Consider the following 72,089-nt stretch of genomic DNA (forward strand, 5'->3'; position numbering starts at 1 on the left):
TTCGGAATCCGGGCACGTGGGCCTGAGGGTGAATTTTAGGAATCTTGCATTTAGAGTTGAGAAATTACTTAAATAGTAGGGATATGAACTTTTAAGCCTCTATTGATTAGTTTCTACACTATTTGGATAGATTTGGATTGTTCGGCACCAAATTAAGGGTTTGGGCATAAGCTTGGACCGGAAAATAGGCCTTAAAGCGAGGTAAGTCTCTTTTCTAAACTTGTAAGAGGGAAATTTTTCCATAGGTGAACTTAATTAATATATGATTATTTGTGGGGGCTACGTACGTACGAAGTGACGAGAGTTCGTACGTAGCTACTATTCTTGTTATGTCCGGGTAGTTCTAGACTTACACCATGCTTTGGTGGGTACCATTATCTGAACATAATTATTTATTTGCATTGAATGGAACTAAGTTGAGGATTTTAGGATTTCAAAGGTTTTAAGTAAATTAATATTTTGAAAAGAATTGAGAAATATTACGTTATATTTATATTTAACCGCGTCGCAAGTATATTCCATGAGCGGGATGACTATTTCCACTACTCTCATGGGAGCGGGCCATTCGCCTCAGCAGGTTAATAGATGAATCTATGGTTCCCGCCATTCGACCCTCGGCAATGCACAGTATATATTTTTATGTTGGATCGGGCCGAACGTCCTCGGTGGAATTTGTGTGTGATAATAGAAGTGGAAGCCCTTTTTTTATAATTGGTATAAATTTACTGTTTTAGAGATCGTTTGTTTAAAATAAAGGAAGTATTTTGGTTTCTTAGATATGATGGAAGAACTGTATAGTTATTTCTTGTTCTGAGTTTATTGTTAGTTCTGTGTATCATGCTTATTTAGAATCACATATTATTATATTATTGGCCCTAGTGAGTGTCGAAGTCGACCCCTCGTCACTACTTCTTCGAGGTTAGACTAGATACTAACTGGGTACATATTTTTATGTACTCACGCTACACTTCTGTACTTGATTGTACAACATTTGAGGCAGATGCATCTAGCCACCAGTCCGGTGCATAGACTGATTTCCCAGCTCGAGACTTCCCGGTGAGTTGTCCTTTCGAGTCGTTCTGCAGTAGTTGGAGTCTCTATTATATTCTTTTATTTTATGTCTATTTCCTTTCAGACAGAGGCTAGCATTGTTTTGTATATTCTACTAGATTGCCCACATACTTGTGACACCGGGTCTTGGCACACACACTAGTCGACTTATGATTTTTGTTTGCTCATATGATTATGATTAGTACTAATTGCTTCCATTTATTTATGTTAAAATTGCAAAATCCTAAATCATTTTTTTAAATAAGGAAAAAGCTATCGTTTACAAATTTATCTAAGCGAGAAATCACTAGTTGATCAGTGTTGGATTGCCTAATAACGGTGTTGGGCGCCATCACGGCCTATAATGGAATTGGGTCGTGATAGATACATTTAATTATGATACAATTAATTTTTAGGTATTGATGTATCGGATACAATTCTGATACAATTGTGATATAATTATTATACAATTAACATACAATTCCTATAACTTCTTCTTCTTCTTCGAGTTTCACTCAGAAATTTCACTTGAAACCACCTCTATACTTAACCAATCTCCCTCTGTCACGACCCAAATCTCACATGGCGTGATGGCGCCTATCACACTACTTGGCAAGCCGACAATCACAATAAATCATGCATCTTTAAATTTGAAAATATAATAAAACAAGCTTAAGAGTAAAATCTCATAAATAACTGATAAAAACATACCGCGACTCAATGCAATATCCCCCAAAATCTGAGTGTCACTGAGTACATGAGCATCTAACTGACAACATAGTATGCTTGATAAACACTATCTACAAAGATAGAACATTACAAATAACTAAAAAGAAGGAGAATAAAGGTCTGTGGACGCCAAGGCAACAACCTCAAAAGTCTCCGATAGATAAAGCTCAAAAGCTAGCAATCGCCGTGTAGTATAAGTATAACCGACCCAATATACTTAATAAGTAACAAGACTAACTTTGGGCTGAAAGCGGTGACGAGCTCAACTGATATAGTCCAATTACAGATTTTTAAACAGTGCAGATATGACAGAAAATATGACAATAATATCTCAGAGAACCTCATAATCTAGTGGTACACAGTACAAGAATGTGCACATGCTTTCAAGTTTAACAGTTAAACTCAACACATATAAAATATGCCAAGTATGACTGATATGAGGAATATCACATCTATATATCTACATGTCAATGTGCATATCATATGTGATGCAACACAATGAAAGCCTCACGTACTCACACTCTCAGAGTACTCAATCTGACTGTTTCAATTCTCGCTCATCACACTTAATCACTCAGCACTCTACCGTACCTACGCTCACTGCTGGTATGTCAGACTCCGGAGGGGAGGATCCTTCCCAAGCGCTAATATAAAGCCAATCTGGCCTGCTACGACATGCATCCCAATCCCATAATAATAAAGCCTAAAGGCATGTTGTGGCATACAACCTGATCCATATAATAATAATGTATATAAATCCATAAGGAATATTGCGGTGTGCAGCCCGATCCACAAATCTCACTCACAACACGGCTCTTATGCCAAAACTCAGTCATAAATCTCTCCAATCTCTCGGGCTTACAAATCTCATGCCAATCATCCCAAACAATGATATACGATACAATAATAAATAGTAACAGAGACTGAGATATGATATGCAAATGATGGATGTGACTGAATACAAAATTGTCATCTAAGCAAATAATTCAACAACATAAATGACCCTAGTGGGTCTCAACCGGATAAGCATAAAGCCTAACATGATTTCTAACGTGGATTGCAGCTCAATTACTCTAACATATAGGGATCACATGAATAGAAACAAGGTTTGATGACTACACAGTACCACATAATCGACCGGGTCACAATTACCACGGTGCGCGCCCGCACCTAGAATGTGTGTCACCTCAACACCAACCACATAACAAGAAATTCAGGGATTCATACCCTCAGAACCAAGTTTAGAAGTGTTACTTACCTCAAACCGTGCAATCTCTAATCCAATAAGCCATTGCCTCGCGAATCGGCCTCTGAACGCCTTAAATCTAGCCACAAATAACTTGATACAATCAACACAAGCTATAGGAATCAATTCCATATGATAAATCTAAGTTCTTAAGCAAAAGTCAAAAAGTCAACTCAAAACGTCAACCCTGGGCCCATGTCTCGGAATCGAACAAAGGTTACAAAATCCGACCACCCATTCAACCACGAGTCCAACCATATAAAATTTATCAAATTCCGACACCAAATCGTCACTCAAAATCCCCAAATTTTACTCTCCAATCCCTAGTCCAAAATCCCAAAATTCCACCTTAAAAACACATAAAATAGGTGGGAAATTCAATGAGTATTCAATATTAATGAATAAAAATGATCAAAGATGACTTACCTCTTGAAATCTAGTGAAATACCCTTCAAAAATAGCCTTAATCCAAGCTTCAAAAGTCCAACAATGAATAAAATCGCGAAACCCTTCGAATATATACACTGCCAGGTATTTCGTACCTGCGACGCCACTTAACCGCATCTGCGGTCCCGCAGGAGCGACCGTTCTTCCATTTCTGCGGTACCCTGAAGACTTCCTGCCCCCGCTTCTGCGGACAAGATGCGGAGCCGCACCAGCCACATCCGATACGCTTCTAGAGAGACTATGCGGATCGGCACCACTGACATCCTATACGCTTATGCAGAGACTGCTGCCACACGCCTTCATCGCACTTGTGCCTCTCTTTCGCATCTGCGGTCTTGCAGGTGCGGCCAAAAACCTTGCACCTGCGCATTCTCTAAGCCTAACTAAAATATGCTTATATGATGCCCTTTACGCTTATGTGGTCTCGCACCTACGACCAAATCCTTCGCAGGTGCGATGGCACCAGACCAGAACTCACCAGCAACTTCCTAAGCCCAAATTCCAATTCGTTAACCATGCGAAATCCACCCGAGGCCCCCGGGACTTCAACCAAACATACCAACAAGTCCTAAAACATGATACGAACTAAGTCGAGGCCTCAAATTACATCAACAACATCAAAAACACGAATCACACCCGAATTCAAGTCTAATAAAAACAAATGAATTCCAACTTCTACATTCGATGCCGAAACCTACCAAATCAACTCCGATTGATCTCAAAATTTGCACACAAGTCATAAATGACACAACAGACCTATTTCAACTTCCAGAACTAAAATCTGAGTTCGGTAAGCACAAAGTCAACTCTCGATCAAACTTCTCAACTCTCCAAACCTCTATTTTTTTAACTTTCGCCAATTCAAGACAAAATCATTTACGGACCTCCAAATCAATATCCGGACACACTCCTAAATCCAAAATCACCATACAGGGCTATCAGAACCATCAAAATACCATTTCAACTTAGGATAGTCAACATCCGGTTAACCTTTTTAACTTAGGATTCCAACCTTGGGACTAAGTGTCCCAACTCATTCCAAAACATCCCTGGAACCAAACTAACTACCCTGACAAGTCAGATAATAACAAAAGAGCATGGAATAAGCAATAAATAGGGGAACGAGGCTGTAATACTCAAAACGACTAGCCGGGTCATTACATCCTCCCCCTCTTAAACAAACGTTCATCATCGAACGGGTCTAGAATCATACCTGGAGTCTTAAATAGGTGTGGATATCTGCTCTGAATCTCCCGCTCGATCTCCCAAATAGCCTCGTCGACTGGCTGACCTCTCTACTGCACCATCAATGAAGTTATGTTCTTTGACTTCAACTTTTGAACATTCCAATCCAAAATAGCCAACGGCTGCACATCATAAGTCAAATCACCATCCAACTGAACTGTGTTGAAGTCCAAAACATGAGACGAATCATTGAAATACTCCTGGAGCATGGAAACATGAAACACTAGATGAACACTCGACATACTAGGCAGCAATGTGAGCTTGTAAGCCACCTCTCCAATCCTCTCAAGCACCTCAAAAGGCCCAATATACCGAGGGCTCAGCTTGCCCTTCTTTTCGAACCACATAACACCCTTCATGGGTGAAACTCTGAGTAATACCTTCTCTCTCACCATGTAAGCAACATCACGAACCTTCTGATCAGCGTAGCTCTTCTATCTAGACTGCGCAGTGCGAAGCCGATCCTGAATCAACTTAAACTTTTCCAAAGCATCCTGAACCAAGTCAGTACCCAATAGCCTAGCCTCACTGGCCTCAAACCCATCCACAGCAGACCGACATCGTCTACCATACAAAGCCTCATACAGAGCCATATGAATGCTCGATTGGTAGTTGTTGTTGTAGGCAAACTCTACAAGCGGAAGAAACTGATCCCAAGAACCCCCAAAATCCATGACACAAGTGCAAAACATATCCTCTAATACCTGAATAGTGCGCTCGGACTGTCCGTCCGTCTATGGGTGGAATTTTGTACTCAACTCAACCCGAGTGCCTAACTCTCACTGCACTGCTCTCCAAAATTGCGACGTGAATTGCGTATGTAGTCCCAACAAGAATAAAATATGAGAACTTGGTCAACCGAGCCACAATCACCCAAATAGCATCAAAATTCCTCTAAGTCTGCGGGAGCCCAACTACAAAGTTCATGGTGATACACTCCAGTTTCACACTGGAATCTCAAACCTCTAAAGCAATTCGCTTGGTATCTGATGCTCACACTTCACCTGTTGACAATTTAGGCACCGAGCTACAAACCCCACTATATCCTTTTTCATCTCCTCCAGTAATAGTGCTGCATTAAGTCCCGATACATCTTTGCGGCACCCAGATGAATGGAATACTGCAAACTGTGGGCCTCCTCAAGAATTAACTCACGTAGCCCATCCACATTGGGCACACAAATCCAACCATGCATCCACAACACCCCATCATCCCCAATAATAACCTCCTTGGCATCATCGTGTTGAACTGTGTCCTTAAGGACAAGCAAATGGGGTTCATCATACTGACCCTCTCTGATGCGATTATACAAGGAAGACTGAGAAACCACACAAGCTACCCGTCTGGGCTCCGAAACATCTAACCTCACAAACTTATTGGCCAAGGCTTGAACATCTGATGCAAGAGGTCTCTCACCAACATGAATAAATGCAAGACTACCCATACTCAGCGCCTTTCTACTCAAGGCATGGGCCACCATATTGTCCTTTCCAAGATGATACAAAATGGTAATATTATAGTCCTTTAGTAGCTCCAACCATCTCTGCTGCCTCAAATTTAGATCATTTTGCTTGAACAAGTGCTGGAGACTCTAATGATCCGTAAATACCTCACAAGACATACCGTGGAGATAATGCCTCCAAATCATGATCAGGGTAGTTCTTCTCATGAGGCTTCAACTGGCGTGAAGCATAAGCAATCACTCTACCCTTCTGCATCAAGACACACCCAATACCAAACCGAGAAACATCACAATACACTATATAAGAGCCTGACGCTGAAGGCAAAACTAGAACTGGAGTTGTGGTCAAGGAAGTCTTGAGCTTCTGAAAGCTCTCCTCACACTCATCCGACCACTTGACTGGAGCACCCTTCTGGGTCATCCTGGTCAAAGGTACTGCAATGGACGAAAAACCCTTCACGAAGCGACGATAATATCTAGCAAAGCCGAGAAAACTCTGAATCTCAGTAGCTGAAGATGGTCTAGGCCAACTCTGAACAACCTCTATCTTCTTTGGATCCACCTTAATCCCCTCACTGGACACCTCTTGCCCCAAGAACGCCACCGAGCTGAGCCAAAACTCACACTTGGAGAACTTGGCACAAATCTTCTCCTCCCTCAATCTCTGTAGTACAATCCTCAAATGATGGGCATGCTTCTCCTAGCTACGTGAGTACACAAAGATATCATCAATAAATATTATGATGAACGAATCAAGATATGTCCGGAATACACTGTTCATCAGATGCATGAATTTTGTTGGGGCGTTGGTCAGCATAAAAGACATCACAAGGAACTCATAGTGACCATAACGAGTCCTGAATGCCGTCTTTAGAATATCCGAGTCCCAAATCTTCAAATGGTGATACCTAGACCTCAAATCAATCTTAGATAACACTCTAGCTCCCTGAAGCTGGTCAAATAAATCATCAATGCACGGGAAGGATACTTGTTCTTAATTGTAACTTTGTTCAACTGCCTATAATCAATGCACATCCGCATAGTATCATCCTTCTTCTTCACAAATAGAACCAGTGCACCCCAAGGCGACACACTAGGCCTAATAAACCCCTTATCAAGAAGCTCCTAAAGTTGCTCATTCAATTTCTTCAACTCTGCTGGTGCTATATGATACAGAGGAATAGAAATGGGCTGAGTGTCCGACACCAAGTTAATACCAAAATCAATATCTCTGTCGGGTAGCATGCCCGACAGGTATGTAGGAAACACATTCGAAAAGTCTCGCACTACTGGAACAGAATGAATAGTAGGAGCATCAACACCAACATTCCCCACAAAGGCCAAATATGACAGAAACCCTTTCCCAACCATCCGTTGGGCCTTTAGATAAGAAATCACCCCTGCTGGGAATATATTCTAGAGAACCTCTCCGCTCGATCCTCGGCAATCCCGGTATTGCCAACGTCACGGTCTTAGCGTGATAATCCAGAATAGCATGATATGGGAACAACCAATACATACCCAAAATCACGTCGAAATCAACCATACTAAGCAATAAGAGATCAACTCTAGTCTCTAATCCCCCAATAGTCACCACACATGACCGATACACATGGTCAATAACAATAGTACCGTCCACCGGCATAGATATATGAACAAGTGAAACTAAGGACTCACGGGGAATATCCAAATAACGAGTAAAATATGATGATACATATGCATTAGTGGAACCAGAGTCAAATAACATAAAGCATCCCTATGGCATACTGAGACAATATTTGTGATCATTGTGTCTGAAGCAATAGCCTCTGGCCTGACAGGGATAACATAGAATCGAGCTTGACTACCACCTGACCGGCCTCCCCCTCTAGGGCCACCCCTAGCTGCCTGAGCCCCACCCCGAGCTGGCTGAGCGGGTAGTGAAGTAACTGGTGCAGAAGTCAAAGCCTGACCCCTCTACTGAACTGGACCTCCCAAGAGACGGGGACAATACCTCCTCAAATGTCCAAACTCCCCACACTCAAATCAACTCCGATCCATCAATGGTGATGGGGACTAAATCAGACCCCGAGAACCAGAATAACTAATAGAAGGACCTGGTATATATGAACCTTGAATTGATAGAGCATAAGATGAACTCTGAGCTGGGAGGGCACTAAGAGATGACTGACTCGGACAGGCACTATATGAACCATGGCTAGCCGATGCACCACGATGAACCGGGCGAGCCATATGAGTAGGCCTATAAGGACGACCCCTGTTGTGGTGGGACTGACTCCCAGAAGAAACACCGTTGAAACCACCCGAACCACGAGGCCTATTGGCCTTCCTCTCCTCATGCTCCTGACTACGGACCAGCTCTAGCCGCCTAGCAATATCAACAACCTCGTCGAACCTAGCACCTGATACATTCTCTCAAGTCATAAAAAACGCAGTCCATAGTTGAGGCCATCAATGAACCTCCTAATCCCCTCCCTCTCTGTGGGAACCAACCAGACCGCATGATGAGCCAACTCTGCAAATCTTATATCATACTGGGTCACAGACATACCCTCATAGCGTAGCTTCTCAAACTGCCTACGCAACTCCTCTCCGTGGGTCGGTGGCACAAACTTCTCCAAGAAGAGAACGGAGAACTCGTGCCATGAAAGTGGTGCATCATCGGCTGGCCTGCTCCACTCATAGGCCTCCCACCATCTAAAGGCTGCCCCCGACAGCTGAAAAGTGGTAAATGAGATCCCACTAGTCTCCAGAATACCCGCCGTACGAAGAATCTACTGGTACCTATCCAAGAAGTCATGAGCATCCTCCGACTCAGCCCCACTGAATGATGGAGGCTTGAGCCTCCCGAACCTCTCTAGTCTCTTCTGCTCCTCATCACTCATAACGGGACCCAACCTAGACCTGAGCAACTGCAACCAGCTGGGCTAGTAGTACCCCTGGTGTCTGAAGTACCTGCATCACCTACTCTGGAGTACGGGCAACGGGAGTCTGAGCACCTTCCCCAGCTTGAGAAATGGCTGGTGCACACGGGACTGAAACCGCCTGAGCCAGGCTAGTGTAAACAGTCAATATCTGGGCCAGATCCTCCTGAAGGCCTGGATTCACAATGGGCACAATTGGTTCCTGAGCTGGTTCTACCGGCTCAACCACATTTGGAATCTGCTTCTGAGTTGGAGAAACTAGTGCGTCTACATATGTTGCTCTAGCTGATGTACGAGCTGCACCTCGGCCTCTACCGTGACCCCGACCTCTCGTGGCCCTAGCTAGTGGTACTGGTGGCCGTCCGCCCGATCTGGTAGCACGCTTCCTTACCATCTATGAGAGAATAAAATAACAGAAGTTTAGTTTTCGGAATCAACAAATTCGCACGACAAGAATACAAGAAAGTGAAGTTTTCCTAATGGTTCGACAGCCTCTCAAAGATAAGTACATACATCTCCGTACTGATCCGCAAGACTCTACTAAACCTGCTCATAACTCGTGAGACCTATGTAACCTAGGCTCTGATACCAACTTGTCATGACTCAAATCTCACATGCGTGATGACGCCTATCACACTACTAGGCAAGCCGACAATCACAATAAACCACGTATCTTTAAATTTGAAAACATAATAAAATAAATCTCATGAATAACTGATAAGAAAATACCGCGACTCAATACAATAACCCCCAAAATTCGGGTGTCACTAAGTACATGAGCATCTAACTGATAACATAGTCTGCCTACTAAACATTGTCTAGAAAGATAGAATAGTACAAATAACTGAAAAGAAGGAGAACCAAGGTTTGTGGACGCCAAGGCAACTACCTCAAAAGTCTCCAATAAATAAAGCTCAAAAGCTAGAAATCGTCATGCTCAGAAGTACTAGGATCTGCACACGAAGTGAGTATGAGTACAACTGACCCAATGTACTCAATAAGTAATAAGACTAACCTTGGGCTGAAAGCAGTGACGAGATCAACCGATATAATCCAAGTACATATTTTTAAACAGTGCAGATATGACAGGAAATATGACAATAATATCTTAGAGAACCTCAAAATCTAGTGGTACACAGTACATGAATGTAGACATGCTTTCAAGTTTAACAATAAAGCTCAACACAAATAAAATATGCCAAGTATGGCTGATATGAGAAATATTATATCTCTATATCTACATGTCAATGTGCATATAATATGTGATGCAACACAATGAAAGCCTTACATACTCACACTCTCAAATTACTTAATCTGACTGTCTCAATTCTCGCTCATTACACTTAGTCACTCAGCACTGTACGGTACCTGCGCTCACTGTTGGTATGTCAGACTCCGGAGGGGCAGATCCTGCCCAAGCGCTAATATAAAGCCAATCTGGCCTGCTGCGGTGTGCAACCCGATCCCATAATAATAAAGCCTAAAAGGCCTGTTGCGGCGTGCAGTCCGATATATATATATATATATATATATATAAAGCCATAAGCATGCTACGGCGTGCATCCCAATCCACAAATCTCACTCACAACACGGCTCTTAGTCCCCAACTCAGTCAACAAACTCTCCAGTCTCTCGGGCTTACAAATCTCATGCCAATCAGCCCAAACAATGATATATGATACAACAATAAATAGTAACAGAGACTGAGATATGATATGCAAATGATGGATGTGACTGAGTACAAAATTGTCATCTAAGCAAATAATTCAACAACAGAAATGACCCCAGTGGGTCTCAACCAGATAAGCATAAAACCTAACATGATTTCTAACGTGGATTGCAGCTCAATTACTCTAACACATAGGGATCACATGAATATCAACAAGGTTTGATGACTACACAGTACCACAAAATCGATCGGGTCACAATTACCACGGTGCACGCCCACACGCCCGTCACCTAGCATGTGTGTCACCTCAACACCAATCACATAACAAGAAAGTCAGGGATTCATACCCTCAGAACCACGTTTAGAAGTGTTACTTACCTCAAATCATGCAATCTCTACTCCAATAAGCCCCTGCCTCGCGAATCGACCTACGAACACCTCGAATCTAGCAACAAACAACTCGATACAATCAACACAAGCTATAGGAATCAATTCCATATGATAAATCTAAGTTTTTAAGCAAAAGTCAAAAAGGCAACTAAAAAGGTCAACCCCGGGCCGACGTCTCGGAATCCAACAAAAGTTACAAAATCCGAGCACCCATTCAACCACGAGTCCAGCCATACAAAATTTACCAAATTCCGACACCAAACCGTGACACAAATTCCCAAATCTTACTCTCCAATCCTTAATCCAAAATTCCACCTTAAAACCATATAAACTAGGTGAGAAATTCAATGGGTATTCAATATTAATGAATAAAAATGATCAAAAGTGACTTACCTCTTGAATCTAGTAAATTACCTTTCAACAATCGCCTTAATCCGAGCTCCTAAAGTCCAAAAATGAATAAAATCTCGGAACCTTTCGAATATATACACTGCCCCAGGTATTTCGCACCTGTGACGCCACTTAACCGCACCTGCGGTCCCGCATGAGCAACCATTTTTACGATTTTGCGGTTCCCGTGAAGACCTCCTGCCCCCTCTTCTGTGGACATGCGGAGCCGCACCAGCGACATCCTATCCGCTTCTGCGGAGACTGCTGCCACACGCTTTCATCGCACCTGCGCCTCTCTTCCGCATCTGCGATCTCGCATGTGCAGATATATACCTCGCACCTGCGCATTCTCTCAGCCCAACCAAAATCCACTTCTGCGATGCCCTTTACGCTTCTGCGGTCTTGCACCTGCGACCAAATCCTTCACAAGTGCGATCGCACTAGACCAGAACTCATCTGCAACTTCCTAAGTCCAAATTCTAGTTCGTTAACCATCCGAAATCCACCAGAGGCCCCCAGGACCTCAAAGAAACATACCAACAAGTCCTAAAATACGATACGAACTTAGTCGAGGTCTCAAATCACATCAAACAACATCAGAAACACGAATCACACCCCAATTCAAGCCTAATGAAAACTAATAAATTTACAATCGATGCCGAAACCTATCAAATCAACTCCGATTGATCTCAAATTTTGGACACAAGTCATAAATGACACAACATACCTATTCCAACTTCCGGAACCAAAATCCGAGTCCGATAATCACAAAGTCAACTCTCGGTTAAACTTCTCAACTCTTCAAACCTCTATTTTTCCAACTTTTGCCAATCCAAGTAAAAATCATCTAGGGACCTCTAAATCAATATCCTGACACACTCCTAAGTCCAAAATCACATTACGGAGTTATCAGAACCATCAAAATTTTATTTCGGAGCCATTTACTCAATAGTCAACATTCGGTCAACTCTTTCAACTTAGGCTTCCAACCTTGGGACTAAGTATTCCAACTCATTTTGAAACATCCCCGGAACCAAACCAACTATCTCGGCAAGTCACATAACAACAAAAGAGCATGGAATAAGCAATAAATGAGGGAACGGGGCTATAATACTCAAAATGATCGGCCGTGTCGTTACACCCTCAAAATTGAGATAAACTCCAAAGGACATTCTTACTCACTTGCAAGAACATCCAATCCACACAAATCACAAAATCTTAAAACCCGAAATTGTATGTATATTGCTCGAGAATTATATGTATTTTTGGTCTTCGAATAGACCAATTTGTGGATGAGTGTGTTAGGCAAACAAATTGAAAATAATTAAGAAACGGGGAAAAAAAATGAGAGAGGAGAGGAAAAAAAAAGGAAAGGATTTAATTGAATCTCTTAATTGAAGGCCCTAATAATGAGGTGAGAGCCTTTTAAGGGGGAATATATACAATTTGTAAGAAAAATCTAGATATTTATTAAAAACTACAAAACCTAAAGAAAATAGGTAAATAAATTTTTATTATAATATAATATAAGAAAAACTCCCTTTCTTGTTGTGTACACTTGGGCTAGAGCAACCCAAGTACGTAACAAAGTCAACAATGTTAATTTTCCAAAATGGGCTATTCACTGAACTCCTGATCGTCAATCTAGGAGAAAGGACGTCTCCAAAGCCCACCTGCAAACTCATGATCCAACTGAGTCGGGCTGTATTGTGTTAAAGAAAAGCCCATTTACAAAAAAGACGTTGGCGGTCGCTATTTGGGAAGTAATTGCTTAGACTAGTAGTTCAATTTCTTTTTCCTTACTATAATGTTCCGTGCTTGAATAAGAAATTCAAAGACTCTCGTAAGCTCTGCAAAATGAACACCGAATCAGAGAAAGACCAATTCCTGAAGGAGTTTGGAAGTGATTATGGCTATCCGAATGCCCCCAAGAACATTGATGAAATTAGAGCTACCGAATTTAAGCGCTTAAACAGTAAGATTTCCCTTTTTCACCTTCCTTTGCGAATTTGGATAATAACAAGAAGATGATTATCATAATTATTTCGAATTTTAAAGTTTCCACTTTGTTCTATATATTGACGTTGACTATTTACATTCTTTTGTAGGTACGGTATACTTGGATCATGCTGGAGCCACTCTTTATTCTGAGTCTCAAATGGAAGCTATTTTTAAGGACCTCAACTATACTGTTTATGGAAATCCTCGTAAGCTTTTTTTCCAACTTTCTACTGGAGGTTCCCTAATATAGCGTTGGATTCCGCATTTATTTACTCCAATAAAAATTTGACCGTTTATTTAACTGTTCCTTTAATTCCTTAATTCTGTGAAAAACAATAGATAGCCAGAGCAGTTGCAGTTTGGCTAGCGAGGACATTGTTGCGAAAGCACGCCAACAGGTAAACAGCTTCTCTTGCACAATTTATTTTTGCTGATAAATCCTACTATCTCTGCTTCCAAAATCAGTCCACAATACTTTGCACATATGCCTTGATGTTTGCTATATAAGTAATTGATATGATCAGAATGTTAAGCAATCATATCATAAGCACCACAATGTTGTGGAGATGTGTTAATTCTTAAAAAAATCACATGTTTTTCAATGTCAAGTCAGTTTAACGAGAGCCACTAAATTCTTTTTTCCCATATGTTCTCTCATATTCAGTGTTTCACATGTGATACGTTGCTGTTGTTTTACTTTCTTTTACCATTGCATCACGGCTCTGCTCAGGTTCTTAATTTCTTCAATGCATCACCAAGAGAATATAGCTGTATATTCACTTCTGGGGCAACGTCTGCATTAAAGCTTGTTGGGGAGACCTTCCCCTGGAGCAGTCAAAGCAGTTTTATGTACTCAATGGAGAATCATAACAGCGTCCTGGGGATTAGGGAGTATCCTAAATGGAATAAACCTTTTCATCAAATTTTATCATGCAGAGTTCTGATGTATTAATTTTCTCAGAAAGCTTTCTTCTTTGGTTGTATATTCAGTTGCTTAATCTGCAGTACTCATTCCTTCTTCAAATGCTACTCTTTTTCACTGAACGTACTGATCCACTGTATCAAAGGCTCTTGAAGATTTCATAAAAATTCAGCATTTTCTAGTCCCACCTCTTGCTGCTGAAGTAAGGTGTAGAATTTATACTGTTCATCTAATGGATATTGTTATACATGTTTCTGGCTGTACTTCCAAGGAAAACTCTTATACTTGACCGATCCCATTTCTATCTAACCAGCCACAAAAATTCTAGGCTTGTTCTTAAAATAAGCCCAAAACTCAGAGGACCCAATTCATCTCTCTAATTTTATGTACTTTTATCTATGTGTTAATAATTCAGTTCATACAGATAACTTATTAAGCCAGAAAAATGAAAGGGAGAAAGGAGAAAGGTATTACACAGCGTGAAGAGTTGGCAGAAACAGTTGTGTTGTTGAAGATTTTTCATGACTTTTAATTTGGTTCATCTTACAGTTTGTGTTTCTCAAGTATCCTTTTCCTTAAGAGTTACTAGATATGCTCTCAGTAAAGGAGCTGCTGCTTTTGCAGTTGACATTGAAGAGAGCACACATCTTGGTGAATCAGAAAGCCCCAAGTCTAACTTAAAACTAACACTGCATCACGTTCAGAGAAGAAGTGAAGGTGGAGAACTGAAAGAAGGGATGACAGGTAGCTTCTTAATCCGAGATTCAGCCAACTTCCCTTGGAAACTAGGTTGTATGATAGTTGCATCAACTTCTACTTTCCAAGCCCCTCCATCCACCAAGTCTATAAAGGTAGTTAGCACCTTCAACTCAAATTTGATATAGTCAGAGTTCATGAGATCCCATCAATCAAGAGAGCCTATATGTCCTTATACCAGTTAGGTGGAGTATCTATTTCTTTTTGTGATATTTTATCAGATGCACTGGAAGTGAACTAGAAGATGCTTCAATATTGAGGCACATATTTCCAATGTCTTCATCAGTTTCGACTTGTTGTATTTGAAATTGTCTTCTTCTTGTTACAGGTAATGCATACAACTTGTTTGCATTCCCCTCAGAATGCAATTTTTCAGGTCGAAAATTCGACCCTTACCTGGTTAAGATTATCAAGGAAGAGTCTGAAAGAATCTTAGGAAGCTCCCAGTATGGCAGGTAAAAGTATTAAAAGCCTCGCTGCTAAAGTTCTTACATTTATCTTAATAGTATAAGATATTCTTTTTCCCCTCTGCTTGTAGGTTTTTACTTCCATATGAGGGTCAGGGATGTCTTTAGAAAATAGACCTTACTTCACTTTCAAGCGTGGTTGAGAATAGAATTTTTAATGCCTCAAACATTTACTAAAAACGATATCTATTTTTCATGTTGGTTCAAAACACTCTTCACTTCTTTATTGGCTTAACTATGGGTATTTCAAATGATGTTGATATGTTTGTCTTCCAAAAAGTTAAAACATGGGCCAGTAACTACTAACTAGTCTGTCATTCTTAGGTATAACTGGGCATTCAGTCAGGGCTTTGACTAGTTTGACTTAAATATCTAATCATCGACCTTCTGTCCACTGTATGTGCTATATTGTTCTCATTAGCTGACAAGCTTGTTCTTATGTCTTCAATAAGATTTTATTTCTCCATCATTGAGTTGGTTGTATACATATGCGCAGACGTTAATTCTCTTTTCTGAATACAGAGGTTGCTGGTTGGTTCTGATAGATGCTGCTAAAGGATGTGCTACCGATCCGCCAGATTTATCAAAGTTTAAAGCGGACTTTGTTGTCTTCTCGTTCTACAAGGTACTTATATTTGATACCTGCTGTTTAAAGATTACATGAACATACACAATATATCCCGGAGCTTGAAAAGATTTTTTATGTTTCTTGTTTAGTTATTCGGCTACCCGACTGGCCTTGGAGCACTCATTGTTCGAAATGGTAAGCAGCTAAATAAGAAGGCCAATATTTCTTGTGTGTTTCCTCACTTATTCTTGTTTACCAGTTTTCTTCTTCTTGTAATTTAGTTCTCTCTTGTCTCCCTCTCTGCCTCTATCCTTTTGCTTCTCTGTCTATGGAGAGAATCTTGGGTGGAAAGGATGGCAGAGATGCCTAGGTTTTCTTGTGGAAAATCTAAAATTTCCTTCTTTTTTTTAATTTATGAAACAAGATCTATCATATCCCCACCCCTAGTTCTCCCCCTCCCCCCCCACACCACCGTTTCTTCATTGTGAAAATTAGCAAAATTTCCTGATCTCCCTCTATTGATCAGATGCTGCTAAGCTGATGAAGAAGACCTACTTTAGTGGAGGTTTGTTCTTAGTGCCTTGTCTTATTATGATTATTATAGTTGATTCCTCCAGCACTTTTAAGTTAGCTTGGATTCTTGTAGGCACGGTGGCTGCAGCTATTGCTGACATTGACTTTGTCAAAAGAAGAGAAGGTGTAGAGGAATTTTTTGAGGATGGAACCATCTCGTTCTTGAGCATAGCAGCAATTCAACATGGCTTCAGAATAATGAATATGTTAACAACATCTTCAATTTCCCGGTAAGTGAGAGCTTACTTCTTTCTTTTCTCCGGATAAGGTGAGAGCTTACTTCTTTTGTGGTGAATAGATTCTGAAATTGAATAATGATCAGATTATATTGAGATTGGACATTTTTGCTGTCATTACGCCTGAACAGAGACACTATATTGTTGCGCACTCTTGACTAGATTTATTGCAAGCTTTCTTGTTTATAGTTGATCTTTCTATGATTCATCCTGGTGAGTGAATCCTGCTAATCTTATTTGATTAATCCTGTTCATCTACTTTTTGGATATTGTTAACCTTTTATATTTTGATTACATAGATATTGTTAAGCTTTATATCTAAGTGTTACTACAAATATTGAAACAAGTCAATTTTTGCTTTAGCTGTTAGGCTAATTAACTCTTGCGTGACTAAGAAAACTTTGTTAAATGCTTACTCAATTTGAGGACCTCAAATATCCAGTTTTTAGTTTGTCTCTGTTTGACTTGTCTGATAAGTTGTTCTTTGTTTAGAGGATATATAGGCACAGTTCTCAGTATTAGTTTCTGTTGGCAGAGAAACTAGTTGTTCCTTTCTGAATCATCTAATTCACTGCCAACAGAAAACTTACAAAGAATTTTACCAATATGCTGTTAGAAATAGTTCTGCTTAATTCTTGTAACTATCTCTTTCTCTATTATTTATGGAAACTGTTGCCTCATTTCTTTCTCTCTCCCTCTCTTTGAAGTTTGAGCAGAATGAAAATAAAAAAAGGTTCTGAAATGTGCTATTCTATCCTGCAAGGCATACAGCATCACTTGCAGCATATGTGAGGAATAAGCTTTTGGCGCTGAAGCATGAAAATGGAGAATTTGTTTGCACTCTTTATGGGGTAAATATATTGAGCATAGCATTCTCGTGACTAGGTTCATATGTTTTTATAATGTGGTTGGAATTTTGATCTCATTCTACTTATCAAGTGCAATATGTAATGATGTTTCAGAAAGTCCTCCTGAATTCACATGAAAATATTTCTTTGATCTGGTGTTTTTATGTCCTAGGCAAATTTGGTTGCTGCACAATGATGCAATAATTTTGCTTTTAGTACTAGAAATAGATAGAGAGAATGTTTAATGGCTCCTCATTAGAAATATGAACATGTGAATAGAAACTAATTAATGGCCTGCTAAATTTGAGGAAACTAGTTAAAAACTTGCTTGAGTTAACAAAGGGTCTGGCATTTTAAAGTGACCCAAGGAAAATCTTTAGCTTTGTTTAATCTTGGGGAACCTACTATAGATATAGTTTCAGGGCAACCATCAAATTAACATTTCTTGATTTTTAGTCCCCTTAAATGTGTTGGAACTATGCATTTGATATGCTATAACAAGATTAAATAGTTTAGAGGGCTTATAAAAGCTCGTTAGTTTTCTTCTAATCGACCATGCGGTTGAGCATATAAGCAAGTATTGCCACAATCATGTCTCTAATCTAGGGCTTTCTGGTTTTTGAAAATCTATAGTTGCCGAGATTGGATCTGAGTAAGTGCTTTTGCAATTAATTTTGGTTTAAAAGATTCCAAAAGGTTTGAAATTTGCAGCCAAACAGTGTCAAGAATAGGGTCACTTGAGTTCTGCACTATACTTTTTTTTTTTTTTTGATAAAGTAATAATTTTATTAATGAAGGAGAGAACCCCATATAGAAGTAAATAGTTTTTTATAACCGTTTTTGTGAGAAAGCACGGGGAAAAAAATATTATTGATGTGTTTAAATATAATACAAGGACCCCTATTTATAACAATACACAATACATACACTAATCCTATTCTATGTGGGACTATACTTATTTACAATTATATTAACTATGTTACACTCTCCCTCAAGCCGGTGCATATAGATCATATGTACCGAGTTTGTTACATATTTACTAATACGAGGACCAGTGAGGGACCTAGTAAAAATATCTGCATGCTGATCATTCGATTTCACAAACTTTGTAGCAATATCTCCTAAAGAGTATCTGTGACAGTCAATTTCAATGTGTTTAGTTCTCTCATGGAACATCGGATTTGATGCAATATGAAGGGCAACTTGATTATCACACAAGTTCCATCTGGCTGATTTCACCAAATTTCAACTCCTTGAGCAACTGTTTGATCCAATCTAGCTCACATGCTGTCATAGTCATTGCTCGATATTCTGCTTCTGCACTAAATCGAGCAACCACATTCTGTTTCTTACTCTTCCAAGACACCAAATTACCTCCTACTAAAACACAATATCCAGATGTAGAATATCTATTAGAAGGTAATCCTACTCCATCAACATCAGAGTATCCAACGATTTGCTCATGACCTCGATCCTCAAACAATAGCCCTTTGCCTGGAGCTGACTTTACATATCGAAGAATGCGGACAACTGCATCCCAATGACTATCACAGGGAAAATCCATAAACTGACTTACAACACTCACAAGAAAGGAAATGTCAAGTCTAGTCACTGTGAGGTTAATTTACCAACCAGCCGCCTATATCTTGCAGGATCGCTAAGCGGCTCCCCCTGTCCTGGCAGAAGATTAGAATTCGGATCCATCGGAGTGTCAACAGGTCTACAGCCTGTTAATTCCCGTCTGCTCAAGAATGTCTAAGGCGTACTTCCGTTGTGAGATCACAATGCCTGAGCTAGACTGAGCGACCTCAATACCCAAAAAATACTTTAATATGTCCAGATCCTTTGTCTGAGAATGCCGAAAGAGATGCTGCTTCAATTTAGTAATATCATCCTTATCACTGGCGGTAATAACAATATTGTCAACATAAACTACTAGATAAATACATATATTTGAAGCAGAATGCCGACAAAACACAAAGTGATGTCATGTTAAACTCCTGGATAACTGTGATCAGCTTCAGTAGATTGCATGATAGCTTCTTCTGCTATATTTTTCCTCGAGTACGTTTTCAAATCAAGCCTATCCAAACGCCCAATTTTCTCCTCTTGAATTCTTTCTCCAATTTAACTTTTCCCTATGACAATGTCATCAAGAGGTTCAGTAATGGAAATAGGTAGAATCACCTTTTCCTCCTTACTGCTCTCCCCCGAAGAGGTGATAAGGTAATACTGAAATAGGTTCAAATTCTCAAAAGGTAGTCATCAAGAGGTTCAGTAATGGAAATAGGTAGAATCACCTTTTCCTCCCTACTGCTCTCCCCCGAAGAGGTGATAAGGTAATACTGAAATAGGCTCAAATTCTCAAAAGGTAACATCCATGCTAACAAAAGATCTCTTAGAGGGAGGATGGTAACATTTGTAACATTTCTGTGTCGAAGAATACCAGGTGAAAACACACTTTATAACTCTAGGATCAAGTTTCCCAGGATTCCTAGTGTGGACAAAGCAAACACATCCAAACACCTTCGGAGGAACAATATATTCATTCTTACTCTTTAAAGCTTCCAGAGGACTTGAAAATTGAGGGTTTTAAGTGGCATTATATTGATAAGATAGGCAACTACTGGAATAGCATCGCCCTAGTAAGGTTTTGGTAGATCATGGTGAACATAAAAGATCTTGCTAGTTCTAACAAATGCCTATTTTTTCTTTCAGCGATTCCATTTTGTGCACTAGTGTAAGGACTACTAGTCTGATGGATTATCCCATTGGACTCCAAATAAGCACCATATCTTTTATCCATGTATTCGTTGCCATTGTCAGTTCTTAAGATTTTTATTTGGCATCAAATTGAGTATAAATCATCCTATGAAATGACTGAAAATAAGAGAAAACTTCACTTTTGCCTTTAACAAATATACCCAAGTCATCCTAGTGCAACAATCAATAAAAGTAATAAACCATCGGCTACCAGAAGAAAAAAAACAATCTGGGTAGGACCCCATACATCAGAATGAATAGTCATAAATGGAGTTGTGCTTCTATTATCACTCACAGGATAAGAATTTCTAGTATGCTTGGCATATTCATACGCATCACAGAACAAAGATTCAAATTGAGTCCTTGAAAACAAATCGGGATATAACTTCTTCAAAACAAAGAATGATGGGTGTCCTAACCGTCTATGCTGTTGTATTATTTCTTGGTTGACATCCTTACTTTTCCCAAAAAAGGCTTGACTAGAGTTTTAAATTCCATCTATAATATACAAGTCATCGCTCAATCTACCACTGCCAATCCTTTTCCCTGTTTGAAGATCCTGAAAAATATAATGATCGGGAAAGAACTCGATTTTATAGTTTAGAGTTTTGGTGATGGCACTGACAGATAAACGATTGACAGGGAACTCAGGGACATGGAGAGCACGAATGATAGTTTAATATTAGGAGTACAAACGACAAAAGCTGTTCCAGAGATAGGTGTTAAAGAACCATGGGCTATTTGATATTATCTCTTTTGAGACACGGAGAATAGTTTTGAATGCCTTTAGAAGAGCCTGTTATGTGTCTATTTGCACCAGAATCAACAATACAAGAATTAAGATGAGCAGCAAAGGCAGCACTTGATTGCACATAATTGGATGTGACAACATTAACAGAGTGAAGTTTGGCTAGGAGGTGACAGAAAAACTAAATTTCATCCGAAGACAAAATTTCTCCCGAATTCGTGTCCTTGAATGTCTCCGTATTTCTGCCCAATTAGGAAAAAATCTGAAGATAGGGCAGGCCGATCCACTTCTGCATTTCTGCAAGAGGCTGTTTTCACAGCTTGAACCCGTGACCTCCTGGTCACATGGCAGCAACTTTACCGGTTACGCTAAGGCTCCCCTTTAGAAAATTGTAGAAAAATAATCTGCCTCGCTGGAAACCAAATCTGTCTCGAAGGAACCTTATCTCCGGTGAACGAATAAATCAAAACTGGTAGGGATAGGCTTGGAATGTTCCAGCGACTCCAATAAGAAAAGAAAATTCCAAAAAAGAAAAAACTGACCAGAAGGGGTTTGTGTTGCGGACATCCACCAAGAGAGAAAACTCGATCTCTTTGATAAAAACGGAACCCTAGTGCTGCGAGGGAGATAACTTACCTAAAAAAGGCAGCAATGACTCTTATACCATGTAGATTTTAAGAAGAAGAAAAGGCTTCTTATATTTCTGTGTGTGTTTACATCCCATGAGCAAGGAAATTTATACAAAGCTCCTAATGTTAATTAAGGAAATAAAATAAATCTATACAATTAGTCCAACTATCAAATAAAATCAAATCTCCTAAATATAATCAAATTTCCTGAAGCCAAGCTAATTAACAATCTCCTAAATATTATCAAATCTCATGAAATCATGCTAATTAACAGAATCAGAGGTGAAGGGAAGTTTCCATTAGATCAAACACCAACACATTCTTATGCATTTGATTGATCCTATAGATGTTGCAAATTTGGTAGGTAATATAGAATTGTTGGCTTCCACAATTCCTGTCCAAAGGCGATTCGTGTACAACTGAATCATGTTGGGTTGCTTTTGTTTGTTGATTTTCATTTTTTTTACTTCTTCTTTGGTATTCTTTCGTAGTCTCTGAATTGTCTCTGATTTTTTGTTGTAATATTGTGCTATCATTCAGAAGGTGACTATGATAATATGATTTTTATCTCAGTTACTATCTAGTGAAATGGGTCCTACGGTTTCATTCAACATGAAAAGACCAGATGGAACATGGTATGGATATCGTGAGGTGGAAAAATTGGCAACCTTGGCAGGAATTCAACTGCGGGTAAGAGTTCAAAGGCCATATTGTCTATGAAGTATGACTTTTATTCTGTTACACTTGGGTATGATATGGTTGCTACTTTATACTCTTGAAACATATCCTCAGAGCAGCTTGATACTGCTGTTTCTGGTACAATGTCCTACTTTCGTTTGTTACCTTTTGTCCATGTCAAGGAGGACGACATTACATCCAAGAGGTGCTTTTTATGATTTATCATTCGTCTTCACGTGTATCTGAATTCTTATGCTTTTGCTTTGTGAAGTTTTCTAGTTAAACTTCTGTTAGTTTGTTATTTGCTAGTTTGGTCCTTCAGATGTATGCGTCACTTACTCTTTTAATCGCCTTCACCACTGTTAGATGTGTGAACTGCTACATTTAGGGTTGTTTTTCAGTGCTCAGTTATTGCCCTCCACAATACCTGCAATCTTTTGTACTTTTTGGAATGAGCAGATAATCTCAACATGTAGTGGTAACTTTTGACTATGGAAGACCAAATAAGGGATGACTTGCATCCATACTAACATGATGAGGTTGCTGTGTCTTTGTTACGTTAAGCTCTCGTCACAGAAATACTGTGTTATTTGCGGTTAATGAACCAATAATTTCAGATTTCTTTTGTACATTTGGTAATCTTCTCTAAGCTTTTTGATGTTACTCCTCATCCCAATTAAGGTTACCCAGCTTTGGCCTGAGAAATGTTTAAGAGTAAAGTTTATATGACATGACTTTGGTCGAGAAGTATCTAAAACAAGAGGTTGAATGTGAAAAAATGGAGTAGGTCGGTGAAAAATGTAAGCTCAAGTTTGAAATAATAGAAAGTAATAACAAATCTTCTTAGCTGGAATTGTCAAAGAAATGGGTAAATTATTTGAGAATGCCCATAAAGAATTGTCTATCTTAAAGGGATGGAGGATTATACATCACAACTGGTGAAATTGTAATTGTATATCTCAGATATTTAACCCTGTTATATGATATGAGTAAACTCTTGCTTCTTTTTGCTTGTATTTTGTAGACAGGATGTTTCTGCAATCCTGGTGCTTGTGCTAAATATCTTGGTTTGTCACACTTGGATCTTCTTTCAAACATTGAGGTACGTGTTTCCTTTCCCCTATTTTATTTGTTGTATGGCTTCTGTTGCATGCAGAAAGTGACCACCATAGGTAACAAGTTCAATTATGATTTCATTTAGGCTGGGCATGTGTGCTGGGATGATCGTGATATTTTACATGGAAAACCAACTGGAGCTATCAGAGTATCTTTTGGGTACATGTCAACATTTGAAGATGTTATGGTAAGGGGCCCCACCACTCCCAACTCACCTCAAAATGAAAGGTGGTTCTATATATTTATTTATTTATTATTATTATTATTATTATTATTTTTATTTTTATTTTTTATTTTTTTGCAGTACGATGTTGTCTCCTTGTATGGTCTTGGGTAGTGCTCACTTCACGAGCTAGATTTGAAGGTTGAGTTAGGCCTAAGATCTATTTTCTGAACATGGTATCGAAGCCTCTAAGATTTTGGTAGACTCAAATAGCTTCCTCCACTGGAGAGTAGTGCCAGCTTTTTTCTTCTTCCTTTCGGTGTCTGTGCCACTTCTCTCTTTGGCTGTTCTGGTGCCACTATCTCTCCTGCAACCAGCGCTGCTATTTTCTACATCTAGTGGTGCCCTCTTTTATGAATTTCTTGTCATTGTTCTACCAATTCAGGTTACGCTGATAGTGTCTTAGAGATATGCAATACCGCATCTCTTTTCGGTGATTGAGAATAGATTTTTATCCGTGTAGTGCAAGAAACACCTTCTTTTCCTGTGCAGTTATTCACGACGTTTTGTGGGGAAGATTTCAAATACCGCTTTTCCTTTTATTGATTGTGCACTATTCCAGCGAGATTTCGACGTCAACTTTTATGTTACAACATAAGTAAACTCAAGTTGGTTTTACTACTTTGAGTTGAAGGTGCTTTCTTAGATGTGTCTAGATACATACATGTCAGACTTATTGTACTTAGAAGATTTGAATAAGAAAAATCTTGTAAAATAGTCTTATAGGATACTTTGAAATATAATATATTTAGTTATGAAATAGTTTCTTACCTTATTAGCATAAAAATAGATTACCTATCCAGTGTTTTAAAAGGCGTTTTCGGGGCGAACCCCGTGGCGAGCCCTGGGGCGAGGCGCACCAAAAATGCCCCGAGACGATTGTGTGGGGCGAAAATCTCGAGAGGCGTACGCCCAGCAATTCGGGGCGTACACTCGGGCTTTGAGGCGCGTTTTTGTAGTGAGGCGTAAGCCCCAGAGAAAAATTAAAATAAAATTGGCTGAATAAGTCCTTCATATATTACCCAAATTCTCAAAAGTCAGCTTATAATTACTCAAAAGTTTTAAAAAGGAACTGAAATATTAAATTTAAAAGTTTTTTTATTAATAGAACCCCTAATTTATGGTCTTTCCCAATTCTTTATCTTGTTCGCTAGTCTGCTACTATCTCCCAAAAGCAACGAATGCTCAACTTTTATTTTTTTTACAAATACAAAGAAAACCCCATTCTCCTTCATATTAGCAAGTTCAAAGTTCAAATTGCAGGTTAGTCATCTTTTTGTTCCTCCATGTAGAAAACTTTATTCTTTCAACTCAAGTTACTTGTGCCTGTAAGTAGCGTATAATGGATTGTTTTGACTAATTTTTTGTGGGGATGAAACACACCTATATATTATTTTTCACATATTTATAGTTTTCTTCAATTTTTATGCAATTTTACCTATTTATCAATATTTACTGTAATTATATTATTTTATGAAATATTAAAAATTGAATACCCATAGGGCTTACGCCCTGTGCCTCGGGGCTTACGCTTCGCTGAGACATATGTAAAACGCCTCGCCTTACGCCCACGCCTTTTAAAACAGTGTACCTATCTAATTGTACGTAATGTAAGATCTCCTATATAAGGAGCATATCTTGTATATTGTTGCTTAGTCAAGTCAATGAGAAGTTTTTCCTATTTGAACATGACATCAAAGCCAGACAATCCCTACTCTTGGTTGACCCCTACACATATAAACATCATTATTAAGCTCTAGTCGCAAATATTCACACTAAAGTTAACAGTATCGAGACATAATGCAAGGCAAATTACATGCAAAAACATGGATTTTTAGCCAAACATCACTTAGTCAAGTCAATGAGAAGTTTTTCCTATTTGAACATGACATCAAAGCCCGACAATCCCTATTCTTGGTTTGCCCAACCCACTGTTATATTCTACATGCTCCAACTGTCCGTCCTGGGCATGCAGGTAAGGGGAGGGCAAGGGTGTTGGGATGTCCTACATTGGTTACTTAACCCAAAAAAAAAAGGTCCCACATTAGTTGAGGAAATGTGCTCGTCTTCTTGTATGGTTGTGGGCAATCCTTACTTCGTAAGCTAATTGAGTTAGGCCCAACATCCGTTTCCTCAAGAGAGAGAGAGTAAGGCTAAGAAATAGCTTAATGGTCACAAAGAACAAGGGACAACTTCCGGATTTTTATTTTCATTAAGCTATTAGACGGGCAAGCAGAAAATCGAAAGGAATAAAGGACTACAACAAGATGAACTTTTTTGTTCTTCAAGTTTCTGTCTGAAAGAGCAACTTCTGGTCAAGAACTAGAGCAATCATTCGGATAGCTTGACTATATTGTTGTACTCCAAACCCATGGTTCCCATCACCACGAAGTATGGTCAAGAAAAAGCTAAATTGTTGAAAAACGGAAAATGGTTGTGTTTTTTTTTAATTTACAATTCCCTGTTCTGTTGTTTTGTTCTAGATATTGCTAGGTAGAAGTTTCAATTTCTATGAAGTTTCTGGTTATTGCCTCAATGGTTGATTGAGGAACTACTCTCTGCTCTGGATGTTCCTTTGGAAGTTAGTCCTTTCCCCTCCCTCATTTTCTTGCACTTGTCTTTGCAGAAGTTTGTCAACTTCGTGGAAAATAATTTTGTAATATTATCATCTAATTGGTCTGCGTTTCATCCAAGCTCCATCTCTCCACCAGTTGAAGGTTAATTTTTTTCACCCTTCTACTATTCGGCATGCATTAAATATACATGTTGATTTGGCTTTTTGTAGACCAGAAGTTGATTTAAGTGTGATAGTTTGTCATTTTAATATCATAAAAGATAGTGTTTGGACTTGTTTTGTGAACCTATCCATGTCATTGACCAATTGCAGGAATTGGAAAAGCCGCTGCACGGCATTTCCTCACATCTATTACTGTCTATCCAATAAAGTCCTGCGCGGGATTTAGTGTGAATCAGTGGCCTCTAACATCTACTGGTAGCTATTCTACTGTATCTCATTGGATAATTGAGTTGGTTAATAATCATGCCATTACATATGGATTTGTCAAAGTTAGATATTGTCCGTATTAATTGCACATAGGAAATGTGCTCCTCCACATTTTCTTTAGAATATAAGTAATTTTGAATTTCATGGTGTCATTATTACATAGTTATCCTTGTTTCTTTCACTATGAAATGCAGGGTTATTGTATGACCGTGAATGGATTCTCAAGAGCACAACTGGTGAAATTCTTACCCAAAAGAAGGTAGAATACTTTATAAGTCACAGCATGTGTATTGATGCCTGTTATCCATGTGCAAAACCATGGTGAAAATACCCTCTTCCACCTATTATAACTGGATTTAGGAAAGTGGAATTGTTGCCTATCATTTGATTTACCCATCCTTCGAAATGTCGTGGTCTTAACCTTGTTAATCCTCTAGACAAGCCTGACAAATAATGACTCTTTTTCACAAAGTACTATGTAACTTCTTAACTTGGGTTGCGTGCATTAGAATTGACAGGGTGTGGATGGCCTGTCGGTTTTTTCCGAACCTCCCTATTGAATTTGTTTATTTTGTCTATTTTCTTCTAATTTGATTTATTCACAGTTCATAAAGTGTCAACTCCCTTGAATAACTGCTTGTTCTCTCTGAATGTCAAAATCCTATTTGCTCCCATGTTTCACTACTAACTTTTATCCGTCTTGATTTCTCCACTCCATCTTTTAGCCAAAAAAAAGGCAGCCCGGTGCACGAAGCATCCCGCGTTCACGCAGGGTCGGGAAAAGTGCCGCGCCCCAAGGGTGATGTAGGCAGCCTACCCTGATGCAAGCATCAATGTCCGATTCCACGGCTCGAACCCGTGAACCTATAGGTCATATGGAGACAACTTTACCATTGCTCCGGGGCTCTCCTTCATCCATTTTTTAGCCAGTCATCTCTAATTTGTTATCTTGTTTTATTTTTCTTAAAAACATTTCAAAATATAATTTATCTTTACTTTTTAGCAATCTGTATTCAACTTGAATAATTTGCAAGTGTCCATGCTCTCGATTGTGCTATGATCTCTACTTTAATATTTAGACACTTTATTTTGTAAGAGAAGCAAGTAACTACTGTAAGCTTGTATACTAGAATCAAAGATAATGAACGATTAGTCAATGTTTACTGGCTATTGCATCTTAACTATTATCCCTGATACAGGGTTGATTTCTTCTGCATCAACATCTAAGACAGGTGTATTTGCATTCTAGGTTCCAGAAATGTGCTATATTACCACGCTGATTGATCTCAATTTGGGAAAACTGTTTGTAGAGTCACCTCGTTGCAAGGAGAAATTGCAGATTGAACTCAAATCCAACTCACTTGCCACTGGAAGAGATGAAATGGATATCCAGAGTCATAGGTTTGAGCTCCATCTTCACTTTTGCCTTATGTTATTTAAGGCTTGATAAACAAGCTTGCTACCTCTTGGTATCATTTAAGTAGTTAAGACAGAAATCACATGAATCAGTTTTTAGAGCTTTATAACTCAACAGAGAGATTCCTATATAGCAGTCAAAGAAATTTCAACAAGCCTTATGTACGTAGGTATACAACGACATAGATACAATCTTATGTTTTTTTTAAATAATCGTGGTGTTCGAGCCAGCTTGCGCGTACCTCGACTAATTCTACGGGTACCTGCTACCTCCCACTAGCACAAGTGCTTCCTACCCGCATAGGTATTGGGTAACTCTGAAAGTCTGGACCAAAATAAGGTCATCGAAAATTTGCAAAAGAACCGAAATAGAGTGTAAAAAATAAAAAGGAACCAAATTAGGTATAGCGCATGGTATGCATGCGCTATATGTGTTTGTGCTAATGTCCCGAGTTAATGGTGGCCGCGGCCCGATTGTTTTTAAAAAATTATTATATAGCGCATTAGGAACATGCGCTATACAAATATGCATTACGGGCAGTGGCCAGGTTGATATCTGGAGGATACATTGGCTTATAAATGATAATGGCTAGTAAGGTATTGAATAGAACCTCTACAAAAGAATTAAAAGAGCATCTCACAATAGGTATAATGCTTATAATTCTGTACAAAGTGAATCTAAGGGAACAAACTTTGTCTTCATTGTCTAGATCTTTAAAAGAGAGTAATCAGAATAAAATCATTAAAGAAAAACAAAAATAAACCAATATTTAATATAACATTTCCCATGGAGAAGGGACCCATTATTTCCACAAATTAATCAATTGTCAGCAGTTAATTTAATCATTCTTATTCCGATAATCTCTGTAATATATAAATTTTTTTCTTTTACGGTCACCAAGGTGGCTATGCAGACTATGAGGGTGTTTGGATTGACTTTTTTTTTTTTTTAGTTTTTGTGGTATTTGACAATGATAAAAAATGCTTAATAGTACTTACTTTTAGACTTGAAAAGTACAAAAATAAACCAAAAGCCAAAAGTTGGGTATTACCAACTTATGGCTTTTTTTTTTGAAAAGGTAACATCTGTGTGTATTAATTATAAGCAATAGGTATAATGCTTATAATTCTGTACAAAGTGATTCTAAGGGAACAAACTTTGTCTTCATTGTCTAGATCTTTAAAAGAGAGTAATCAGAATAAAATCATTAAAGAAAAAAAAATATAAACCAATATCTAATATAACATTCCCCATGGAGAAGGGACCCATTATTTCCACAAATTAATCAATTGTCAGCAGTTAATTTAATCATTTTTATTCCGATAATCTCTGTAATATATAATTTTTTTCTTTTACGGTCACCAAGGTGGCTATGCAGACTATGAGGGTGTTTGGATTGACTTATTTTTTTTTTATAGTTTTTGTGGTATTTGACAATGATAAAAAATGCTTAAAAGTACTTACTTTTAGACATGAAAAGTACAAAAATAAGCCAAAAGCCAAAAGCCAAAAGCCAAAAGTTGGGTATTACCAACTTATGGCTTTTTTTTTTTTGAGAAGGTAACATTTGTGTGTATTAATATATAACAGTACATAGGTTGTACTGAAACTATATTTACAAGAGAACAAAAGGAAAGACTACTGAACTACAGTCCTAGCAGTATTCTAAAACTTCTAGGATTGATACAGTATCTTCTGGCCACTTCTGTTTACACCAAAAATAAAAAAGAACTCAATTCATTTTGATCTTCTGCACTGAATTGTTACTGTCCTAAAAACATCTAGAGTTCCTCTCCTTCCAGATTGTCCACCATATACATGTAGGAACAGTCCTCCATCTATCTGTGCTTCCAGCTCCAGTTCCAGCTTTATCCCAATTAGTAAGCACTTCAGTAATCTTAGAGGGCATTGTCCATTAGATACCTCTGAGATTAATGAATATCTTCCATAGTTGATTGTAATCCTGCAGTGTAAAAATAGATGGCTAACTGTCTCAGCTGTTTCCCCACATAGAAAGCACCTAGAGCACAGTGGGATCCCTCTCTTTATGAGATTATCCTGGGTCAGAACTGCCTCCTTTGCTAGTAACCAAGTGAAACAGATACCTTGTAAGGTATCTTTACTTTCCAGATATGCTTCCATGGCCAATTAGTAATCTGTAGGTTAGTGTGATTAAGCATCTTGTTTGCAGCATTCACCTTATAGATGCCTCTGTTGTGGCCCTTCCACCATAGTGAATCCCTTGCCTCTGTTGTGGCCCTTCCGCCATAGTGAATCCCTTCCATTCTGAAGGCCTTTGAAGACTTCCAGTTGCTTGTACAACTCAGTCAATCTAGTCAGTTCCCAATCATTCAGCATTCTTCTAAGTATCAGATCCCAACCTTGAGGAGTCCACATTTTAGCTATTGTCTTTTGTTGGTGTTGAGCTAAGCCATACATATCAGGGAAGAGTTCCAACAAACTTCCAGATCCCAACCAATTATCCTTCCAGAAGGAAGTTTTGGTGCCATTTTCCACTTTGATGTATGATTGGCTCTTCACTGTAGGCCAAAGTGTTATGATATATCTCCATAAGCTAACCCCATATGTAGTGTTGACTTCCTTTGAAACCCAGTTGTTTTCTTCTCCATACTCAGCTTTAATGACATTACTCCATAAGGTTTGAGGTTCTTGAGAGAATCTCCATAACCACTTCATCTTAAGGGCCTTGCGTTGATTCTTCAAATTTCTGATGCCTAGCCCACCTTTGTCTTTGCCAATAATGAGAGATTTCTATTTCACTAAGTGAAACCCCCTTTTTTCTTTGTTTCCTTGCCAAAAGAAAGATCTTCTGAGCCTATCCAATCTCTGAATGACACTTTAGGGATGGGAAAGAGTGACATCATATAAGTAGGAAGTGAGTCAAGTACTGAAGTGATCAGAATCAGTCTTTCTCCCATAGATAGATACTGTGCTTTCCATCTGGATAACTTCTTCTCACATTTTTCAATAACTGTGTTCCATAGACTTAGCACCTAAAGGCATGCCAAGATAGATAGCAGGAAGAGATCCTACTGCACCTCCCAGAATTAGTGACAGTTGCTCCATCTCAGGTACTACATTAATTGGGGAAAGGTGGCTCTTTTTCCAATTGATGTGGGGTCCCGAGATACCTTCAAACAAAACCAGGATAATTCTCAAATACCTCAATTGCTCCTCTTTTGCATCACAAAAAATTAGGGTGTCATGAAGATGTGTAATCTCCAGGTTGTTGTTTCCAATCCTTCTACCTCAAAGCCATTCATCCATTGATTTTTGCAGTTTTGACCATATTGTTCAGACCCTCCATAATTATTATGAAAAGAAAAAGAGATAGGGGATCTCCTTGTCTTAAACCTCTGTGCGAAGGGAAGAAGCCTTCAGGGGACCCATTAATAAGAATAGAGAATTTTTCTGAAGAAATACAAGCACTCGCCAAGTTGATCCATTTCTTCCCAAAACCCATTAGTTCCAACATTTTCGGCAAGAATCTCCAATTGACATGATCGTATGCTTTCTCGTCTAATTTACACATAATTCTTGGCTTTTTTTGTTTGGTTCTTGAATCTACTGCTTTATTAGCTATTAGAACAACATCCATCATTTGTCTTCCTTTGATAAAAGCCATCTGTTATGCATCCACCAGTTTATCTATCACCCTTTTGAGTCTCTCTGTTAGAGCCTTTGAAAGCAGCGTATAAAAGCTGTCTATTAAACTTATAGGCCTAAAATCCCTTAATTCCTTGGCTCCAGTCTTCTTAGGAATCAAGGCAATGTATGTTGCATTGAAACTCCTTTCAACCAATTATTGAGAGTGGAAATTATGAAAAGCCTCCATAATATCTTGCTTTAGAACATACCAACATTTGATAAAGAAACCCATTGTGTAGCCATCAGGCCCTGGAGCCTTATCTACTGCACATAGCTTCAGACATGTCAAAACTTCTTGTTCCTCAAAGTTGCTTTGTAAAAGCTCCTTTTCTTCTTCTGATATTGTGGGACAGTTATCAAAGTTAAGTTCAGGTCTTCATTCCATAGCCTCTGTATAAAGATTCTTGTAGAATTCAATGATCTCAGACTTGATTTTCCCTGGTTCCTTAATTGTTTCATCATTCACCACTAGTTGATCAATGTTGTTGCATCTCTTATGTGCATTAGCAGTTTGGTGAAAGAATTTAGTGTTTTTGTTTCCTTACTTAAGCCGAAGAGCCGTGGATCTTTGCCTCCATACAATTTCTTCATTTTTCAGGTGTTCCTCATATTCCATGAGGATAGATGCCTTCCTCACAGATTCCTCCTCTGTTAATACTCTTGTTTCTTGTATAGAATCAAAGACTGCCAGTTGTTTTAGTAGGTTGGATCTTTGTACCCCCAAATTTCCCTGGCTACATCAGCTCCATTCTTTGAGCTTGCCCTTTAGAGCTTTAAATTTGCATGCTAATATATAGTCTGGCCTCCCATAGAATTCAAATGATGTCCACCATTCTCTGATCCTGTCTACAAACCCTTCGGTGTTCAGCCACTAATTATCAAACTTAAAGTAGGATTTGGGTTGCTCTCAAGAACCACATTGTAATGAGACTGGAACATGGTCTGATATCAGTCTTTGGAGGAGAACCTGTTTTATGTTCCTGAATCTGTCATCCGAATCTTCTGAAAATTGGATTCTATCAATTCTGGATGCAATGACCTGGTTGTCTCCTTTGAACCAAGTAAAGGTTCCCCCTTCTAATTGGAGATCAATAAGCTCCCCCTTCTAATTGGAGATCAATAAGCTCCATGTCTTCTATAAAATCTGAGAACTCCACCATAGCTCTAGATCTTTTATTACAATTCCTTTTTTTCAGAAGGAAATCTAGTGACATTGAAATCACTACACACAGCCCAAGGCCCTTCCATCAATCCTCTTACTGCTCCTATTTCCTCCTAAACAGCTCTCCTTTCAATGTTGCAATTAGGAGCATATACTCCTGTGACATGACATGTGAAATTCTGCAAAAGAGCCTTGAATTTACATGTCAGAGTGTAGGCTCCAATCTATAGCACCTCTCCTCTCCAAACTCTACAATCCCATAGCATTGCAATACCCCCTCTGGTACCACTAGCTTCGAGGCATGCATACCTCACCCATCTCCCTCCCCAAATCTGACTAATAACCTCCTTTATATCCCCCTCTAATTTTGTTTCCTGAAAGCGAATAATATCTGCCTTCCACTCCAATACTAAACTTTTTATAATTCTCCTTTTAGCCAAATCGTTCAAACCCCTAATATTCCATGATACTCAATTGATCATCATAATTCAATAGCTGGCAGGTGGTTCCCCCTACTTCTTTTTCCATTACTGTTGAACTTGACATCAAAAGAAACTAAATCTTTCAACTCTTTCTTACCTTTGAATCTAATCTTTTTGACTTTTGATTCCGGTTCCATCATTCTAATTTGTCTGCAGCTATCGATTTGCAAAAGAAGCTCCAAAGCTTCTTCTTCTTCGTGACCCTCGAAAATCCACCCCAAACATCTTACTCAACCTGAGTAAATTCTGGTGCACCCTACGTGTTGCATTCATCTCTTTTTCTGGGAGTGAATTGTGATGCTGAACTGAGATCAGAATAACATCTTCGACTCCCCAATCTTCACCATTAATCTCTGTGTTGAATTGGCTCAATTGTTGTTGTTGCCCAGGTTCGTCCCTTGGCTGGTCTTCCCCCACTTTGATTATGGCCATAGCATCTTCTACCTTTTCTTCCTGCATCCCTGCCCCAATTTCTTCTTCTGCCCGCATGCAGATTATCGAATTCAGAGCGTAACTACTAATTCTTTCGATTGTCTCGAAGTTTAGTGGTTGACTGCTTAGATATTCCTTCTGGTTCGAGTAAGTAGTTTCCCCCGGTTCTTCTAAACAGGAGTCGATCCTTTTATCTTTTGTGGGTCTTAGTTGAAAGTCATTAAAAATGACTTAGGCCCCGAAAAATCTGGCCCAATTGGAATTACAGAGCCAGTGTTGGGTTCACTAGATGAGCCCAATAATTTCCCTTCCCCCAATCCATCTGCATGCCTAGCATGTGCTTTCTCATTTATTTTAAAACGAGTGTCATTACGCCCCACGTGGTCCACAACTGTCTGACTGTCCTGCTCCCCTACTACGTAGGGAGTCTTTGCCTATGGTTTTTCAGAAGCTTCGACCCATTGTATTCTCCGTTGGTCTTCATCATCTCCGACTTCTCCGGCGTCCCTAATTCAAAACGAGTCTGTTTTTCCGCCCAGATTGGGATAAAAGTTTTTACCCCGTTTCTCTCAATGGTAAACTCAGAGGGTATATTCCGTCCATCACTTGCTATTTCAATCCTAGCCCATTTCAGATGATTCCTAAATTCCGTCTCTTCCTCGGTAGCTATCCACCCACCGCATAAATCTCCAATTTCTATGCAAAGGCACTGCCATGGCTCTGATCCAGGTGGTCTTGACTGAAACGGAGTTGGGTATACATCCAGCAATGGGATTCCACCATTCCAGGTAAAAACCATGTTTCTTCCATCTCCATTCTCCTTGGATGATCTGCTCAGCCATGTTCCTGTTTGGGAATTCGAAAAGATACAAATTTCCAGTCATGTCGTACATATTCACCCCCAAATACTTTGCTCCATGAGGCAGAGACCCATCTCCTGATATCTGCTAAAGTGCGTCTCTCCTTTACTTCCTTCCCAAAATATCCAATGATGCATCTTTTCAAAAGTCTAGTGTCCGTAGTTCCGCAATCTTTATATCTCCATTTAATGAGTTACCATTTACTCCACATGGAGAGTTGGATTGCCATTTACTCTCTTGGACTGCTTTGGCATATGGGTAGTTCGCTTCAGTAACTCTGGGTGGTACTGGGATATTCAATTGAGAGTCGCATTTAATAAAACTTTCTATCTTGAATGCTACATCCTTCCATCCTGCATTTATGACTGACTCAGGTATGGTAATAACTGATCTAGCTACCCCCTGTAGTGACAAGATACTCATATACCTTCCGTGTTCATTGTACTTCCTGGTACAGAAGTATTCTGAAATCTTGTCTTTTGTTTTCCATCTCCTTAACATATTCTTTTGGTCTTTCGAGGCCTCTTTGAGTACAAAACAGATCCATTCCATAATCTTTTTGCTCATTGTTGATCGTCTCATCATGTTTCAACTTTTCTCCACCCAGTCAAACCTTGTGATGTGTCTTTGTTGGATACCATCTGGTAATGTCAAAGGATTTGAAACCAGCATTAAAATAGATTCTGCCTTCCCCCATTACAAGTTTTGTTTCCTGCTATAAGAACAATAAAGGGTGTTGAAGTAGTAGTCTTCACAGTGGGTGAAAACTAATATAGGAAGAATTTTAAGAAGAAAAGGTTAATTTCCGGCGAAAGAGTCCACCGGAAAAGGTTGTTCTACAGTCCTAGAAAGTAGGAGAGAGAAAGATCCCGGGATCCGTGTCTGGAAGCATTACCTTCCATACACCTGTCCGTGTCTATGAAGTTTACAACACATTATCTCAACTTATGGCTTTTCTTTTAGCTTATAAGCTACTTTTTAAAAGCCAATCCAAACACCCTCTATATGTTGTACATGATGTTGATTTTATTTAATTAAATTAATTAAGAAAAAAAGTATTTTTTGTCCTATCTACTTGGATAAAAGGAACATAAGACATCATATTTGAGTGAAATTATTGGAATTACAATAAGAATAGACCGATGAATGTTTTCCCTTTTGGTATCCTAGTGTTCCACATACAGAAAGCTTCAGTTTTGTCACATTTGAAAGATGTAACTGGAGTGAATTTCAACAAGAATAAATAAATAAAAAGTATTTCCTGTATTTTAATATGCTCTAACACCACCGAAAGAAACTTTGATGTTGTCTATGGTGTAGTTTAAGTGCAAGTAACATTTAATTAAAGCATGTTGGTTAATACAGGACAAAGTATAAATATTTTTAGTTCTAGGAAAGAATTGAAATCGTCTTAGGTCTTTATCAAAACGTGCTCGGTCTTTTGTTCTCGTTCTCCCAAATGGATATTGATTTGGATGGATTTCCAAAAGAATTAACATCAAATTGTTAGATTTTTGAAAAACTATTTTAAAGCCATCTTATTTATATGCATTTTGTAAGATAAATAGTTAAAATATTATTAGGAGTGGTCAGCATACTCTTCAATGTGCTTTTATTGTGAAAAGAAACAACATATGAGTCGACAAGCTAGTGATGTTATTTGTCAATTGCTATCACTTACAAGAAGCCAATGTATCCTCAAGTGTCAACTCGTTCATTGCTCGTAATGCATATTTGTATATCGCATGTTCCTAACGCGCTATATAACTTCAGCCAAAAAAGGGTGATGGCCATTAACCCAGGACGTTAGCTCAAACACAACAGTGCATGCATATCATGCGCTATACCTAGTTCAGTTCCTTTTTCTGACACTCTATTTCAGTTCTTTTGCAAATTTTCGACCCTATTTTGGTTCCGGACTCGTAACTCTGTCCACCAAGGCGTTGATAGAAGGGAAGAAATCACCTAGTGTTTTTGTCTATGCTGGGATTTGAACCTGAGGCCTTATGGTTCTCAACCCACTTCAGTGACCACTAGGCCACACTCTTGGGTGTAGATACACTCTTATATTGTAGCTAGATCTTACTAACTTGTAGGAGCAGCTATGTTTTCTCAGACTATCATACAAGGTCATATGTATAAGGTCCAATTATCTTTCTTTCTTGAGTTTTGAATTGTTCCCACAACACTAAAATTTGTAGCTCGAAACTTAAGTTGTTGATCTTCTTTGTGTTAAACTATGTGACTGTCTATCTTATCTGACTTAAACAACACTGTCTCGCAGTTTCATCTTGGGTGTGCAATAAGTAATTGGTTCTTTCACATTTACTTGTTTTTTAATTAGAAAGGAAAAGTTTCATTAAGATAGCATGGTATATGTACAGTAGAAAAAGTTAGAAAAAGTAGTGCTCCTTAATTTTGCTCTAAAATTTGTGAAAAACTTTGTTGATGGGTGTGCATGCGAGCGTCACCCACACACTTAGATTTTGTGGTGCCAAAGATGGTTGTGTATATGCATCATACTTGTGTAAGTTCTGCTGGTGAAAGACCAGTCCAGTTGCCTTAGTGAAGCATGTGAAGCTTATAAATATTAACTGCATTTTGTGCCTTTCAAAAATAATTTTTTAATGGTGGTGTATGGGCCAGCTTGCGTGCACCTCTACTATTCCACTGGGTAGTAGCTATCTCCCACCAGCACAGGTATATTGGGTAACTCTGTCCAATAGGGCGTAGGCAGATAAGAAGAAATCAATTTATGTTTTTTGTCTCTGCTGAGATTTGAATCCTCATCTCCAAGAAACCCACTTCATTGACGACGAGGCCACACCCTTGAGTGTGTTTTCCTTTCAAAGCTTATCTCATTGTTTCCTTGTAATCGGAGACTATGGTTATGTTCTTTGGCATAGGCGTCTAATTAAAACAAAGTTGGTATATTTCTTTATCTAAGCAAAGATATTGTTTATGGGAACTAACTGTTTTTAAACCTATTGCTGATTGTCGAGCTTCAAACTTCAATTTATTGGTTCCAAAGTAGATTGTATCCGTTATTGCTTATCACTTTAAATTGTGATTCCATCATTTGCTTTATTATACTCGCCAAAAGACAATATCAAGAGAAAAAGAAACTAAAATTAGAGCGAACAATGTTTTGAAAAGGATGTCCATTGTTTTAGTCTGGCATGTTCCAAAAATAGCTAACTGCTATTGTAGTTCTGGTGGAAATGAATTAGCAGTATTATAGCTATGTAAGCGCTGCTCTCTGTTTAGTGTTCACCACATAAAAATCGACAAGAAGATTGTGGTTCATGAATTATAATTACGTTAGTGGTGCTTTTGAATCAGCAGCATTATAGTAACACTCAATTGTTTTTCATGTCTTTTTGATTTAAGTAGATATGAAGTCCAAAGTTATAACAATGAGGTTGATATCTGGTTCAGCAATGCAATTGGTCGACCTTGCACTCTGTTAAGGAGTTCAGGTTCCCAAAGTTACTCATGCATAAATAAGAATGGGAGTCCTGGCATGTGCAGGGATGTTGGTGCTAGATTGAATTTCGTCAATGAAGCCCAGTTTCTGCTGGTATCTGAAGAAAGCATAGCTGACCTCAACTCTAGGCTGAAATCAAGTATGTCTTTCTCATCTTCTCCCTTTCTTAATAGAGAGCAATCTTTCTGTATGGTATTAAACTCTTCTGGAATAGGACTATATGGAAATTAGAGATTGCACCCAATACAATTAGTCCATTTGAGGATGTTCCTGTAAGCTGAATGCATAATAACTTTTAAACCATGTCTATACAATGATAAGTGGAATAACTTCTGTTCACTGGATACTGCTGGTTTGCCTTACTTGAAATTAAGTTAGACGAGGTGGTGTTTTCTCTCTTTAGAGGAGACTAGTATTCGAAACGTTTACCTCTAGTAGCATGGCTGCTAATTGGATTTGCTGTCCGTTCAGTACCTTTTATAGTCCACAATACGTGAATTTGTTTCTAGATAAGTCACTCGTGTCGCATAATTCCTCTGGTGGTGGTTAGTGATTTTACAAGGATGGAGATTAAGAGAGGTGAATGTATGAAGCAAATAGGTCTATCAAAAACTTAATTCAACCTTTGTTTTTTGGGTTTAGATGGACGAAAGAGCACTGGTGGACAAGCAGTTCAAGTTGGTGCAATGAGATTTCGGCCCAATCTTGTAGCATCTGGTGGTGAACCATATGCAGAAGATCGGTGGAGGCATCTAAATATTGGGGGCAAATATTTTACGGTGAGTTCTAGCTCTCATAAAATCAAGATTTGAAAACATGCAGTGACTATAGACATTTCTGTCCTAACATTGTGACAAAATAATCTTGTGACAAACCATTCAGCATCTGATGTTGATGTTCTTACATGTCTAGAGACAATTCCTCTACTTCTAAAGAAACTGTGGTGAGGAAAGAAAGCTTGTCACTAAGTAGTCAATGATCATAATTTTCTCAACACTTCCAGGGCTATGCAGCTCTCAGTTTGCACCTCTTTCTTTATCTTTCTTCTTTTAGTTTTATTAAAAAATAAAAGTTTTTCATGTGTTCACATGCCTAGATACATCAGTAGATACTTGTGTAAATACGCAATTGTTGGCACCCACTGATTTTGTTAAGTGCAGTCATTGGGTGGTTGCAACCGTTGTCAGATGATCAATATAAATCCAGAGGCTGGGGAGGTGCAGAGGTTGAGTGAACCTTTGGCAACTTTAGCAGGCTACAGGAGAGCAAAGGTTAGAACCCACCTAAAACGAAGAAAAACCAAAAGAAATGCAGCATGTTTATTTAATTGAGTTAATTACTTCTTACCATGTATTCCTTGCAAACAGGGGAAAATATTGTTTGGCATACTACTAAGATATGAGAATAATACGAAAACCAAGTCGGATGCATGGCTTCGTGTAGGAGAACAAATATTCTCAAATGGAGATAGCAATTGATTACTTTCTTTGAAGTCTCTATTTGGGACTTGTAAGTAGTCACGACAGAGGTTACAAGTGTTGAATGTGGTGAAGAAGCGGCAGAAACACTTCCTCTTGGCATGTCAATACATCAAATTGTACTTTATTGTTCTCTGTATGTAAATGAGTATGTACTTCTAAAAGAACTCTCTTATATCTTAATTCTTTGTAACCAATGTAATTACGAACTAATAACTAATGGTAAGGTTTATGTTCATATTCATTGGGCTGAGTCCATTTTTATGTCCGGTATATGCAAGTTTGTAGTTTGTGTAGTATCTTGGTGCGCAACCTATGGATGTTGTAATTTGCCAGTATTGACTAATGTATCAATACCATTTGTATCCACTATACCCATGGCTTCCCGTTGTGTTAGCTGAAACACTCATCCCGTGGTTGCGAACTTAACATGGAAAAGATTGTGGTTTGACATTAACATTTTTTAGCCTTTGAAGCCATTGGATGATGGTATGTTGATTCACCGCCTTGTCTGGAGTATTTGAACATATCCAGAACTGTCATTCTTGATGCCGAGCTTGTTGCCTTCAATGATGTGCTCAGATTTGCCAAGGAAAATGCAGATATTGACTCTGTAACACTCTCTCGTGGATCATGGTGACTGCAAATCCTCTGAGGGGAAGCATCATTGAGGACTACAGGTTATTGTTCTGACCCTTGCAATGCGCCCTCGATCTATCATAGGGAGTGGAATCTAGCTGTGGATTGTCTTGGCACATTCTTGACCTCTTGTCAAGAAAGTTCTGTGCCTATTCGTGTCCCCTTGTAAAAACTAGTGTGTATTTTTAACTAGACTCAGATATGTATCCATACAGCTCTCAACTATGAATTTACTAACTGAACGTAGGATGAAGTAAGTGCAGGTTGTCTTTTATTTCATCCATTTGTAAGCACGTGAGACTTACCTCAATCTGCAGGCGTAGTTGTCTGTTCTAATGGTAATCGGGTTCCTTCATAGTTCTTAGCTAGCAAGTCATTTTGAGAAATGTCTTGTTGGCCATTTCAAATGTTTCAAGAATATATTAAGCGAAGTAACTTTTCAGTTCTATTCGACTGTTTCCAGCTGTGTTGCTTACGTCTTCTGTTCTCTTTTTTTGTTGGCTCTAAAATCTTCATTGATGGATACGCTTCTATTCCATTTCAGAACCTGTATGATTTACTAAGGTTTCTTTTATTTTTGTTTAATTGAAGGTTTGAATCTCAATCATTCAAATTTTAGCCCATTAAGTTCATTTGTATTTTTCCTTTACTGCTATTTATGAAAGCTCTGATTTCTTATATCTTGTAGGGAGTTCTAAAATTATATAAGGTGTTATTTATTTAACGGAAAAGGGCCAGAAATGCCCTTAACGTATTAGAAATGGCTCAAAAATGCTCTTCTTCCACATATGGGTTCAAATTTGTCCTTAATGTACCGTTAAGGGCCAGAAATGCCCTTAACGTATTAGAAATGGTTCAAAAATGTCCTCCTTCCACCTATGGGTTCAAATTTATTTTTAATGTTATTTTTAGGTTTAAAATGTCCCCCTCTTAACGGAAAGATGACATGGCATTGATGAGCATTTTAATTGATTATGTGGCATTTATTTAATGGTCCACATAGATTTTTTCTAACTCAACCCAAAAGATTCGATCCATCTTCTAATAACCCGATTTTTTTTAAAAATAACTCAAGTTTCTGGAAACTCATTGGCATTTGTCTCTTTTGTTCCAAGTAGAGTTTTTTCCTCTTCTTCTCCCTTTCTTTTTTGTCCATATGCTTTTTGAGTTCAGTTTTTATATATTTTAGTTCTAATGTTTTGATACTAATTCTTTATCTTAGTTCTTTTAATTCTCTGATTTCAATTCTTATAATTTTCTTTTTTAGTTCTAATATTAATGTTGCTTAATTATAGTAGTTGTTGTGTTGGTTAATTTGTGTTTAATGTATGGAAAATTGATAGACTAATTTGTGTTCTATTATGCTGATGGAAAATGAAGGAAGAAAGAAAAGCAAAGTAAGAACCTTATTTGAAACAAGAGATGCTGGGTTGGGATACCGAATTTTTTGCTGGTGAAAACAAGATGAATGTTCATCTACTCATTGTTGCGGCCTGAAAGGATATTTTTATTGTGCATGTGAAAAATTTTCATGGATTATTGCAAAAGGAGAAAGTAAAAATATGACATTGATCCGACCCATCGGGTTATTAGAAGATGAGTCGAATCTTTTGGGTTGGGTTAGAAAAAATCTATGTGGACCACTAAATAAATACCATATGTTCAATTAAAATGCTCATCAATGCCATGTCATCTTTTCGTTAAGAGAGGAATATTTTTAAGCTTAAAAATAACATTAAGGACAAATTTGAACCCATAGGTGGAAGAAGGGTATTTTTTAGCTATTTCTAATACGTTAAGGGCATTTCTGGCCCTTAACGTTACATTAAGGGCAAATTTGAGCCCATAGGTGGAAGAAAGGCATTTTTGAGCCATTTATAATACGTTAAGGGCATTTCTAGCCCTTTTTCGTTTATTTAAGGGGGAATTACACATAAATATAACCCACACACATACATTGCAACCAAGTGGCCTATATTTAATTTTGCAAAGCTATAGCCCAAAAATAATAGGCTAAGATTCAACATCCAACTCCAAATAAGTTCACAAAATTACTATTAAATTTTTTTTTTAAAAAAAGTGCTCAAGCTTTTAATCTAATCTTCGAATTAGTACTGTGGCTCAAATATTAGTTCAACAAACCAAATCCATTTGGGCGGTAAAAATTAGATTTTTAAGATAATCCACTATTGTTTAACAAGGCTAAATAAGTGGGTTTAAATTTCGAATATGGTTTTATGAGAAATTTGGAGTGGATGTTCTTTAGACTTGTCAGAAATAGTATAAGGAGATTGCATACAAAATTTGAAGTCATTTAATAGAGTTTTGGACTGGTTTTCAACAAGAATTGCAACTAAAAATCATGAAAGAAGTTCGTCTACAGATGCTTGTATAAAGCTATATAATAGTGTATAAGAGGTGTTTATACACCCATATATAATATTATACATTATTATACAAAAACTGACTTCGTCTTCTTCCTTGCGTCTTTTTGAAATTTAACTCAAATCTTGCTCAAATCACTTCAAATTTAATTTTTGAACTCCTCTTGATGTTTACAATCAATTGGAACAACACCCAATCCAAACAACCAACAAACTCGAAAAATCCTATTTTCGAAAGCGTAGCTTTGAACGGCCTTCAATGGTGGACTTTTATTCTTCAATTTTATTACTACAACCATGTCTCGATTCAATCTATAAACACGAATGACCCACCTTTTCAAACCATATGTTGATGTTTTTATCACAAGAAATTGAAATCCCTTCATGTCTTTTTTCATCTTTTAACAGTTCAATCAATTTGTGGTATGTGAAAGTCCCACTCTTGTGAGACGTGATGCAAGTAAAAGTTTTTGACATAGCCAGTTTGCGGTGAAAGAAACTTGTGCACAATGAATTTGTATACGAGTAAAACCTAGCCTACTGAATACTCCAATTTCCCGATGAGGCAAACGGAGCAGGAACATGACCGTAATGAATCAGAGTCAGAGCGAGGAGCGCCTTGTATCAGGGCTAGGGCAAAACACCTGTCCTCGGGGGGTATCGGGACCATGTCCTCCGGGTCCGGTTCGTGGATCAAGACTTCGGAGAGCATTACCAAATAATTGCACACGACTAACAAAGGGCCATGATATCCGTACCCAATCGGATATCACAGCTTGAATCTCGGCCTGTATCGGCAGAAAATCAGTGATTAACCCCCAACAGAGTTGAGCCCGAACTATCCCAGGAAAATACCCGCAGAAATGAACCAGCCACAGAAAGGTCGGGTGAAGTTGAACCCAGGACCAACCCTGAGATAATAAAGGTGCTTGAGGAACTGACAATGCGGGTGGAATCAGGAGAAAAGAAAATCGAAGCCAACGACAAAACAATGGAGACCTATAACTCTACGGTTGATCAAATCCCAGGAGCACTCCCGATATTGAAAGGCCTAGATTCCAAAATATTTGTCCAAAAACCTTTCCCTCCATGCGTAGCTCCGAAACCGATCCCAAAGAAGTTCTGTATGCCCGAAATTCCAAAGTATAACAGGACCATAGATCCAAATGAACACGTGACCTCCTACACGTGTGCCATCAAGGGAAATAAATTAGAACATGACGAAATCGAGTCGGTTCTGCTAAAAAGGTTCGGAGAAACCCTGTCTAAAGGAGCAATGATATTGTATCACAACCTGCCCCCTAATTCCATTGATTCGTTTGCTATGCTTATAGATTCCTTCTTAAAAGCTCATGCCGGGGCCATCAAAGTCGAGACCAGAAAATTAGACCTCTTTAAAGTGAAACAAAGGGATAACAAAATGCTCAAGGAATTTGTATCGATGTTTCAAATGGAAAGGATGGACCTGCCCCCGGTTGTGGACGATTGGGCCGTTCAAGCATTCACTCAAGAACACAACCCCCAAAGCTCCTTGGCTTCACATCAGTTGAAACAGAATTTGATAGAGTACCCGGCGGTAACTTGGGCTAACGTCCATAATAGGTACCAATAAAAATTCAGAGTCAAGGATGATCAGCTCGGAGCCCCCTCTGGGTCCGTGTATCCCATCGGAACTAATGACATGTCTAAAAGAGTCGTCGATCATGAACCAAGACCAAGCAGAGATCAGTATCAACCGTATAGAGGAGATCGAATGGGCAACGAATCCGGATGTAACCCTGCGAGGAGTGAAAAAAAAAGCGATCGAGGTCATAATAGCTGGGGACTCATGAGCAAAAACGGTTTCAACAGGCCAATCGGGGCCAGGGAGACACCGAGGTTATCGGAATACAACTTCAGCGTCTATGCTGCCGGCATCGTATCAGCCATCAGACGCATCAAAGATACCAAGTGGCCTCGGCCATTGCAGTTTGATCCTGCCCAAAGAGACCCCAAGATGATGTGTAAGTATCATGGCACTCACGGCCACAAGATCGGAGATTTCCGACAACTAAGAGAAGAAGTGGTCCGATTATTCAATAACGAACACCTCCGGGAATTTTTGAGTGATCGAGCCAACAATCACTTCAGGAATAGGGACTCCAATAAGTAGACCAAGGAAGAGGAACCTCAACACGTCATCAACATGATCATTGGTGGAGTCGACATACCCCTAGGGCCAATGCTGAAGCGCACTAAGGTGTCCATTACAAGGGAAAAGTGAACTCGAGATTACACGTTGGAGGGGACCATCTCTTTCAACTATGAAGACGCTAAAGGCATCGTGCAACCGCATAACGATGCACTAGTAATTTCTGTACTCATAAAAAAATCTCGAGTTAAGCATGTGTTGATTGATACGGGTAGCTCGGTCAATATCATCAAATCGAGGGTCGTAGAGCAGCTGGGTCTACAAGACCAAATAGTGCCCGCGGTCCGGGTCTTAAGCGGATTCAACATGGCATGTGAAACTACTAAAGGGGAGATAACTCTGCCAGTGAACACTGGCGGAACCATTCAAGAAACAAAGTTCTACGTCATCGAAGGGGATAAGAGGTATAATGCTCTATTCGGAAGGCCATGGATTAACAACATGAGGGCAATACCCTTGACACTACACTAGACATTGAAGTTCCCCACATCGGTAGGGATCAAGATAGTTTACGGAGAACAGCTGGCCGCAAAAGAAATATTCGCGGTCGATGAGGTGATCCCAATGTTCGCACTCTCGACATCAAAGAACCCAGAGTCAGTTGGGAAGGAAGAAACTAAATGGCAATCACTGACACCGGCCCCAACCGAACCAGAGAAGCAAGAGGCAGACGAGGATGATGATTATGGAGTTCCTAGGCCGTTCATCTCCCCTGATAATTCCGATGCCACCAAGTCGACGGTCGAGGAGTTGGATCAAGTCATATTGATCGAACACTTGCCCGATTGGAAGGTATACCTGGTCACGGGGTTGACTCCCGAGCTCAGGAAAAAACTCATTAAATTGCTTATAGCTAATGTGGATTGTTTTGCTTGGTCCCATCTAGATATGACATGGATCCCACCAGAAGTAACCACTCATAAGCTAAGCTTGGACTCGAAGTTCCACCCAATTAAATAGAAAATGAGGCCTTAGTCGGAACTCAAGCATGAGTTCATCAAAGACGAGGTATCCAAACTCCTTAGAATAGGTTCCATTCGGGAAGTTAAGTACCCGGATTGGTTGGCTAACGTAGTGGTAGTGCCTAGAAAAGGAAATAAATTAAGAATGTGCATAGATTACAAAGACTTGAACAAGGCATACCCCAAGGATTCTTTTCCTTTGCCTAATATCGATCGCATGATCGATGCAATGACCGGGCATGAGATACTCAACTTTCTCGAAGCCTATTCCGGGTACAGCCAAATTCGGATGGACCCAGGCGATCAAGAAAAAACTTCCTTCATCACTAAATTCGGCACCTATTGTTATAACATAATGCCGTTCGGACTAAAAAATGCTGGTGCCACTTATCAATGCCTAGTAAACCGGATGTTTGAAGAACAAATAGGAAAATCAATGGAGGTTTACATTGACGACATGTTAGTTAAGTCCTTGCAAGTAGAGGACCATTTGGAACATTTACAGGAAACCTTCAACATACTGAAGAAATATAATATGAAGCTGAATCCGGAGAAACGCACATTCAAGGTGGGGTCCGGGAAGTTCCTTGGATTCATGGTGTCCAATCGAGGGATCGAGATCAATCCCGACAAAATCAAAGCTATAGAAGACATCACCGTAGTGTACAATGTCAAGGCCGTTCAGAGGCTAACCGGGCACATAGCCTCCCTAGGTCGGTTAATATCAAAGTCCTCCGATAAGAGCCATCGGTTCTTCTCATTATTGAAGAAGAAGAATAACTCTTTGTGGACCCCAGAGTGCCAACAAGCTTTGGAAGAACTCAAATAGTACTTTTTGAGTCCACCCTTGCTTCATACTCCGAAGGCAGACGAGCAGTTGTACCTGTACTTAGCGGTATTTGAGATAGCAGTAAGTGGAGTCTTAGTCCGGGAAGAGGAAGGTACGTAATTTCCTATCTATTATGTTAGTAGGAATCTAGGCGAGGCCGAAACAAGGTACCCTCACCTAGAGAAATTGGTGCTTGCTTTGCTAAGCGCCTCTAGAAAGTTAAAGCCATATTTTTAATGTCATCCCATATGTGTCTTAACGTCTTACCCACTGAGGAACATAATGCACAAACCCGAGCTCTCGGGCTGATTGGCCAAATGGGCCGTCGAAATTAGCGGGTAGGATACCGAATATCGACCTCGGACTGCCATCAAGTCTCAAATTTTGGCAGACTTCGTGGCCGACTTCACGCCAGCCTTAATACCCGAAGTCGAACGGGAATTGTTGTTAACCTCGGGGACTTTCTCGGGAATCTGAACCCTCTTTATGGACGGTGCCTCGAATGCAAAAGGGTTCTGACTCAGCATTATGTTGAAGCTACCTACGGGTAACGTAATCAGGCAATCTATTAGAATTGTGAAATTGACTAACTATGAGGCCGAGTATGAGGCCATGATTACATGTCTTGAATTGGCTAAAATCCTGGGGGGGCGAAGTGGTCGACGCTAAATGCGATTCTTTTCTTGTGGTAAATCAAGTCAATGGGACATTCGAAGTGAAAGAGAAACGAATGAGAAGATACTTGGATAAATTACAGGTAACACTGCGTTGATTCAAGGAATGAACCCTACAACACGTACCCCGAGATCAAAATAGCGAAGCCGATGCTCTGGCTAACTTGGGGTCATCGGTTGATGACGATGAATTCGGCTCAGGAACAGTCGTACAACTCATGAAATCGGTAGTGGAAGAAGGCCGTGCTGAAATAAACTCAACAAGTTTAACTTGGGACTGGAGAAACAAGTATATAGATTACCTGAAGACCGGGAAGCTACCCTCGGATCCTAAAGAATCGAGAGCTCTGTGCACGAAGGTGGATAGGTTTAGCCTATCCGAAGGTACCCTGTTTGGAAGAATGTTCGATGGACCATTCGCCATATGCTTGGGCCCGAGAGACACCAAATATATTTTGAGGGAAGTTCACGAAGGCACCTGCGGAGACCATTCGGGAGTAGAATCTTTGGTTCATAAGATAATCAGAGCCGGCTACTACTGGATCGACATGAAGAAATATGCGAAGGACTTTGTACGGAGATGCGACGGTTATCAGAGGCATGCACCAATGATCCATCAACCTGGGGAGTTACTACATTCGGTCCTGTCGCCTTGGCCGTTCATGAAATAGGGAATGGACATTGTCGGTCTCCTTCCATGGGCACCCGGTAAGACTCAATTTATACTATTTATAACTGACTATTTCTCTAAGTGGGTTGAAGCTCAAGAATTCGAGAAGTTTCGGGAAAAAGAAGTTATCGACTTCATTTGGGACCACATAATATGTCGGTTCGGTATACCGGCCGAGATAGTGTGTGATAATGGGAAGCAGTTCATCGGTAGCAAGGTAAGCAAATTTTTCGAGGAATATAAGATCAAAAAATCTTGTCAACACCCTATCACCCTAGTGGGAACAGACATGCAGAGTCTATGAACAAGACCATACTTCAAAACCGTAAGAAAAGGTTGACCGATGCCAAAGGAAAATGGAAGGAAATTCTGCCCGAAGTCTTGTGGGCATACCGTACGACCTCAAAATCTAGTACTGGGGCCACTCCATTTTTGTTGGTCTATGGTGCCAAGCACTAATACAGGTTGAGATGGGAGAACCGAGTCTCAGAATCTGATATGCAATCGAAGAATCAAATGGTGAGGCCATGAGCACGAGCCTGGAACTATTATATGAGAGGCGCGAGGTTGTCCTAGTCCGGTTGGTAACCCAGAAACATCGGATAGAAATATAATACAACCGAAGAACCAATCTCTGACACTTTAATATTGGGGACATGGTGTTAAGAAAAGTAACACTGAACACCCGGAACCCGAACAAAGGGAAGATGTGACCGAATTGTGAAGGACCATATCGAGTCATCGGGATTACCGGTAAAGGTTCATATAAACTCGAAGCAGGAAATGGTGCACAACCACCAGACAACTGGAACGTGAAACACTTAAAATGGAACTACTTCTAAGGTACGATCTCATTCACTTTTTTTGATATTACGAAACAGACTAACGCTTACAAGCAACAACCAAAGAAGAATGTGGCTGCTAGGTCTGAAAGCACGTGTTGCACTCTTTTTCCCTTGAACCGGTTTTGTCCCAAATGGTTTTTCCGGCAAGGTTTTTAATGAGGCAACAGTAAATCATGCTAACTTAGAATCGAAGAACGATTTTAAATTGGAGTCAATGGTCGAATCAGCAGCATCCGAGCCCTCTCTAGATCGACCTCGAATACTAGGGGCCATCACTCTCGGGTCAAGATTTTTAGCAAGGAAGGAAACTTTGTGCTTGAAAAGTATAGGCTCGGTGGATAAGATTTAGTATAAGGGGCAATAGGTCAAGTGAACCGTGCCCGCGTAGGCCACCTTAGCCATAATACGAGTTTTTACACGCTTACAATCTTGTGCGTTACACATAGAAATGAAAGAAAGTTTCTGCCTTGCTAATACATACTTTTGCTTTTTAAAAGTATCGAGTCTAAGGGCTATTCCTACCTGGGGACTATCGAGCCCAAGGTCCACCCCTATCCGAGCCCAAGGGCTACCCCCACTCGGGGACTATCGTCCGAAATAAGTTCGGACAACTCGGGTAATCAAAATAAGGAGGCACAAAACCTATTAGGTAGTGCCTAAACCTAAAAGGCTACGGCCATACTAAAAATGGTTTGGAGACGTCCGAAGCCCGTAATCAAAACATAAGGCCTTCAACAAAATTCTAAAACTATTCAAATGTTACCCTCGGCAAAGGCATAGTTTAAAATCATTTAAGCAAGCATCTTGGGGAAATTTCGATCACTCCGAATTTTCACAAGTTTCAAGCAAAAGTTCCACCGAGGACAGGTTTTGTTCGGACCTCCGAAAAATGACTTATTACTACGTTTGATTATGTGCTAAGGCATAAAAAATATTTGCAATTGTAAAAGGATGCTAAGATAATAGACTTGAAAATTGCCAAAAGGGAAAATATTTATATATTTCGGAATACTTTTACAAAGGCCCAACAAAAATGGCCTCGACAAAATATATGTACATGATACAAAAACAAAAAAAATCCTAAGGTATTTACGCCTGATCTTCACCAGAACTCGACTCGTCACCAGAACCGTAGCGGCCTTCGGATTCTTCAGATCCCTCGGAGCCCTCTTCACTTTGGGGTTCGGCTAGCTTCTTGGCCTTAACCTCAAGTCTTTTTGCCTCCTCGATCTCTGTAGATAGGTCGAAGCATCGAGCATGGATCTCTTTGAGGGTCTCCCTTCGGGATAACCACCTCACGTACACAACAGTAGTCTTTAGACGGGCCTCGGCTGCTTCAACATCGGCCTTGTATTAGGCCACTATCTCGTCAGCATCAGCCGAGGTTACTTCCAACCCGGACCTAGTAATTTTGAGATCCTGGCCAAGGGCATCTCGTTCAGCGATGGCCGAGCCCAGTTGTGCTTGGAGGTCCTCATTTTGTTGAGCCTGTGCATCGGCCTTCTCTTTTGCCACTCGAAGCTGAACTTTCACCGAAGACAACTTGGCCTGAGCGGTCTCCTTTTCTGAGATCAGCAGGTCCATCTTGTTTTTCCACCCGTTAGTCATTACTTGGATCTCGTCCATCTCCTTGCGGAGTTGGTCGGTCTGGTCATCTTCTGCTGGACCTGCGAAGTATTGTTGTTATCCTCTACGACCAGACATTTGTTTCTAACTTCAAAAACCTTTACCTTTTCTACCAAGTCGACGTGTTTCTTCCTTAAGTCTGATGTTTCTTTCTGAGATGTATCCAGCTCGGCCTGGAGGTTTTTGGCAACCCCCTCTTGCTGCTCGCTAAGAAGCTTGTATATGTCCCTTTTTTGGGCAAGCTCCTTGATCTCGAGCTCGAGTTGATTGACCTCAACCCGGTACCGAAGAAAACTCTTGTGGTGAAGTACCGAGGTCTGCAAAAGGCAAAAAAAGTGAAAAACATCAAACACAGATAACAATAGATAGATGGAAGGGAATGTTGCCTTACCTCTTTGAAAAGGCATGGAACATTCACTACATTTATTTTTGCCTGGTCCTCCTCGGTCACCGGGCATTGGAGGTAGATAGCTATCCCCACAGGAGTGAACAAAACTCGGGCATCCTCCGGGACGGTCAATATAATTGATATCTTGTGACAGAGGTTCACACTCGATGTGGAGAACTGATTGACCAATTTCGGGCTTGAGCTCGGTCCGCCAGCTTCCGAGGAAGTGTCTTTCTTCAGAACTTCTAGGTCGCCCATCTCGGAGAAGTCTTCCAAAGCGGACGAGTCCACACTATCGAAAAAGGAGTGAAGGGTATCTTCCGCACCCTGGCCCCCCTCGTTGGATTTCTCCTTTCTCGTTTGGGACTCCTCGAGCATAGACTCAGTGTAGGAGGGCATGACTGAGATCTCAATTACGCTGGGCGCTTCCTTTGGAGGGGAACCGACATCCTGGGAAGATTCACCCCGGGTATCCACACCGGTCTTTTGAGTTTGAGGGGGATCGATCCCATGAGTCTCCCCCTCGGATGCATCCCAGTCCCCGGGATAGGTCGTCCCGTAGGTTACAAAAATAGATTCATCCTCCAGCTCATCCCTAAGCCGGAGGAGGGAGTCGGAGTCCGACACCCGGGAACTGGAGCCCCCTCTCGGGCTTGCAGAGCACCCATTTTTTTGGTTTCTTCATCTCGGAGCCCTGCGAGCCCGAGGGTTTTCTCTTTCTCTTCTTTTTTCCCTCTGTGGAAGTAACAGAGGGATCAACGGACTGGGGAACATACTCATCTCCTACCGAAGTCCTAAGTTCGGTGGTCTTAGGCAAACCTGCAATAACAAAAAGGGAAGAGGAGTTAGTATAATAAAAGGTAGAAACATAGTATTTGCTACTCAGAAAGAGGCCTTACCATGAGAATGGGCCTCCTATCGACCCTTCGAGATCTAAGTACGACATCTAAGTACATATGCCCTCGATCCACTCCTTTAACCGGGGAACCGCATTCGGAACTCGGGCGACAGCTGCACAACCACACGCATGAATGAGAAGATAGAAATTGAAGAAAAAGAATTTTGATGTTTAAAGAGAGAATTGCACTTACGAGACGCATTCCACTTCTCAGGGAATAACATGTATTCCGGGGGGATCAAATCCTCAGTTTTCACTCAGACAAAGCGTCCTTTCCAGCCCCGATCTTGGTCTTCGTCGATACTCGAAATGGGGGCCTTGCTAGCCCGATGAGTAAGCTTGATCAGCCCCTCTTAGAATATCCAGGGACTGTATAATCGAAGCAGGTGGTCGATCGTGAACCGATGAGATTCGGTTTTGTTCACGAAGTAGCGGAGGAGGGTCACGATCCTCCACAACGATGGATGGATTTGCTCGAAGGACACCTCATACCTCTTGCAAAAGTCTAGAACAATCGGGCCTGGGGACTAACGACGTCTCATACCTCTTGCAAAAGTCTAGCAAATAGCTTACACAATCGGATAAGTGTAAACACTTAAGTTCCCCTCCACGTGGGTAGTAACGACGTCCTCGGGCCTGGGGACTACTACGTTCTTGCCTTCCCAATTGCAGTCCTTACGAACTATGGGAAGAACATCTTGTGTCACAGAACATATGTACCTCGAGACTCCTTCACACCTATCCTATTTGCACGAGGACTTCTCGACTTTACAGTCATCTGCAATTGAGCATCCCCCCGGGAATGAACGCTGACAAAGGGAGGCTCGGAGACCGGTTCGTTAGCAGCCACAATGGGGGAAGCTGTTTCGAGGGCAATCACCTCAGAGGCAACTTGTTGAGGAGTGGTTTTTGATGTTTTGGCCATTGTCATCTGGGGGAGTGTTTGAAAATTTGAGGAAAGAACGCAATATTTTGGAAAAATGGGTTTTGGAGATGAAAAACAGAGTATTTGAAGAAAAGTTGTGCAAAAATTTGGAGATTATTATGGAGATTGAAGAACAAGGATGAAGATATGAAGGTTTGAAGAAGATTTGATGATGGCTGAAAAGTTCGAAGGTAGTGATTTAGCCGAAAAGTTGAAAAAGGACAAAAGGGGCAGCTTTTATAGGGAAATGGCCGACGCTTCGCATTGGGGGGCAACTTGCCGGTGAGCGACACGTGTTCGAAGTCAGATCGACACGACCGATGGGACGTTTCGTCTCCCTCATCGTAACGTTCGAAGGAAGGAACCAGAGTCATCTGTTATTTTCCATCGTTTCGGCAAGCCTACTCTTTGAGAAACGAGTGAACTATTTGTATACGGGTAAAATGAGCCCACTGAACACCCCAATTTTTCGGTGAGGCAATCAGAGCAAGAACGTGACCGTAATGATCGGAGTCAGAGCGCGGATCCCCTCGTATCGGGGCTCGGGCAAAACACCTGCCCTCGGGGCCGTGATGTCCATGCCCAACCGGATATCACGGCATGAATCTCGGTCCGTATCGGCAGAAAATATGATTAGCGAAATAAAATTTTTTTACCTTTCTTAGAATTGTACTTAGGGTAAAACTCCCCTACTTTATAAAGGGAGAAACTTATTATTCATGAGAGACATTGTAAAACGCATACCAAAAAAATTTATTTCAATTCTCTTTGTTGTTCAAAGTCCTTATGTTTGTTCTTAAGTTCTTCATAAGTGCAAGTTTGGAATCGAGGGCAGTTTCCTCATTGAGCCATTAACCGAGTTCGGAATCACCCTTATCATTGGTTTGACCATTTATTACGTATTTCATTTGCTTAATCTAACGTCATTATTAATCACTTGTATTGAATTAATTCACATATCCTTAAAACCACATATAAATTCAATTGTTATCCATTTTTTAGGGTAAACACAATTTTTTTTCAATACATTAAAACTCAACATACCATGGATGAAGACCATAAACATTTAGATAAAAAGAAAGGGGATATAAAGACTTTATAAAGATCTCCATCACTTTGAATATAAACAAAGAAAGAACGAAGGAGAAGAAGGAAAAGAAGCCGAGCAGAAGGGAAAAAGGAAAAAACAAGCAATGGGAAAAGAAAATAAAAAGTGAGAAATAGGTCTCTAATGCTGTGAAAAAAAAAATTGGGTCAAACTGGTAAGAAGGTAGAACATGCATAGGCCAGTTTTGATAGCATTGTTGCCCCAACTGATAATCAAAGTAATTTTATCTTTATTTAAAGATTCATGTGAATATGAATTTTGGTCAGTATTCTATCCATTATCACAGCACAACCAACTCCAGTGACCTCAATCGCCCAAACATCACAGCCAACCACCGCCACCAATCACCACCACCTCCAGTGATAGCCACTACCATTTACTTCTACCACCATCTTTTCCTACACAATTCTCACCCCACAGTCAGTAGCTTCCACGACTAAGAAACTGCTACTGCCAAACTACCATTGGCAACCTCCTCCAGTTACCACTTTGCAATCATTATTGCCTACCGCCAGCACTCTAAGTTGGCATGGCTGCGAGTTTTTAGTGTGTCATTAAATAAATAGTTCACTTACATTAATATATATATATATATATATGATTTAAGTATCTAACAGCTAATCGACTCATTATCTCTAGCCGTAAGGATGTTTAAGAACTAGCAATGCATCAGTGTACCTTCCTCTCAAGGACAAGAAATGTGGAGCTATTAAGTTAAGTTGTTGTTTTCCTTTTGCTAGTTCTTTTTTGGGTTCCCTTGAATAAGCAAGCACTTTTAATAGTTCAATAGTTTAATATACTAGATTTAGATATTTTAATCTCTAGAGGAGAACAGCCCTAGCAAAAGATGAAAGGTGTTCCTTTCACCTATTGGGATCATGTATGAACCCACGTTACACTTTATAAATTTGTCAATGATTGCGGTTGTGAGTCTTTCATCGATCATTGAAATAATGAAGTCCATTTTAATTGTAAAGACCCGACCATTCGTTTTGAGCTCTAGCATGTTGTTCAGCGGTTTGAGGCCCTGAACAGCTTCACTTCAGGTATTATGACTTGTACGTGTGGTCGGAATTGAATTTCGGGATGTTCGGAGTTGATTTAGAAAGAAAACTCTCATTTCGGAAGCCTTAAGTTGGAAGAATTTACTAAGATGTGATTTTTGAGTAAACGACCTCGGAATCAGGATTTGAAGGTTCCAACAGGTTCGTATCATGATTTTGGACTTGGGCGTATGTCCGGATCGAGTTTTGGATGACCCGGGAGCTTTCAGCGCCTATTATGGAAGTTGGCATTTTTGAAAGAATTTCCTAAATTTGGGTTGAAGTGCATTTCAATATTATTGATGTCCGTTTGGGATTTTCGAGTTTGGAAATATCTCCGTAAGGCGATTCTGGTATTGGAACCGCATCCGGATGTGAATTTGGAGGTCCGTAGGTCATTTTGGGGTCATTTGGCGAAAGTTAGAAATTTGAAGGTTTTTGAGAAGTTTGACCGGGAGTGGACTTTTTGATATCGGGGTAAGATTCTGATTCCGGAAGTTGGAGTAGGCCCGTAATATCAATTATGACTTGTGTGCAAAAATTTGAGGTCAATCGGACGTGATTTGATGGGTTTCAGCATCGATTGTAGAAGTTTGAAGTTCTAAAGTTCATTAGGTTTGAATTGGAGGGTGATTCGTAGTTTTGATATTGTTTGGCGTGATTTGAGGTCCCGACTAAGTTCGTAATGTGTTTTGGGACGTGTTGGTATATTTGGTTAAGGTCCCGAGGGACTCAGGTGGATTCGGGATGATCGACAGATTGAGTTTGCTCTTGGAAGAAGTGCTAGAGCAGCTGCCTCCTGGTGTAACCGCACCTGCGAGGTTTTGGCCGCAGGTGCGGAGCCGCAGAAGCAGGCAAAAGGGCGCAGATGCGATTTTTGTGGGCAGTGCTGAGACCCCAGATGCGATCATCTCGCCGCAGAAGCGAGACCGCACCTGCGGATGGGAAGGCGCAGAAGCGGAAGCACGCAGCTGGGGGTATCTCCACAGAATCGAAATATTTGCTGCACCTGCGGAACCGCAGAAGCGGTCAAGTGACCGCAGGTGCGAGAAGTCGCTGGGCAGAAGGGTTCTTTAAAAACGGGATTTGGCCCATTTTCTTTCAATTTCTCTTGGTTTGGGCGATTTTTGGAGAGTTTCAAAGGGGGATTTTCATCAAGCAACACAAGGTAAGTGATTCCCACTTATTATAGGTTAAATACATGGTTTGTATAAGGATTTAAACATGGAAATTAGTAGAAATTGTGAGAGTTTTGGTAGAAAACCTAGAATTTAGTATTTTTGGATTTTGACCACGAATTTGGGCATTGAATTGAGAATAAATTATATATTTGAGTTCGTGAGGTTATGGGTAAACTTTATCTTCGAAAATTTTCGGAATCCGAGCACGTGGGCCCGAGGGTTATTTTATCAACTTTTCGAGCGTAGTTGAAAATTTGTTTAAATTGAATTATAATGAGTATTAGAGTATATATTTATGGGATTGTACATTTATTGTTTTGTTTTGGAGCGTTGGGCATATGTTTGAATTGTTAGAAGGGCTTAGGAGTCGGTTATGGAATTTTAGAGCGAGGTAAGTCTCCTTTCTAACCTTGTAAGAAGGAATTAACCCCATAGGTAAAATGATTCAATATGTGCTCCTATTTGTGGGGGCTACGTACGCATGAGGTGACGAGAGTCCGTGCGTAGTTACAATTATACTTAAGTCCGGGTAGTCTAGGATCCAAATAATGCTATACTTGCGATGTTGCAACCTTCTTGTTAATTGATTTGCTTAGATAACATTGAACTTGGTAAAGGAATTTTAAAAGGATAAAAACTCATTTTCTTGACCGTTAAATGAGAATTTGGCATTTCCTTAAATAATTTCCCCTTAATAAATTCTTGACTTGGTTGTTTGAATGTGTTTATCATTTTGTGGAGCGGGCCGAACGTCTCGGTAGATTTAATAGATGCATCTATGGTTCGCGTCGTTCGACCCTCGACAGTGCATATTTTAAATATTTATGTTGGAGCGGGCCATACGACCTCGTCATGATTGCGCATGATTGAATTAATTGCTTTGAAATTTACAATAAATGATATTGCCTCCTTGGCTTGAGATAAATTGTTAAATAATGGGAAATAAATTTGGAGATTTCTTAATTATAGAAGAACTGCTTACTTACTTAAAAATATTGAGCTTGCAACCGTTTTATATGATCCATGCTGAATTATATCATTGATATTTTATTTATAGCCCATAGTAAGTGTTGAAGTCGACCCCTTGTCACTACTTCTTCGAGGTTAGGCAGGATACTTACTGGGTACGCGTTGATTTACGTACTCATACTACACTTGTTGCACATTTTTGTACAGGTGCATATATGTATTAGTGGCCTTGTGGGCGCAGAGGCGCGGTTATTGCGGGGACTTAGGTGAGCTGCATTCCACGTTACGAGTCCGCAATAAGTAGAGTCTCCTTCAGAGTATTTATATTTCTCCTGTCCGAATTTGTATTCCGGACAGATGATGTATTTTATTTTACATTAGTTGAGGCTCATGCACTTGTGACACCGGATTTTGGAGTGATTTGGGTTGTCCTGTATTGAGATTGTTAAAAATATTATAATGGGTTAATTGGGTGAGAATGGCATCAGATTTCATGGATCGGTTCAGGTTTAACACAGAAAATGCACCAGATGTTTTCTACATTCAAAATCTCAAGAAGAAGCCAACAGAAACTTTCTGCGAATATGCTACTCGGTAGAGGTCTGAAGCTGCAAAAGTAAGGCCAGCACCGGAAGAAGAACATATGAATAAGTTCTTCATCAGAACTCAGGATCCGCAATACTATGAAAGATTGATGGTTATTGAAAACCATAAATTTTCTGATATCATCAAGTTGAGAGAGAGAATAGAAGAAGGGATCAAAAGCGGAATGGTGACAAATTTTGAAGCACTCCAAGCCACAAATAAGGCCCTGCAGTCAGGAGGTATCTCCAAGAAGAAAGAAGTAAGTGCAGTAATGGTAGCCCAAGTTCCGAAGTCTCCTCTCATATACCAAACACTTCTACCCACATATCAGCCTTCACCTCCCAGATACCTACAATCTGCCACCACTTACCATACCTATAACACCCAACCTGCATACTACCACTCACCACCAGCCCGCTAAAACTACCAAAAACCTATACCAAATTTCGACCGCAGACCACCCAGACAATACACCCCAATTTTTGAACCTATAGACCAATTGTACGAGAGTTTGAAGGTTGCCGGTTATATCACTCCCATTCCCGCTGTTGCTATGGAAAATGCTTCCCAGTGGATTAATCCAAACAAGACATGTGCCTATCACTCAAGCATGAAAGGTTATGCTATTGATGAGTGTCGTACTTTGAAGGATAAGATTCAGACATTAATTGACACCAAAGTCGTACAGGCAAAAGAGGCTGCACCCAATGTCCGTAACAATCCTCTCCCAGATCACAGAGGTGGAGGAGTAAATGTGATAAAGACCGATGAACAATGGGACTCAAAGGGGTCAATTGGACTCATTCGGGAAGGGGATAATTATGAAACATCTCCAATCACTCTCACACCTATCATGGTACACACTCAGGCACCAATTGAAGTTGAAGTAGCTATACCAACTCCGTTTGAGGTTAAAGTAACAACGCCCTTCACCGTGATGGTAGCACCAACATAGTCTTATAAGTCTAATGCTATACCATGGGATTATATTGCGGAAGAAAGAAAAAAAGGAAAAGCAAAAATGGAAGAAACAGGTGCAACGCAAGGCATGACCAGAACTGGTAGGGTTTATACACCCGAGCATTTAGGAGGAATGAGAAAAGAAATTGGATCTAAATCACCTGTCATTGAGACTGGCCCGGATGACCTTTGGAGAAAGGTGCAAGCAAGGGAATATTCTGTGGTTGATCATCTGAACAAAACCCCTGCTCAAATATTCATTTTATCACTGCTGCAAAACTCCGAGGTACATAGGAGTGCCCTGATGAAGGTGTTGAACGAAGCCTATGTACCCAACAACATCACCAATGGAGAGATGGCCAACATGGTAGGGCAAGTGTTGGAAAGCCACAAGATCACTTTTTATGAAGACGAGCTGCCACCAGAAGGATTAAGTCACAACAGGGCACTGTATATCACAGTGCAGTTTGAAGACAAGTTCATTGCCAAAGTCCTGATAGATGGGGGTTCGAATCTCAACATCTGTCCACTAACTACTTTGAAAAGGTTGTCTAAACGTCTGCACGAGATACGAGCAGGAAGTATGAATGTGAAAGCATTTGATGGGTCTCAAAGGGCCACAATTGGGGAGTCCAACCTCAGCCTATAAATGGGCCTAACCTGGTTTGATGTTGAGTTTCAAGTGTTGGACATATCTGCTACCTGCAACCTATTGTTGGGATGACCTTGGATACACGCCGCTGGAGCCGTAGCTTCAACTCTACATCAGGTCGTGAAGTTTGAGTGGAACCATCAGGAAGTGATCATCCATGGGGACGGGAGTAATCCTATTTACACCAATCAAACTGTTCCGGTCATTGAGAATAGCAGGAAGTTGGGGGGAGAAGGAGAAACATACCATCGCATCGAGCACATCAACACAATTGAAAATGACAAATGGTGGAGCAGTAAGATAGAAGGCATATTGGCATAGACAAGGTATGAACCTGGCAAAGGACTCGGTAAGAATCTCCAGGGGATCACCAAACCGATACATCTAAAGCATCACGGCACAACTTTTGGGCTTGGGTATGAATACACCTGGCACAAGTATCAGAATTGGTCGCCACCATGGCGTGGTCCTTATTACCCTCTAGAGCAACCAGTACCACATTTGAGTCAGCTATTTCATCAAGCTGACATGATGTGGGAGTCCGAAGAAGATGAAGTTCTAGCTGGTATAAGGAATCTGTTTCTGGATGATGAAGACATGGATTGCAATGCAATAGTTGATGAGGAGGAGGATGAAGGCCTCATTATTTAGACCATGGAGAAGGGAGCTATTCTCAAGAACTGGACTGCTGCACCATCAAGGGCCTGTCGAGTTCCTGGGTAGCCTGGGAATTAGCATCATTTATTTTAAAAGCAATTTTATGAGCATTTAAGACATTTTCAGTATTTTGTTATAAGCATGTTTTATTTGAAATAATTGCTTGGGTCATCGAGCCGTACTTGTTTGACGTTTTTAAGATTTATCTAATGCATTGTTATTTTTAGTATTTATTATTATTCTTTACGTTTTTCTCTACAATATTATTATTACCTATCCCGATGAACTTACGACTGTGACATGTAATAAAATAACGCAACATAAGGATAATGATTCAGAGGATCTGGAAGAGGATATAATACCCGAGAAAATTGTCAGAGAAGTGGAAAACTTTGAAAACAAGCCTAAGTCCAATTTGGATGAGACTGAAACAGTTAATTTGGGAGACTCCGAAACAGTCAAGGAAAAATGTGTAAGCATTCACCTATCACCATCAGAGAAGGCAGAGTATGTCCGGTTCTTGAAGGAGTATGAGGATATCTTTGCATGGTCCTATGATGATATGACCGGTTTGAGCACGTCCATAGTGGCTCATAAACTACCTACCAACCCTATATGTCCGCCTGTAAAGCAGAAGCTCAGAAAATTCAAGCCATATATGAGTCTAAAAATAAAGGAGGAAGTCACCAAGCAGATCAAAGCCAAGGTTCTCAGAGTGGTTGAATATTCGACCTGGTTGGCTAACATTGTGCCAGTTCCAAAGAAAGATGGGAAGGTCAGAGTGTGTGTCGACTATCGGGACTTAAATAGAGCAAATCCCAAAGATGATTTCCCATTGCCCAATATACACATACTGATCGACAACTTTGCCAAGCATGAACTCCAATCCTTTGTGGATTGCTTCGCGGGATATTATCAGATCTGGATGGATGAAGAGGATGCCGAAAAGATAGCCTTTATTACACCATGGGGAGTGTATTGCTACAAAATGATGCCGTTTGGCCTAAAGAATGATGGAGCTACTTATATGAGGGCCATGACAACCATTTTCCATCACATGATACACAAGGAGATAGAGGTGTACGTGGATGACGTCATCATTAAATCCAAAAGAACCACAGATCATATAGCAGATTTGAGGAAATTCTTTGATCGACTTCGAAGGTATAACCTAAAACTGAACCCCGCAAATGTGCCTTCGGGGTCTCCGCCGGAAAGCTGCTAGGGTTCTTCGTCAGCCGTCGAGGAATTGAGCTAGACCCGTCAAACATCAAGGCTATCCAAGATTTGCCACCTCCAAAGAACAAGAAAGATGTGATAAGTTTCTTGGGGCGTCTCAATTACATCAGCCGTTTCATAGCACAATCAACTGTGATTTGTGAACCGATTTTCAAAATGTTAAAGAAAGACGCTGCAACAAGTTGGACTGAAGAATGCCAGAAATCCTTTGACAAGATCAAGGAATATTTATCCAAACCACCTGTTTTGGTCCCACCAGAACCTGGGAGACCTCTGCTACTCTATTTATCTGTACTGGATGGGGCTTTCGGCTGTGTCTTGGGATAACACGACAAGATGGGAAGAAAGGAACAAGCCATACTATCTAAGTAAGAAGTTCACGCCCTACGAAGCACGATACTCTTTGTTGGAGCGCACCTGCTATGCTTTAACGTGGATAGCTCAGAAGTTGAGGCACTACTTTTGTGCCTACACCACATATCTCATATCAAGAATGGATCCGTTAAAATACATCTTCCAGAAACTCATGCCTACGGGAAAAGTGGCAAAATGGCAGATACTACTGAGTGAGTTCGACATCATCTATGTAACTCAGAAAGCGGTCAAGGGAGAAGCGTTGGCGGATCATCTGGCAGAAAATCCTGTGGGCGAAGAATACGAACCACTGAAAACGTATTTTCCCGATGAAAAGGTATCATTCATAGGAGAAGATATCACCGAAACCTATGACGGGAGCTGAAACTTCAAAGGAGTAGGTATTGGAGTAGTTTTGGTATCAAAGACGGGTCAACACTATCCGGTATCCACAAAACTTCGATTTCCGTGTAACAATAATATGGTAGAATACGAGGCTTGCATCTTGGGGCTCAAGTTGGCCATTGACATGAACGTTCAGGAATTGCTGGTAATTGGAGATTCAGACCTTTTGGTACATCAGGTTTTAGAAGAATGGGCTACAAAGAATACCAAAATATTGCCATATTTATACTATATACAAGAGTTGATGAAGAGGTTCACAAAAATAGAATTCAAACATGTTCCGAGAATCCAGAATGAGTTCGCAGATGCGTTGGCCACTCTATCTTCCATGATATTTAAATTTCATCTTTTACTATTTAATTGAAGGAAATATGATTTCAAAAATATTAAAAATAAGAACCTAATTAAGTATTTATTTTTGGCTTGCCTGACAGCGGTGTCCGACGCCATCACGACCTTTAATGAATTTTGGGTCGTGACAATATGGTATCAGAGCACTAGGTTCACTTAGGTCTCATGAGTCATGAGCGAGTCTAGTAGAGTCTTGCGGATCGGTACGTAGACGTATGTACTTATCTTCGAGAGGCTATAGGACTGTTAGGAGCACTTCCCTTCTTGATTCCTCATCGTGCGATTTGATTCCTTTGAGGCTTATGCCTTCATTTCCTTCCTATTCAATCTTGTGCGACGTGAAGCGCTTGTTATAATTTAGAATCGAGGAATTTTAATAGCACTACTGATGTAGAGCAGGATGTTTCTCCCTGCGTATTCGATTGGGCTAATGTCGTTGCCTTGTGGAAGGATGTTCTGTCATCTCAGCCCAATAGCTGTATTTTTGATGATTTTTGGGCTATGCACCAATTGCTATAATGTTCATGAGTTGTTATCGCACAATATTAAGGTAATGGTAGGATACTTGTCTACGTGTAGGGGAAGTGAATGAATTGAAAGGAGGTTTTTTCTCAATGCGTGATTCAGAGATCCAGTATTTTATTTCCAGTAAAGGAAAGACAATCAGACTATGAATGTTCAGGTTTGGGTTGACGGAGTAACAAGACTTGGTATTTCGAGCATGGTGGAATTTTCATCTATGATGTGGTATCGTCGCCCTGAATTGAATGTGTTAAGTTCGCCGGTGTTATGGTCTTCATCAAATAGTGTCGGGGAAGCGGCTGTCAGAGATCGCAGTGTGTGGTGGTTCGGGACTTAATCGGTGATCCGGGTGTTAAGGGCTCAAGGAAGATGATCTTCAGGGAAGTTTAAAGTTGGTAGCGATCTATTGGTTCAAGTGATACAGACATAGATTTTGATTTAAGGCAACAACTGGGCAACGAAGGATGAGGAATGACATGTGGGAGGTGTCTTACGGTGGTTAAATTTCTAGAAGGCCAAGTGTGAGAAACAAAAGTCGGGTAGTTGCTTAAAGGAGAGAGTTTGACCAAAGTGGGAGAGTGGCAGAGTAGCATATGGGTTCTGTGGTAGGATAGCTACATGCCTTGAGAAAGTTTAGAGTGATTTGGGATTCATGGTGGACAGTGACTCGGTCTACGGGCTTAATTTGGAATATTGGCTGCTATACGGAGGAAGGTTGGATACAACAGAAATGAGCTGCTTGATATGAAGAAGGATACAACAGGAATTTGGATTGGGATGTATTGTTGCACTTTTAATTGATGTCCATGAGAAGTGAACGGACTTGTACAGCTAGTGAATAAGCACATGCTCAGGGTGGTTTATTGATTTCGTAGTAATTGTACTAGGTGCAACACTGTTGGAAGATGTCGGCATGTAACTTCCACAAGTGGGTTATCTCCTGTGAGGAAGTTAGCAGCCATGTGGTGTTGACGAAGCCTCTATGAAGGATTTTACTGCCTATCCAGTAAGAGGTCGAATATGTGAATGTGGCCAGTGATTCAGAATGTTCATGAAATGTTTAACATAAGGATTTCGAGGAATTTGGCGGGTTGATTGTGCAAAATTATGTCAACGGGGGATAAGGAATGTTGGTAGGTTCCAGGGTCATGTAATGGTAGCTTCAAGCTTAAGTGGGAGAGCCCCACCGCCTATGATTGGATTGCATAGTTGTCTACATGAGAGGTTTCTGGTTATCGGCATATTGGTGGGTTATTACGACTAAAGAAAGAGAACATCAGTGGTAATTTGAGCAAAGAATTTGAGGAATGTGTGCTGTAGTTGGCCTTATCGATTCATGTTCCGACTTTGGGAAGACTTAGACTTTATGCTTCATGTAGATGTGAAGTACAAGGAAAGTGATCTAGCTGGGTGCTTATTTTAGAGAGTGTTCATGTGCTAGCAAGGCCTTAGAGTTGGTTATATTCGGGACCAAGTCAGAGTGGGTGACTCTCAACAACGATCCTAGTGGATTCAAAAGTTAAAGTGTGGTGCCTCAGGATTTCGAGTCCGTAATATGGTTAAGTATCAAACTTTTGCAGTGGATTATGAAAGGGGACGAGAGTGTTCTACATTTTCTTCGGTCTACGGTGTAGCATTGGAGGAATGGGGGAAAGTAACTTCAGATTCATAGAGGGATTATTAGAATGAGTGTACCAGTTGAAGATGTGACTATGCACACAAGGAGGGTATGAGATAGTTCGTAGGTTTTGAGATAATGTGGTCTCGTGGAATTAGGTCACTCAGGATAAATGCGGATTTGGGTTCGTTATGTTTTGAATGGAATCATTATTATTCCTAAGGCAAGTCCGGAGTAAATTAGAAGAAGTGTCTCGGTTGGTAATGGTTGAATCAACACGGTTATGGCAATGACCAGTTTCTCCAGCATGAAGTTACACATGTGGTTTGTGGTTGTACACTTGGGCTTAAGCGCTTCCACAACTTGGTTGATTTGGGCGGTATTCGATTCGTATGGCCTGTTGTGTGAAAAATGGATCCCGAAAGGGACATGGTGGATTAGACCACTACTTGGGGTTGTATTTTCTGCGGTTATGAGAATTCATTCACGTGTTGCAATGGTTCTCCTGAAATGAGTCAAGTGAGAGGTTCCTATATGATGAAGTGTGTATTCTATTAGTGGTTCAGGAATTATGATGAAATTTTTGTACTCTTGCATATTGACATGATTAGGTGCAGTGAGTAGCATGGGAATTGGAAGTTGAGGATCAAGGTTGTGGTTCGGTGTTGACAAGAATGCCACAAACTCGAATGAGCAGGAAAAGGAATTCAGATGGTTAGAGTAAGCTGGTATTGTCTTTAGCATCACCTGAGATCGGTGTCCCGTGTAGGAGGCTTTGCGTACTGATTGTGGATTCTTGATTTGCTTTACAACATTAGTATGGCCGGTGGTATGGATGTGTAGACTTGTTATCTAGTGCGAAAGGTCGTGGGAGCGTGTCCCACGGGAAGATTATATAAGTGTGACATGTAGTCACTTGCTTGATTGAAACCAAGTATGGAGATCGTGGTACTATCGCTAATGCGAGAATTTATGCCTGAAAGGCGCTCGGTTCATTTGGTTGTGGACTGTGGAAGTTTGTTCCGGATTTGACAGCTGTTCTTGTATGTCATGGGTTATTATGGATCCTTGAAAGGTTATTAGCCCAGTGCGGTACGATCAGAATCGGCTTGAGGTTCGTGAATGGATCTAAATGTGAATGTGGACTCTATATCAAGCCGGGTGTGTTCATTTCAGCATAGCATTGTTTTCGAAGGGTTCTTCGGGCCTTGGATGTTATTTCTGTTGTCGGCCCTTCCATGTAGTCTCTATTGTGCCATGTGGGTTGTGAGGCGATTTGATTATTCTCACTCGTATTGAGATACCGTGTAGTTTGTGGTGTTATATGAGCAGGATGGCTCTCGAGATGCAGGTCATTTATTGCACCTTAGTCGTGCTTGAGTTTTGTAGCTTATGGCGCTACCCGTCTCCCAAGGATTAAGTGCTTATGGTTGACATTTGGGTATTTCGTAGGTATACGCATTTTGGTTTGATGGGTACTTCTCTATTTATTTCCATGTGTGGATCTGGTGGCACGCCGCCATGAGTATGTTGTTTGGATCGGGTGGCACGCCGTCACGGGTATCATGGTTGGATCGGGTGGCACGCCGCCATGGGTATCATGGTTGGATCGGGTTGCACGCCGCAACGGTATCATGTGTGGGTCGGGTTGCACGCCGCAACAGTATGTTATTGCATAAAGTTTCCCACATATATTATTGGGTGTTTTTCTTCTCGTTTTCTGAGAAAGGTTCATAACATCTTTTCGGTTGTTTAAATTAGTTACGTGGGTTGAGTAGATCCTTCCAGGGTTCGTTTCCTTATGTATCACATTTGAGTTTGTAGTTTGTGGGCACATTGTGGCATCATATGATATTTTTGGCAATGTCTGAGGTGGCTTATTGCCTAAGCAGCTTGTACTGGGTGAGGAGAGATTATTAGACCTAGGATCAGTGCGATCAGATTTATATGAAGCATATTAAAGAGTAGATATTGTTACTCGGTCTAGAATGAGGTAATGGTACTTGTCAGGAGGAGAGACTCCATAAATTGTAATTCGGCAGGTGGCTATGAGTTCTACACATCTTCTCTGTCGTGGCATTTCAAGGGTTGGAACAAGACTTATAGTTGTCATGAGGTGTGTCGTGAGCATAAGATTCATGGGATTTCGGCTATTGTTGTCAGTGGATATTATTATGGGCATGTGAATAATGCAGCGCATGGCGTGAATTCAGTGAGAGTATGCAATCATCTATTGGTACATCGTGTAGTGTTTGAAACAGTGTTCGTATGTTGGAAGCAAGCCTAGTAGAGAATTTCGGATGTTGGAATTTGGCTCTAGGGCTTATTTGCCTAAATAAATAGGAGAATCTTCAGATTTGCTCGAGCAAATGTGCTCAACTAAGTTGTGGTAGCACGGGTAGGTGCACGGGGTGTTAAACAGTGATTTCAGACAACTCCAAAGCAGTTCTTAGCACGTTCGAGGACGAACGTATATTTAAGTGGGAGAGAATGTAACGACCCGACCGGTCGTTTTGAGCCCTAGCATGTTGTTCAGCGATTTGAGACCCTGAGCAACTTCACTTAAGGTATTATGACTTGTACGTGTGATCGAAATTGAATTTCGGGAAGTTCGGAGTTGATTTGGAAAGAAAACTCTCATTTCGGAAGCCTTAAGTTGGAAGAATTTATTAAGGTATGATTTTTAGGTAAACTAACTCGGAATCGGGATTTGAAGGTTCCAACAGGTTCGTATGATGATTTTAGACTTGGGCGTATATTCGGATCGGGTTTTGGATGACTCAGGAGCGTTTCGGCGCCTATTATGGAATTTGGCATTTTTGGAAGAATTTCCTAAATTTGAGTTGAAGTGCATTTCAATGTTATTGATGTCCGTTTGGGATTTCCGAGTCTGGGAATAGCTCCATAAGGCGATTCAGGGATTGGGACCGCATCCGGATGTGGATTTGGAGGTCCGTAGGTCATTTTGGGGTCATATGTGGAAAGTTAGAAATTTGAAAGTTTTTGAAAAGTTTAACCGAGAGTGGACTTTTTTATATCGGGGTCGGATTTCGATTTCTTAAGTTGGAGTAGGTCCGTAATGTTAATTATGACTTGTGTGCAAAATATGAGGTCAATGAGATGTGATTTGATGTGTTTCGGTATCAATTGTAGAAGTTTGAAGTTCTAAAGTTCATTAAGTTTGAATTAGAGGGTGATTCGTAGTTTTGATGTTGTTTGGCATGATTTGAGGCCTCGACTAAGTTTGTAATGTGTTTTGGGACGTGTTGGTATATTTGATTGAGGTCCCGAGGGCCTCGGGTAGATTCCAGATAATCGACGGATCGAGTTTGGACTTGGAAGAAGTGCTGGAGCAGCTGCCTCCTGATGTAACCGCACCTGCGTAGCAGGTGCCGAGCCGCAGAAGCAGCTAAAAGGGCGCGGATGTGATTTTTGTTGGGCAGTGCTGAGACCGCAGATGCGGTCATCTCGCCGTAGAAGCGAGACCGCACTTGCAGAAGGGAAGGCGCAGAAGCGGAAGCAGGTAGCTAGGGGTATCTCCGCAGAAGCGGAGTATTTTTCGCACCTGCGGAACCGCAGAAGCGGTCAAGTCACCGCATGTGCGAGAAGTCGCTGGGCAGAAGGGTTCTTTAAGAACGGGATTTGACCCATTGTCTTTCAATTTCTCTTGGTTTGGGCAATTTTTAGAGAGCTTCGAAGGAGAATTTTCATCAAGAAATACAAGGTAAGTGATTCCCACTTATTATAGATTAAATACATGATTTGTATAAGGATTTAAACATGGAAATTAGTCGAAATTGTGGGATTTTTGGTAGAAAATCTAGAATTTGGTATTTTTGGATTTTGACCACGAATTTGGACATTGAATTGAGAATAAATTATATATTTGAGTTCGTGAGGTTATGGGTAAAGTTTATCTTCGAATATTTTCGGAATCCGGGCACATGGGCCCGAGGGTGATTTTATCAACATTTCGAGCGGAGTTGGAAATTTGTTTAAATTGAATTATAATGAGTATTAGAGTATATATTTATGAGTTTGCTCATTTATTGACTAGTTTTGGAGCGTTGGGCATATGTTTTGAGTTGTTGGAAGGGCTTGGGAGCTGGTTATGGAATTTCATAGCGAGGTAAATCTCCTTTCTAACCTTGTAAGAGGGAATTGACCCCACAGGTAAAATAATTCAATATGTGCTCCTATTTGTAGGGGCTATGTACGCACGAGGTGACGAGAATCTGTGCGTACCTACTATTATACTTAAGTCCGGGTAGTCTACGATCCAAATCATGCTATACTTGCGATGTTGCAACCTTCTTGTTAATTTGATTTGCTTAGATCTCATTGAACTTGGTGAAGGAATTTTAAAAGGATAAAAACTCGTTCTCTTGACCGTTAAATAAAAATTTGGCATTTTCTTGAATAATTGCCCCTTAATAAATTCTTGACTTGGTTGTTTGAATGCGTTTATCCTTTTGTGGAGCGGGCCGAACGCCTCGGCATATTTAATAGATGCATCTATGGTTCGCGCCGTTCGACCCTCGGTAGTGCACAGGGCATAAATATTTATGTTGAAGCGGTCCATACGACATCGACGTGGTTGCGCATGATTGAATTAATTGCTTTGGAATTTACAATAAATGATATTGCCTCCTTGGCTTGAGATAAATTGTTAAATAGTGAGAAATAAATTTGGAGATTTCTTAATTATAAAAGAACTGCTTACTTATTTAAAAATATTGAGCTTGCAACTATTTTATATAATCCATGCTTAATTATATCATTGATATTTTATTTATAGCCCATAGTAAGTGTCGAAGTCGACCCCTCGTCACTACTTCTTCGAGGTTAGGCGGGATACTTACTGGGTACGCGTTGATTTACGTACTCATACTACACTTGCTGCACATTTTTGTGCAGGTACATATATGTCTAGTGGACTTGTGGGCACAGAGGCGCTGTTATTGCGGGGACTTAGGTGAGTTACATTCCACGTTACGAGTCCACAGCCAGCAGAGTCTCCTTCAAAGTATTTATATTTCTCCTGTCCGAATTTGTATTCCTGACAGATGATGTATTTTATTTTACATTCCTAGTTGAGGCTCATGCACTTGTGACACCGGGTTTGGTGATTTGGGTTGTCCTGTATTGAAATTGTTAAAAATATTATTATTTATTCTGTAAATTCTATCTTTTACTATTTAATTGAAGAAAATAAGATTTCAAAAATATTAAAATGAGAACCTAATTAAGTATTTAGTTTTGGCTTGCCTGACAACGATGTTCGACGTTATCATGACCTTTAATGGATTTTGATTCCTGACATTAATCGTGTCCTTATGTACATTGAGGTGTCACGAGAAAAGGCATCTTCAAACAAATGTCAGCTTGAAACGTAGAATGCCTGATCAGGTTGAAAATCGCACTTGGGGACACATATCTGATTATGTAAACCACTCATTATATTTTGAAGTTTCTACATATTATCGTATAGTCATCATAAAGTACAAACATGTTATTAGTCGTATCTTTTTTAATTTCTTTCTATTTTGGGTATATTTTGTTAATGTTTTTTCATTGATAACATCAAGGTGGTGTCACCCATAAGCTATTAGGTAATAAATCTAATTATCTACTTTGACCATATTTCATGAATTATTTCCGGCAAATAAGATGTTCATGGATTATAATCTTTCTTTTTAAATAGAAATTAAAGCGTGTGATTATGTTCAACAAAATTCTATTTCACCAAACTCATTCTAATTCAAGTTCTTTAATTATGATTCTTACGTACCTTTTTGTACATTAATATTGTAAGAATAATTTAAATTGTACAAAGAATACTGTACATACTTGCATGTTGTTTTTTCTCCATAGAGACACACACATGGAATTAATCTTTAAGGAGAATTTATGTGATTAATAAAATTAAATTACCTCTAACATGACTACTATTTCATGCATGCGACAATAGTCGATAGTAAATTTACAATTAAACAATGCAACAAGATAATTAGATCAAAGTGTAGACAATAAATTGCGTTGAGAAAATAAAATCAAGACCGAAAATATTGAAACAATTGTAGTATCTGATTTCAAATGATATAAGTGTACAATCTCTATGGATCCTCTGATTCTACTTTTCCAATATAAATTCAAGGGCCTTTGAGTTTGATCTTGATTTGTTCTTTGTTCTTGAGCTTGAACTTGATTTGTTCTTCGTTCTTGAGCTTGAACTTGATTCCTTGAACTTGGACTTGATTGCTTGAATCTTGAAACATGTAGAGAAATTTACAGCATTTGATCCACGATCTCTTTCTTGCTTCTTGTTATCACTTCTGGTCCTTTTCTGGGTTATAAAACCCCTATTTATAGTTGTAGAATAGAAGAATTATGATAAGAACAAACTCTTTCCGACCAATCAAATTGAAGTGTGACATGGCCACATTTAATTGGCCAGAATATGTCACTTGCACACGTGGCGTAATAATCGACTTAATGTATGCATATTTTGATATATATATATAGCTTCACATTTTGCTCATGTCTCGGCGATTTGAGATTTTTAATATGATTATTTGTGCTAAATTTTGATTTTTCTATGTATAGGGATTATTTGGATGCAATTTGGGACGAAAGGGCATGAATTGGAGCTAAATCGGGACAAAAATGCTAAAAAGTAAAATTTGAGGGCCACAACCAGCGTGGGGCACTGGCTGTGGCGCAATTTATAGCAGCTAAAATTTGTGAGCGCCAGGGCCAGCACCCCACGCTGTCCTGGACGCTCAAGACGGGAAAGTAGCCTTTTTCGACTAGGACTCGGTAATTTCGACCCCTAGATGCCCCCAACTCATATAAAAGCCAACCTAAATCTATTTTTGAGAAAGAAAAACGTGACTTAGAGAGAAGAAGGGAGGCGCCAAACACTCGGGAGCAAGGATTTGATCAATTCTTCCATCCCTTTCCTAGTACTCATTGATTTTATATTTGAAAACTTTATTTTTGATGATTGTATGAACATGAGTGGCTAAAAACCCTATTGTTCTAGGGTCATGGGTGATACATGAATGTTGATGTTTGAAGTTTAATTTGACGAAGTTGATTTTATCATATTGGGTTATTTATTTAATTCTGTTCTTAATTATTTTGCTGAGTAACTAACAGTGAAATACTATCTACAAATCTAGAGTTGAACTTGAAAGTGAAAATTCTAGATTGCATATAGAATTAAATAGAGCAGGTTCTTGAACCCAGGCATCGGGGAACAGATTCGCAATTAAGATAGACATATACCTAATTGCCTTGCTTGGTTGAAATACAGGAAGTGTAAATGAATTCTTGTTAAT

The 72,089-nt window shown here is 39.9% G+C and overlaps 1 protein-coding gene across 2 annotated transcripts; it reads left to right on the plus strand.

Moving 5' to 3' along the window:
• Positions 1–13,337: 13,337 nt before the first annotated feature.
• Positions 13,338–40,315, plus strand: LOC107762786 (molybdenum cofactor sulfurase). 2 transcript variants are annotated; one of them, XM_016581169.2, is made up of 22 exons: positions 13,338–13,527; positions 13,661–13,759; positions 13,893–13,951; positions 14,284–14,444; positions 15,065–15,219; positions 15,560–15,686; positions 16,221–16,323; positions 16,416–16,461; positions 16,793–16,831; positions 16,913–17,069; positions 17,839–17,926; positions 22,637–22,753; positions 23,766–23,843; positions 23,943–24,044; positions 26,707–26,797; positions 26,968–27,072; positions 27,279–27,343; positions 28,334–28,485; positions 38,500–38,732; positions 39,236–39,372; positions 39,754–39,864; positions 39,961–40,315. In XM_016581169.2, exons 1-22 carry the CDS (start codon positions 13,410–13,412, stop codon positions 40,069–40,071), a joined length of 2,454 nt encoding a protein of 817 aa, XP_016436655.1. In that variant the 5' UTR covers positions 13,338–13,409; the 3' UTR covers positions 40,072–40,315. The 2 variants fall into 2 exon arrangements, with proteins under 2 accessions (XP_016436655.1, XP_016436656.1); XM_016581170.2 differs by having other exon boundaries at positions 38,638–38,732.
• Positions 40,316–72,089: the final 31,774 nt, after the last annotated feature.

Source organism: Nicotiana tabacum, chromosome 9 (genome assembly GCF_000715075.1).
Source record: "Nicotiana tabacum cultivar K326 chromosome 9, ASM71507v2, whole genome shotgun sequence".
NCBI classification, from domain to species: domain Eukaryota; kingdom Viridiplantae; phylum Streptophyta; class Magnoliopsida; order Solanales; family Solanaceae; genus Nicotiana; species Nicotiana tabacum.

Coding starts and splice junctions, on each gene's coding strand:
- LOC107762786 (XM_016581169.2), top strand. CDS start 13,410: ATGAACACCGAATCAGAGAAAGACCAATTCCTGAAGGAGTTTGGAAGT. Junction 13,952..14,283: donor TTGCGAAAGCACGCCAACAG/GTAAACAGCTTC, acceptor GGCTCTGCTCAG/GTTCTTAATTTCTTCAATGC. Junction 28,486..38,499: donor ATGGATATCCAGAGTCATAG/GTTTGAGCTCCA, acceptor TGATTTAAGTAG/ATATGAAGTCCAAAGTTATA.